Source organism: Phoca vitulina, unplaced genomic scaffold (genome assembly GCF_004348235.1).
Source record: "Phoca vitulina isolate PV1807 unplaced genomic scaffold, GSC_HSeal_1.0 scaffold57, whole genome shotgun sequence".
Classification (NCBI taxonomy): Eukaryota; Metazoa; Chordata; class Mammalia; order Carnivora; family Phocidae; genus Phoca; species Phoca vitulina.
This window is the reverse complement of record NW_022589760.1, coordinates 9022729-9085575: the sequence shown is the minus strand read 5'-3', so window position 1 is coordinate 9085575 and position 62847 is coordinate 9022729. Positions and strand designations below refer to the sequence as shown.

The window sequence follows — 62847 nt, the reverse complement described above, 5'->3', positions numbered from 1 at the left end:
ATAAGATGTTGGTTGAAATAGGGAAAAAGAAAAATTCAAAAAAAAAATTAACTTTGAAAGACTAAAGAATCATAGTAAAAAAGCCATGAATTTTATGTGCAGTATTCTCCTAGTGCTGGAGTTCTGCCATTCTCATTGATCAGTAAACTTGGTCTTGGCTGGCTGTTCTTGCTGATCTTCTGGGGGAGGGGCCTGTTGCCGTGGTTCCCAGATGTCTTTGCCTGAAGCAGAATTGCCCCACCCTTGCCGGTCCGGGCTAAGTCATCTGCTCGGGTTTGCTCTCAGGAACTTTTGTTCCCTGCAAGTTTTCTGTACATCTCTGGAGGATAAGAGTGAAAATGGCGGCCTCCCAATCTCCACCCTGGTGGAGCCAAGAACTCGGGGCCCACTCCTCAGTGAGCCCTGAGATAAAAGCAGCAGTCACTCACGTCTCCCCAGTCTCCAGCCGCACTCCATGCTCATCCGGCCTGTGAACAAGTGTTTCTATCTCTGGCACCCATCCCTGTGTGGAGTCTCCAAACCCAGCACATCCCTGTGGTGCACTCCTGTGCCGCTCCTCCCAGGGTAAGAAGGTGCGTCTCCCCAGATCTGCCGCTTGTTGGGTCCCTGCTGGAGGAGCAGTGGCCCGACTGTGCCATGGATCACGGTTTATGGCAACCCCGAGCTGAGACCCAATTCCTCGGCTCTGTCTCTGCAGCTGGCTTCCCTGCTCTGATACCTGGGAGCTCTGCTGGACTCAGGCACCCCGGTCTTCCTGTGACCCCAAGGGTCCTGAGACCACACTGTCCCGCGAGGGTTCCACCCCCCACTTAGGCACCGGAGCGACGTCTCTCAGCGGAACAGACTTTTAAAAATTCCGATTTTGTGCTCCACTGCTCTATCACTTGCCAGAAGCGGCCAATGGAGGCCCCCTCCCCCGCCGTCTATCCTCCCGAATATAGCCTTGGATTCACTTCTCTGCACGTCCTACCTTCCAGAAAGTGGTCGCTTTTCTGTTTAGAGACTTGTTGCTATTCTTTTCTTCGATCTCCTGTTGAGTTCATAGGTGTTCAGGATGGTTTGATTCCTATCCAGCTGAATTCCTGGGACCAGACGAAATCCAGGTCTCCTACTCCTCCACCATCTTGCTCCGCCCCCCCATAGTCCCCTATTTTTAGTTTATTATTATCAATTAGTTCCTTTATGTTTGTTACTAATTATTTTACATATTATGGTGTTCTCATTTGGGGTACATAAATATTTGCATTTGTTATATATTCTAGTGGATTGTCTCATTTATTGTTATTTAGTTCCCTTCTTTGTCTCATGTCACAGTCTTTGTTTTAAAGTGTACTTTGTCAGACAGCTTTTGGTACTCTGGGTTTCTTTTGACTCCCTTTTTTGTGATAAATATTTCTCCACCCGCTCACTTTCAACTGCAAGTGTCTTTAGGTCTAAAATGAGTCTCTTGTAAGCAGCATGTAGATGAGTCTTCTTTATGTTTTGTTTTTTGTTTGTTTGTCTTGTTTTGTTTTTTTATCCATACTGACACTCTATGTATTAGATTGGAGCATTTAGACCATTTGTCTTCAATGTAATTATTGATACATATGTGTTCATACCCATTTTATTACTTGTTATTTTCATTGTTTCTGAAGATTTTCTTTGATCCTTTTTCGTCTTTGGCACTTTTAGTCTCTCCTTTGCACTCAAAGAGTCCTCTTTAATATCTCTTGCAGGGCTAGTTTATTGATCATGAATCCCTGTAGTTTTTGTTTGTCTGGGAAACTCTTTATCTCTCCTTCTATACTGAGTGATAACCTTGCTGGATAGTGTATTCTAAGCTCCAGATTTTTACCATTCAGCACCTTGAATATATCATTCCAATCCCTTCTGGCTGCCAAGTTTCTGTTCAGAAATCTCCAGCTAGCCTTTTGGGTTTTCCCTTGTAAGTTAACTACTTCTTTTGGCTTGCTGCTTTTGAGACTTTTGTTATCATTACATTTTCCCAATTTAATTTCAATATGTCTTGCTGTTGGCTTGCTTTTGTTAATTTTAATGGGAGTTCTCTGTGCTTCCTGGATCTAGATATCTGTTTCCTTCCTCAAGTTGGGGGAATTTTTAGCTATTGTTTCCTCAAATAAATTTTCTGCCCCCTTTTCTCTCTCTTCTTTTGAGACTCCTATACTAAGAATGTCATTATATGTGATGGAGTCACTGAGTCCCCCAAGTCTATTCTTGTGTTCCATAATTCTTCCTTCTCTCTCTCTCTCTCTTTTTTTTTTTCAGCTTCATTACTTTCCATTGCTTTGTCTTCTAGGACATTAATTCATTTCTCTGCTTCATTGAGCCTGCTATTCATTGCATCAAGCCTGTTTCTAATCTCATTTGTTGCACTCTTCATCTCTGTTTTATAATTCTTTTATCCCTGTAGTATGGGTCTCCCTGTTTTTTTTTTTTTTTTTCTGTTCTTTTCTCAAGCCCAGTGAGTATCCTTATGACTGTTGTTTTAAATTCTTCATGAGACATGTTACTTATATCTATTTTGCTTAGATCCCTGGCCATGGCCTTATCTTGTTCTTTCATTTGGGATAAATTCTTCCACATCTTCACATTTTGTCTAAATCTCTTCCTCCTTCTCTATGTAAGAAAAGCCAGTTATGTTTCTTGTTCCTGAAAGTTATGGCCTTATGAAGAAGAGGTCACATAGCACCCAGGACCTAGCACTTCAGACAGTGTCTCTTGTGTGTGCTTTGTGTGCTCTGCTGTTGTGTTTTGGCTCTTCTATCCTTCAGACCAGTCAATTGCAGAGGCTCTCCTTGCCTGCCATGGGCAGTGTTTGGTCCCTGGCCTAAATGTGGTGAATCTTAACTATGTGTGCTTTGGTCTGCTTGTGAAATGAGACCTGTCACCATCTCCACCAGATCTGAGACCCTGCAGAACTCTCTGGTTGGGAGAGGTGGTACAGGCAGTGATGGTCTTCAGGGGGAGGAGCCTACCACGCTGAGACTGAGGCAAGCATGACTGAGAAGATCAGTCCCACCAGAGTGCAGTTGTTGGGGTTTGTTGTATGCAAGTTAGGCAGCCATTGTGAGTGTTGTGCCCCACAGGTGGCTCTATGTTTATGCTGTGGAATGGGAGAGGAAACAGCACCACTCAGCTCCTTTTTCAGAGAGAAGTGTCTCTGTGAACACTGCCTCTCAGGGAAGCACTCTGAGAAGAGTGAATAATCTCCCCAGTGTATGCCCTAGACATTCTTCAAGTCGCTGTTTTTACACTGTCTCCCCCCTGGGTTGTTTGCCTACCTTTTCTCCAGGAGGAGCACAGTACCCTCTAGAATCTATCCCAGCCAATTCTGATGATCTTTAAATCTTTATGCTTTAAGCTCCACTGGTTTAAAGAATCCACAAAATTCAGCCCTTCTCATTTCTGAGCCGTTGTCTTTGGGAAAACTTTCTGTGTGTTCCCCTATGTACTCTTCTCTCCCTTGACCTTCTCAGTGCCCACAGCTCCCTCCCATTCTCAGCTTCAGTGATCTGTTTCTTCCATAAACCTCATCTCCAAACTTCCTACCTTCCTCAATGTGACCTACTGTCTCCCTTTAGTTGTGGAGTTTGTTCTGTCTCTCTTCAAGTCTATGTCTGGGGTATTTAGGATGAGTTAAAATGATATAGTTCTGTTCATGGGAAGATGGAAGCTTGGGTTCCTCCTACTCTGCTGCCATTGTCCTCTATCTTCTCCAAAGCAATTCATTTTAGACTCAAAGAAAGACATAGGCTTAACATGAAAGGATGGAAAAAGTTATCCTACACCAGTGATAAACAAAAGAGAGGACAACTGGTTATATTTATATCAGAAAAAAACAACTTTCCATCAAAAACTGGCTTAAGACACAGAGAAGAATCTTACATAATAATAAAAGTGTTGATCTATCAGGGAGATATAGTAATTATCAATACATATGCATCCAACATCAGAATACTTAAATCCCTAAAGGAAACATTGAAGTCACTGAAGGTAGAAATGGACAATACAGTAATAGCAGAAGGCATCAATACTCCCCTTCCAACAATGGGTAGAAAAACTAGACAGAAGATCAATTAGGAAATAAACTTGAACAACACTATAGACCAAAAGGACCTAAGATACATACACAGAACATACCACCCAATAGCAGCAGAATACAGATTCTGTTCAAGTACACATGGAATTTATTTCTGTATGTATCATATATTAGGTGACAAAACTAATCAACAAATTTAAGAAAAATTTAAATTATACCAAAATATACCATAATTGAATGAAACTAAAAATCAATAGAAAAGTGGAAAATTCACAAATGTGTGGAAATTGAATGACACATTCTTGAACAAACATTGGGCCAAAGAAGAAATAAAAAATACAATATACCAAAACTTAATGGAATTCTTCATTAATACTACTAATACGGAAGTGTACTGAAACAGATACGTTAAAAAGAAGAAAGCTTTATTTTTTAATAATTATTTATTTTAGAGAGGGAGAGGAGAGAGAGAATCCCAAGCAGACGCCATGCTGGGCACAGAGCCCCACACGGGGCTTGATTCCAGGACCCCGAGATCATGACCTGAACTGAAACCAAGAGTCGGATGCTTAACATATTATGCCACCCAGGTGCCCCAAGAAGAAAACTTTCAAACAAACAAACAAACAAAAAAACCCTAATTTTACAACTCAAGGAGCTGAAAAATGAACAAATAAGCTCTAAGTTAGAAGAATGAAGGAAATAACAAACATTAGAGCAGAAATAAATGAAATGTAAAACAAAAATAATTACAAAACTAAACTGAGTTTTTTAAATGAACAAATTTGGCAAACCTTTAGATACACTAACTTAGAAATAAAAAAGATCATGTGAAACTATTATGATAATTGCATGCCATGAAACTGGATATTCTTGAAGGAACTAATAAATTAATAGAAACATATACCATACCAAGACAGAATAATTAAAAGTTATTATGTCTGAATAGATATATAACTAGTAAGGTTTTTTTTTTTTTTTATGTTATGTTAATCACCATACATTACATCATTAGTTTTTGATGTAGTGTTCCATGATTCATTGTTTGCAATACAATACATTAATAAAAGAAAGTAGTAAGGGTTTTAAATTAATAATCTAAAATCTCACACAAGGAAGGGCCCAGGACCAGATGATTTCCCTTGTAAATTCTACAAAACATCTAAAGAAGAGTTAAGGCTAATCCTTAACCTTTAGAAAAATGTTGAAGTGTAAGGAACATTTCCAAACTTTTTTTTAAAATGAAACTAGCATTACCCTTATACCAAAACTAGTCAGAAACACCACAAGAAAAGAAAACTATAGGCAAATATACTTGATGAGCATAAATGCAAAAATCCTCAACCAAATACTAGCAAACATAATCTGTTCACATATTAAAATAGTCTTACACAATGATCAAGTGGGATTTATAACTCAGATGCAAGGATGGTTCAACATTAAAAAAAAATGTGATATGCCACATTGAGGGAATAAAGCATGAAAGTCACATAATAATTTCAATAGATTCAGAAAAAAGTTTGACAAAAATTAAAACCCTTTTGTCATAAAAATTTCCAACATACTAGGAATAGAATGTAACTAACCCCAAAATGATATGGGCCATATATAAATAGCCCATGGCTGACATCATAATAAATGGTGAAAGACTGAAAGCTTTTCCTCTAATATAAGGAACAAAGCAAGGATGCTCACTGTCATCAGTTCTATTAAACATAGCCCTGGAAGTCTAAGTTGTAACCAATAGGCAAGAGAAAAAAAATCAATTTCAGAAAGAAGAACTAAAACCATCCTTGTTTTCAGATAACATAATTTTATATTAAAAAATCTAATGATTCCATTAATAAAACTGTTAGAACTAAAAAGCAATTTCTGTAAAGTTTCAGTATACAAAAACTAACTTATAAAAATTAGATGCATCTCTATAAAGTGATCGTGAACTATATGAAAAAGAAATTCAGAAAACAATCTCATTTACAACAGTACCAAAAAAAAAAAAACTTAAGAATAAACTTAATGAAAGAAGTGAAAGACTTGTATACTGAAAACTACAAAACATTGATGAAAGAAATCAAAGAAGACACAAACAAATGGAAAGATATCCTGTTTATAAATTGAATGATTTAAGATTGTTAAAATGTTCATATTATCAAAAATTATCTACAGATTTAATACAATACCTGTCAAAACCCCAATTACATTTTTTATGAAAATAGAAAAAAAAAATAATTTTATATTTAGCCACAAAACATCATGAATAGCGAAATCAATCTTCAGGAAGAATACCAAACCTGCAGACATAGACTTCTTGGTTTTGAAATAAATTATAAAGCCAAAGTAATTAAAATAGTGTGGAACTAAAAAATAAATGATAGAAACCAGTAGATCAGGGGCACCTGGGTGGCTCGGTCAGTTAGGCTGGGGAGTCTGCTTCTCCCTCTCCCTCTGCCCCTATCCTGCTCATGCTCTCTCTCTCTCTCTCTCTCAAATAAATAAATAAAATCTTAAAAAAAAAGAAACCAGTGGATCAGAATAAAGAGCCCATATATAAATTCATATACATACAGTCAACTGACTTTGACAAGAATGCCAGTGGAAAAAGGTTAATCTCTTCAACAAATGTGCTATGAAAACTGGATATCCTCATGCAAAAGAGTGAAATGAGACCCATAGTTTACAACACATAACACAAAAAGCAACTCAAAATAAGTTAAAAAGTAATCTTTTGACCTGAAACTATAAAACTCCCAGGATAAAACATATGAGAAAAGGTATATGGTGTTTGTCTTGGTAATGATTTCATAAATAAGGCACCAAAAGTACATGTAAGAAAACATTTGGGACTACCTCAAATAAAAATGCCCAATATCACTAAGCATCAGAAAAATAAAATCAAAACCACAATGAGGGGTGTTTGGGTGGTTCTGTCTGTTAAGGGTCCAACTCTTGATCTCAGCTCAGTCTTGATCTTAGGGTTATGATTTCAAGCCCCACACTGGGCTCCATGCTGGGTGTGGAACCTACTAAAACAAAACAAAAACAAAACAAAAACCCACAGTGAGGGGTGCCTGGGTGGCTCAGTCATTAAACGGCTGCTTTCAGCTCAGGTCATGATCCCAGGGTCCTGGGTATCGAGCCCCACATTGGGCTCCCTGCTTGGCGGGAAACCTGATTTTCCCTCTCCCACTCCCCATGCTTGTGTTCCCGCTCTTGCTGTCTCTATCTCTGTCAAATAAATAAATAAAATCTTAAAAAAATACAGTGAGATGTCACCTCACAGCCTCTATGGAAAACAGTATGGAGATTCCTCAAAAAAATTAAAAGTAGATCTACCTTATGGTTCAGCAATCCCACTTCTGGGAATTTTTTAAAGATTTGAAATCAGGATCTTGAAGAGATATTAAACTTCCCCTGTTCATCGCATCACTAGTCACAATAACCAAGAGATGGAAACAACTTAAATGTTCATCTTTGGATGAATGGATAAAGAAAGTGTGTTATACACATACAATGTAATGCTATTCAGCTTTTAAAAAGAAGGAAATTCTGCAATATGCTATAACGTAGATAAACCTGAGAACATTATGGTAAATGAAATAAACCGGTCATAGAGGGACAAATGCTGTATGATTACACTTATATGAAGTATCTAAATTAGTAAAACTCACTGCATGAAAGAGTAGAATAGTGGTTGCCAGTGGCTGCAGTGGGGTGTAGAACAGAGAATCACTAATCAATGGGCACAAAGTTTCAGTTTAGCAAGGTGGATAAGTTCTAGAGATCTGCTGAACAACATTGTACCTAGAGTCAAAAATATAGCATTGTACACTTAAAATGTGGTAAGAGGGTACATTTCATGATTTTACCATAATAAAATATTCTTAATAAAAAGTAGCATTCTGAGATGGGATTCATATATTTTTACTGACAAAGGGGTTTATGGCAAAATAAAATAAAATAATAGTAAAATAAATAAAATAAAATAATAAAATAATGATGTTAGCTCCTGTTTGGAAGTCCTTCCATGGCTCCAGCTCTGTTTCAATATTACTATTTCTTCTTTTTTGCACCTTCAGAACTCATGGTGGCAATTACTTCCTTCTGTTTCTAATTGCCAGGTTCCTCAATCTGTCTTGTTGGTCTTTATTTTGCCACCAAACTGTGAATACTCCCTTCATTGAATTATCTCAAATTCTCAGCTGAGTAGGTCTCCTGTTTCCTAGGAAAATTGTAGCAAATATATTATCCTGTCATTTGGGGACAGGCTTTCTACCTAGAAAGAGTAGTCTGGGGAGATAGCCTTTATAGTTTCATGTAAATTTTGTCAATGCAGAGCTTTTTGGCTAAATATATTTTACTTGTATAATGAAATGCTAAAATTACCAGGTAACTTTTTTAGAAAAACCAGCAACCTGCTCAAAAGTTTCTCATATTAAGATTCAGGCATCCCCTGGAGCCCTAACATTCAGTTCCTTAAAGGGCAATATATTTTTTTTTTCTTTTCTCAGCCAGAAGTGTTGCTCCTTTGCTAGTGAAATCCTGAGGTCTTTGTTTGTTTGTTTGTTTTGTTTTTTAAAGATTTTATTTATTTATTTGACAGAGAGTTAGCGAGAGCAGGAACACAAGCAGGGGGAGTGGGAGAGGGAGAAGCAGGCTTCCCGCCGAGCAGGGAGCCCGATGTGGGGCTCGATCCCGGGACCCTGGGATCATGACCTGAGCCGAAGGCAGACGCTTAGCGGCTGAGCCACCCAGGCACCCCGAAATCCTGAGTTTTGAAAGAAGTTTAAATGGTATAGACAGGATATGTGATTGCAGAATATAATCTTCCTCTTCTCTCCACTTTTCCACTTTTGTCATGGCCATCTATGTGGTTATTTGTAAAGTAAATACAGGAAGTTGTATTTCTCCACCTTTGAGTTTTAGTGAATAAATTACAAAATGTATACAGCATAATATATAAGATATATCAAATTATGTCCCTATATTCTGGTTTCTTTTTGGGCTTGAATGCAGGAGAAATCTCAAGACACTGGAAGAGTATGTACTGTCCTCTGGAACACCACTGAAATCTGCTAGTGTCTTACCACATTTAGTTTGTAGCGCCAACCTCTATCCCTGCCTTATCTACTTTGTTCCCACTGACCACACCTATTTTGATCATGTGCTAACATTGAGCGCTGGTTATTTCTGGACCTTGCCATGTCCTCTATTCTTAAGGACAATAGACTTTGAGCTCTCTTTGCCTTAAGCCCAAGCCTATTTTGGCCATTAGCTCTCTCAACACTTTTATAATTTGGGGGCATTTAAAAACATTTCCTTTAAAAAAATTCAAGTTGTTAGATCATGTGGAAGTGTCTGGTTCCCTTCCATGGCCTACTACAACAGTGTGAAATAGAGAAAATAATTATCTCAGATAATGTTTTCACCTAAATGTTCAGCCCCTACAGTTGTAGTATGCTGTAGTCATCACATGTTGACATATTACACACTGTAATGATGTCTTCTCCCAGAGTTCCTAATAAGAGGTGATGCAAAAACATATTCTGTTCTTTCACTCCTACCACCAATCTTAGAATTCTGTTTTTCCATATAACCAAGGACCTACTCTTGTCTGCTTTGAATATTTCTATCTCCTTCTTATGCTTGTGTAGTGTCTTTCTTGCCTCCCTCCATGGTAAACATTGTCCTTGTACCACTTTTAATGTCCTTCTTTAATTTATGGTAAACTTTCACAAAGTTTATATTCTAGTCGTCTAACCTTAGTCATAGAAATTTTGAAGCACAATAGTTGAACAATTCTGAAAAAAATAATTTTCTCTTTCAAATGTTCAGCTTTTGAAATTAAGAGCAAGGATTTTTATAAATATTTTATCCATCTTTTGGTTTTAAAAATAATCTATTTTGGAGTTTAGAAATGAGTATTTTTTTTTTTATTTTTCTTAATATTGTCTCTAGAACCATCTTCATACTCCTTGAGGCCGTGGGTGCCTCTGGCTTAATGTGAAGAAAGAACAAATCATATATTAAAAAATGAAAACTCTATTTCAATTAAGTTATTTTGCTACATGTTCCATGGATGTGGGTTTCTCAGTCTCCCTTGGTTATAAATATAAAGTACATTAAAATAGACAAACAAATTCTTATTCTCCCTAATTATGTGTATATGATTTAGAGTTGAGAGACTGAGAATTGTTGATGTTATATTGTTGAAAAGGGTAATTATGATAATTTGATTAATGTGGCATGTCAGTTTAGGAATTGAAAGAAGGTAATTTTGTCAAAATATAAAGAGGTTTATGTATGAATTATTTTCTTAAATGCCCTCATGGTCCTCACATTCTAAAGGGAGGAGGGATAAAAACATAAGTTATATGTAAGCAATATAGAATGTTAGACGATGAATAGTATGGGGGAAATGACAGGGCATAGCAAGGTAAGGGGTATCAGAAATGGGGGGCTTGCAATGTTCAATTTTCAATAGGGTGTTCAATGATTTGAAAGAGGTGGAATTAGCCATATGGAAGGTTAGGAGAAGAGTTGAAGAGTAGGTAGAGAGTAGGGATAATAATACCAACAAAAGCATCTGAAAAGGCCATCGGGGAAAATATAGAGAAGAGAAGTAAGAAAAGATGGAGAGTGGTAGCAGGAGAACTAGCATAACGACCTTATGATGAAGAAGTAGAAGTTAGGTATAAATAAAGGGAAGGTAGAGGTACAGGGTAGGTAGAAGGGAAAAGCTAATGCAAAGCCCTTAAAACAGAGATATGCATGGCTTGTTAGAGAAATGGGAAGAAGGTAAGTTAAGGTAGAGCATAGTAATCAACAGAGAAAATAGTAAGAGCTAAAGATAGAGGGTCTGACAGTAGGTCCTTTTAAACTATTGCAAATGCTTTTGATTTTACTGTGTTTTGAGCAGAAGTATATCAAGACTTTTGGAACAATCAGTTGGCTTCAGTGCTGAGAATAATGCAGGTGGTGGCCAATATAGAGACTAATTAGAGGCTATTGGCATGATACAGATGAGAGATAATGGCTTGCAACAAGGCTGCAGCAGATAAAGCGGTGAAAAGTGGTCATATTTTAGATGCATTTTTTATAGAAGAAATTACAAGATTTTCTTATGGACTGAAGTTGGGCATAAGAAAAAGAAAGACATCAGAGATAAGGAAGAGACTGCTGCTGCTTACCACTACCCCCTTCTTCCTTAATAACAAAATCTCATTATTGGAGGTGGCAATTTTCTAAGATTAATCAAAGGAGAATGAGGAGGGGAGAGGGGAGGAAGGGGAGGAGTTACATTTTCCAACTTCTTTTTCAAATTGAGGTGGTGAAGAACACGCAAGGTTAAAATTATTGGGTGGATCTTTAAGAAAAGCACTTTAAAAGGAATAGGCTCAACTGAGATATATACTTTACTGACCTCGTCCTTTTCTTCTTTCTGCTACCTGGAATTTGGGGGAGAAAAGGCTAAGATGCTTGTAAAAAACATAACTTAAGCCCTTGAATGAATAATAGGAGTTGCCCATATCTAAAAATATTTTAGAAAAATAATCCTTATATTTACTCAGTTACTTGTGTCTTGGCTCAATTTCTACCTAACACAAATGAATTCAAAGGTTTTGCCTCAGCAGCTAAATAATGGCATTGTCATTTACTGAGAAGGGGAAAAACAAACAGTGGGAAGGAGCAGATTTAAAGGGGAAACAGGAACTCAGTTTCCCTTACCTTAAGTTTGAGATGTCCATTACATATTCAAATGCAGATTTTCACTAGGTAACTGGGTCGATGAATATTACAAAGATTTGAAGATGTTAACTGAATATTTTATTCAATTAATAAATTTCCATTTTGATGCCATTATGATGAAAGAAACACAAGCAGAAAGAATATCCATTTTTATAAATTCATTATGAACTAATATTTGCCAATTTTACATTAAAAGAAATAATGAAGGATAACAATTTGAAATAAGTTTTGTTTTAAATCAATCAATAACATTTAGAAAAATATGAGGTTTGTCCTGGCCTTAGATATTGCTTAAAGTTATCTGTGCATTTGCCATTCTCATCTCCAAGCCTCTTCCATGATATCCAGACTCATATGCCCAGTAACCATATTTATGACTTGATCAATATAGCAAGTCAATAGATACCTATCCGAGGGTTATAAATATATTAAGAAGGCAAATAGCAATGAAAGTAGTTATGAAAATATATTACCCTGTGAAGTCCACCCAACCTAAGCAGCAACTTAAGTATTGCTGATATAGCATTGCTACAGAAGTATGGGCAACTATATCTCCATAGATTCTTTCTCCATAAAAACCTTGCTCTGCACAAGCAGAATGTCAAAATTGCTATTCTTATAGCTACGTTTTTTTTTTTTTTCTTTCACTGTAATTACTTACAGGAAAATTAGTACCATAAAGTCGCCTATTTATCATCTTATGGTGTACTTCCCATTTTTGATCCTGCCTTTATGAGATTGTATTAAGCCAGGAGTTTATTATTATCCATTAATAACCAGTCAAAATATTAAATTATGCATTTGAAAGCCCTGTTGGGTAACATTTTTAAAAGTTCACTGAACTTTTTTTTTTTATTTCTTTCTCTAGTAGAAATGTGCTGCAAGCACTCAAGGTGTGAAATCAGATTACCATTTAGATGTTGAGAGGTAAATGCAATGACTTTTCATTAACATTTTATGACCTAAGTGTGCCATACTTTGACACTGCCACCCTGCAGTCATTTGTCCTACATCTAAAAAGCAACCTGTAGTCAGATAGGTTTTATGTGATAGGTGTGTTAAATTTTATCATGCCTCACTTTGTCTTCACAAAGATAATTGTAGTGATGTATTAATTAATTCACAAGTGTGTTCTGTTTACTCTGTATATAATGTTATGGACAGGGTTAGACATAGGACAGTTTGTCATTAGGCCTAAAAATTAATGATCTGCTTTACTAATAATTATGAAACTTTTAAAAAATAGTAGAAATCTATGATACATGAATTTTATATTTATTAAAATCAAGAATATTATGCTTTAAACTGCTTTTTATTTTTTAATTTATTTTTTATTATTAAGTTCAATTAACCAACATATAGAGCATCATTATAAACTGATCTTTTTTAAATAAATTTTTTAAAAACTCATTATCTTTGTCATTGTTCTTAGATGTAAAGTTATAAAAAGTAACTTTTTTTTTCTTATCTCTTATGAAGAATCTTTTAACTTCACTTCAAGAATTAAAGCATGTGTGTGCATGGCAGCAGTATCCAAAACAATTTATTCTACTTGTTTTAAGTTGTCATGGCCTAATTAAAACCAGGGAGGAAAAAGAAAGACAAAATAGGGTTAGCTTATAGTTATGCTAACTTTGAATATGACTAATTACATCCTTTGATTTGTTTTTGAGTTATTTCTTTAGAATAAAAGTTGAAAAGCATTCTGTAGGAGCATTTGTTTTATCCTATTTGTTCTATGTACTCATTAATTTCCTTTTGTAACTTGATAGAGCATTTATTACTTTTTAGCAAATTTGAAAAACTTTTCTTCTTTTTGTTAAAGTTAAATGGAGTTGGTATTTGCTCACTTGTTTTCTTAATTTGCTCTGGTGAAGAAATAAATTTCTAAAAATTTATTTAATAGCTTTGCACTTCATAGGTTTTTTAGGACATTACTTGGGAACACAATTATCAAAGCAACATAGATGTTTATGTTAAAGATTCCCTGATCTCCTACACTCATGCTTTTGAAACAAATATACCTGACAAAGTATATTTTCTCTTCTTAGCCAAACTTTACTGAGACTCCCCTGAACTCTTTTTCAACTAGGCCTCAAATTTTGGGCTTTTGGACTTCCACATTCATCTATGCATTGTCCAATTTTAGCAAAAATTCTGCTAAGTCATTTTAGCCAGTATCTCCCATCCTCCATATATGACCACCCTCAATATCAAATCAGGTTCCTCATTCTCCATCATTCTTCAGTTGATTTCTGATCACCCTTCAGCAAGAATCTTATTAGGTCAATTTAGCCAGAATTCCCCCTTATCTGTGATGTTTCCTGTTAATAATTTTCTAGCCACCAACTCCCACTGTGCTCCTTAGATATAAATTCTCACTTGCCCGTGTTTTATTTGGAATTGAGCCTGGTTCTATATACTAGTCCCCTTTTATCCATGGTTTTGCTTTCCTTCATTTCAGTTACCCACAGTCAACTTTGGTTTGGAAGCAGATGATCTTTTTTCTGACATATTGTCAGAAGGTCAATAGTGGTCTTAACACTATGCCACAATGCCTATGTCATTTACCTCATATCATCTCATCACATCAGCATTTTATTATTTTACGTTATCATGGGAATAAGGGTGAGTACAGTAAAATAAGATATTTTGAGAGAAAGACCATATTCACATAACTTTTATTACAGAATATTGTTCTTTTTTTTTCCATTTTATTATTAGTTATTGTTGTTAATCTCTTACTGTGCCTAATTTAAAAAATTAAATTTTATCATAGTGAATAAGCAACAGGCAGGGTAGGGAGAGATAGGTAAGGGGCCATAGGATCAGGCCCACAAAATTGAAAATGTGGGAGATGAAAGGAAACCAGAGATAAGGGAACACTCCAGACCCCCCTGCCCTAGGTGTCCGAGGGGGGAGTCTTATTTATGACAGTCTCCTGTGGTCAACAGAAAATAAACAGACCCTAAAAAGAGGTAAGCCATTAAAGATATTATCACTAGTCCTGCTTACACAAAGGTGTTATCAGTAGAGATGTCAAAAAGATTTAAGTTCCCTGGTTAACTTTCCATAAAAGACCAACCCTAAAGGCCCTCAGTGGCAACCCTGTCAGGACCCGTCTCACTTCTGAGAGCTTTTTCTGTATGCTTGCTTAATAAACTTCTATCGCTTTACTCACTCTCTTTTGTCCACGAGATTCATTCTTCGACTCTGTGAGACAAGAACTTCACTCTCCCGCATCAATAGGAATATCTGCATATGAAAGAACTGTATATATAAGGTTCAGTATCATCCTCTGTTTCAGGCACCTTCTGTGGGTCTTGGAACATATCCTCTACAGATAAGGGGAAACTACTGTACTGAAATCTCTCTTCCCTTATTATAATAGGCATGGATAACATTTGTTTTTACCACTTCAACTACTGTCCAGCTCTGGTTGTTCTTTAACAATATTTTACCAATTTGATCTCATATTTTATCTTCAAATAATATTACATGACTTTAATAGACAGATATTTTATTTGCCTAACCTCTTACCCCAACCCTTTATTGAAGAGGAACAAAACCTTTTTTGCTGGGAACTGCCCATTGCCCTATGACAATCCATATTGTTTTGTGTTGAGCTGAAACCTTACTTACTTACTAGAGGTCTGTTCTTCCATCTTGTGAGCAACTTGCCTTAACTGGGTCAGTCTTTCCTTCAATTTGCACATTTTTGTTGCTAAGTTATCTAAGAAAGAATGGGTGATTTCCAACCTATTAAGGGATTTTTAATGGTGGTGATGACAGCTCTATTAATATGCTAATATAAAGTTTTAAGATTAGGCCTGGACATAAGAACTGTTTCAATTTTTCAAAAATTGTTTCCAGAGCAACCCTCTTGGGTCCCCTCCCTCTTCGGGAGCTTTGTACTCTATCATTCAATAAACTTTACTATAGCTCAGTAAAAAAAAAAAAAAAAAAATGTTTCCAGAATGAGAACACCAGAACCATGTATAGTGCCATCTTAGCTTTTCAGTTCTATGTTCACGTTTTTTTTTTTTTTTTTTTTTTAAGATTTTATTTCTTTATTTAGAGAGAGCACACATGCTTGCACATTGGGAGAGGGGCAGAGGGAAAAGGAGAGAAAGAATCTCAAGTAGACTCTGTGCTGAGTGCAAGGTTGGGCTCAATCTCACAACCGCGAGATCATGACCTGAGCCAAAACCAAGAGTCCAACACTTAAGCAACTGAGCCCCCCAGGTGCCCCTGTTTTCAAGGACTTTTGATTGCAAGTGACAGAAAACAAAATTTAGACACAAAGGGAATTTATCAGAAATGTCCCAGGAACCTTAAAACCAGTCAAAATATGAGAAGGGGAAGAAAAAAGAATGGTCAGTAGTCTATCATTATTTCTATCAATACTCTTCATGACTTGTCTCAACTCTCTACATGTCCAGTATTTTTATCTCTCTAACCTTAGAATGACTTTATACAGAGGAAAAAAAAGACATATTTAAACCTTACACTATGTCTTGCCTCAGCAGAGGTTGCCAAATTTGCTCAAACCCAACTTTTAAAATCCTAAGGAGAAATTAAAGGGAAGATTGACCACAAGTCATAAATGTAATCTTTCAAAATGAAAATTTTGCCAAACAAAACATTGGGAAGCTTTTCATGAGAACTATAGAAATAGCTTTGAGGATATAAAAAACAAACAAACAAAGGCAAGTTACACAACTTACCAAATATGATTTTAGAAGAAATATATTGTCTTAGAGATGGGTTAGTGTTAAATATGTGCCCATACGAAAAGAAAGTGTCCTTTGTATAAATTAAATTTATATTGTTTTCCATTAAAGAGAGCTAATAATAATTTCTATAGTGACTATTACTTTTTTTACAATGCAGCAGACATTAAAAGAAGTTGGGAGATCTATAAAATATAAACTTTTTTTAATTAAGAATATTTTATGTATTATATATTGCCTTCAGATTCAAAGTAATATTATTAAAGGGCATATATAAATCCTAATTTTAGTCTTATTATTTCACAGGCATTTTTGGACATCAACAAATACAAAACAATCCTATTGTTTGAAGTTGTAGTATTTCACAACTGACATTGTGACTAGCAGCTGAATATGTTACCACTACTGTTTTTAGATGTATTTCAGAACATGTAGAATGAATTTGTAATTTAATTTTGTTCATTTTGGGGGGAGCCTGCACATTTCTTTCTTAAAATTATATTAAGGTTTCTTTGGGATTTGTACAAAGGCACAAAAATCATATTATATAAATTTAATACATTGAAATTGATATTACTAAGCAAATTTGTTGATTCTATATGGCCTCATCCTGTGGGGGAAAAAGGTTATTTTTTAAAAGATTTTATTTATTTATTTGACAAAGAAAGAGATAGCGAGAACAGGAACACAAGCGGGGGAGTGGGAGGGGGAGAAGCAGGCTTCCCACTGAGCAGAGAGCCCTATGGCGGGCTTGATCCCAGCACCCTGGGATCATGACCTGAGCCAAAGGCAGATGCTTAACGACTGAGCCACCCAGGCTCCCTCTAGCTATGAATCTTAGATGTCATCTTCTTCCAACAGAAACCTGCTTCATCAACATTAAAAATAGTGTAGCCGCCTTTTTAAGAAAAAAATATTTATTTTTTTTATTTATTTGAGAGAGAGAGAGAAAGAGAACAGGGTAGAGGGGCAGAGGGAGAGGGAGAGAGAAAATCTCAAGCGGACTCCCTGCTGAGCACAGAGTCCAGTGCAGGGCATGACCTGAGCTGAAATCAAGAGTCAGATGCTTAAGCGACTGAGCCACCCAGGCACCCTTAGTATGGCCACCTTAATTATCTTAGCTAGATTTTCTAGACAACTTGCCACAGACTCTACATCAGCACTTGCTGCTTCAACTTGCACTTTATTTTTTCATAACTAGAAGACCCTTACCTTGCACTTTTTATGTTATCGAGTTGGCTTCTCTCCTTAAACTTCATGAACCAACTGCTGCTAACTTCAAACTTTTCTTCCACATCTCTCTCAGCCTTCATAAAATTGAAGAGAGGGCTTTGCTCTGGATTAGGCTTTGGCTGAATAGAATGTTGTGGTTGGTTTGGTCTTCTAGGCAGACCACTAAAACTTTCTCCATGTAAGCAATAAGTCTGTTTTGCTTTCTTATCTTTCATGTGTTCACTGGAGTAGCACTATTAATTTTCTTTAAAAAATTATTCTGTGCACTCATAACTTTGCTAACTGGCATTGGAGGTCTAGCTTGAAGCCCATCTCAGCTTTTGACATGCCTTCTTCATTAAGCTTAATCATTTAAGTGAAATGTTCATTTGAACATTTAGAAGACATTATAAGGTTATTAATTGTCCAAATTTCAATACTGTTGTGTCTGAGAGAACAGGAATTCCCAAGGACAGGGAGATCGGGGAACAGCCAGTCAGTGGAGTAGTCAGAAAACATACATTTATCAATTAAGTTCACCATTATATGGGCACAGTTGGTGGCACCCTGAAACAATTACAATAGTAACATTGAAGGTCACTGATTACAAATCACTATAATAAATAGAAACGTCAACATTATTATGTACCGTGCACCAAAAAATAACTCTAAATGACAAATGTACCTAAATTCTATACCTAAAAATGTAAACCTAAGCAAAAGTTTCTTCCTTCTTTTTTGAGAGGGAGAGAGAGAGAAAGAGAGAGAAAAGGAGTTGGGGGAGGGACAGAGGGAGAGGAAGAGAGAGACTCTTACAGGCTCCATGCCCAGTGGGAGTCCAACTTGGGGCTCAATCTCACAACACTGAGATCATGACCTGAGCTGAAATCAAGAGTCAGACACTAAACCGACTGGGACACCCAGGGGTCCATAGGCAAAAGTTTCTTAAGTGGCACACATAAAACATGAAGTAAATAAAAAACAAAATCAACAAATTAAGTTTCATAAAAATTGAACACTTTTGCCATTAAAAGGACAATGTTATGTAAATACAACATAAACACAATATTGAGTCAAATATTTTCAAAAATATATTTAACAAATGATTTGCAAATCAGATATCTGCTAAACTACTTGCATTTTAATTAAATAAAAACATTAAAAACTCAATAGTAAAGATATAATTTTTTGAGTATATAAAATATTTGAACAGAAACATTTAAAATATATATACATTACAACAAAGGACAATAAACAATGCTCTACTTCTTTTTTTTTTAAGATTTTATTTATTTATTTGACAGAGAGAGAGATAGAGAGAGCAGGAACACAAGCAGGGGGAGTGGGAGAGGGAGAAACAGGCTTCCCGCCGAGCAGAGAGCCCGATGTGGGACTCGATCCCAGGACGCTGGGATCATGACCTGAGCCGAAGGCAGACGCTTAACGACTGAGCCACCCAGGCGCCCAACAATGCTCTACTTCTAAGGACAGCAAACTATGGCTCTTGGGCCAAAAAAAGTTATTTTCATAAATAAGGTTATATTGGTACATGGAAATATTTATTTGTTTACTTATTAATGATGGCTGTTTTGCACTACAATCAGAGCTGAGTATTGCCCAAGAGGCCTTCTGACTCCCAAAGCCAAAAATATGTACTACTTGAGTATTTACAGAAAATGTTTGGCAACCCTTGTTTACATCATTACTCAGAAAGTAAATACATATTTTTTAAAAAAATTAGATACCATTTCATATTCCATAAAATAATGAAAGTCAAAGAAACTGGCCATTCCATGTGGTGGCAAGGATATAGAGCAAATGGATCTATCAAAAACTGCTGACAGAAATGTTAAATGGTACAATTATTTTGGAAAACTCCTCACTTTTTCTTTATTTTTTAAATAACTTAGGGCTTAAAGAAATTTTCAAAGTTGTGCATAGTTCCTGTGTGCTTTTAACTCAGTTTTCCCTAGTGATAACATCTTAGAAATAATAGCACATTATCAAAATGAGGACACTGATTTTGCATAATGCTAGTAACTGAAGTACAGACTTTATTCAGATTTTACCAATTTATTGTAGTTGCTTGTGTATACAAGGATGGATGGCATAATAAAATTAATTCCAAATATTCAAAGCAGATAATAATGGTAAGATTATGTTGGATGTTTGGGAGGGGTAGTTTTCTTAGCGTTTTCTCTTTACCCTGATGACTGGAGTAGAATCCTAGGACAGAAGTGGTATTAGCCCCCTTTCACTAGCCAAATTTTGAACAATGTTGAGAAATAGGCAATTTTACTCCACATGTGCATGTTCTTATTGATGCACTTGAGGATTCCTGAGTCAGTCAAGAGTCACAGTAATGTCCGAAACCCCTTTTCACCTTTGTTGATAGGAGTAAAATGTTTCAAAGAATTCTTAGTCCCACTGTGCAGACCTCTCTTCCTGATGTTAAGTAAAGTGTTGGGAGACTAAGGGGTTTCATGCTCTTAGGCTCTGTAATGCTTCATTCTTCATACCTATTTGGGAATATAACATTTAAGTGTGTGAAGTCTTTCTTGATCCCCGATCATCCACTACGACCAAGTGGGATTTATCCCCATGATGCAAGGGTGGTTATACATTCGCAAATCAATCAATGTGATAGAACACATTAATAAGAGGAGAGAGAAGAACCATATGGTCCTCTCAATTGATGCAGAAAAAGCATTTGACAAAATACAGCATCCTTTCCTGAGTAAACTCTTCAGAGTATAGGGATAGAGGGAACATCCCTCAAGTTCATAAAAACCATCTATGAAAAACCTACAGTGAATATCTTCCTCAATGGGGAAAAGATGAGAGCCTTTCCCTTAAGGTCAGGAACACATCAAGAATGCCCACTCTCACCACTATTGTTCAACATAGTACTAGAAGTCCTAGCAACAGCAATCAGCCAACAAAAAGAAATAAAAGGTATTCAAATTGGCAAAGAAGAAGTCAAACTCTCTCTTTTCGCAGGTGACATGATACTTTATGTGGAAAATCCAAAAGACTCCGTCCCCAAATTCCTAGAACTCATACAGCAATTCAGCAATGTGGCAGGATACAAAATCAATGCACAGAAATCAGTTTCTTTCTTATACACTAACAATGCAACTGTAGAAAGAGAAATTAGAGAAATGATTCCATTTACAATAACACCAAAAACCATAAGATATCTCGGAATAGACCTAACCAAAGAGGTAAAGGATCTATACTCTAGGAACTACAGAACACTCAGGAAAGAAATTGAAGACACAAAAAGATGGAAAAACATTCCATGCTCATGGATTGAAAGAATAAACATTGTTTAAGTGTCTATGCTACCCAGAGCAATCTATACCTTCAGTGCCATCCTGATCAAAATTCCAATAACATTTTTCAAAGTGCTGGAACAAACAATCCTAAAATTTGTATGGAATCAGAAAAGACCCCAAATCGCCAAGGAAATGTTGAAAAAGAAAAACAAAGCTGGGGGCATCACGTTGCCTGATTTCAAGCTATATTACAAAGCTGTGATCACCAAGACAGCATGGTACTGGCACAAAAACAGACATAGACCAATGGAACAGTATAGCATGCCCAGATATGGACCCTCATCTCTTTGTTCAAATAATCTTTTACAAAGCAGGAAAAAACATGCATTGGAAAAAAGACAGTCTCTTTAATAAATGGTGCTGGGAAAATTGGACAGCCATATGCAGAAGAATGAAACTCGACCATTCTCTAACACCATTCACAAAGATAAACTCAAAATGGGTGAAAGACCTCAATGTGACACAGGAATCCATCAAAATGCTAGAGGAGAACATAGGCAGTAACCTCTTTGATATCAGCCACAGCAACTTCTTTCAAGACACATCTCCAAAGGCTAGTGAAGCAAAAGCAAAAATGAACTTTTGGGACTTCATCAAGATAAAAAGCTTCTGCACAGCAAAGGAAACAGTCAACAAAACAAAGAAGCAACCCGCAGAATGGGAGAAGATATGTGCAAATGACATTACAGACAATGTGCTGATTTCCAAGATCTATAAAGAACTTCTCAAACTCAACACCCAAAAAACAAATAATCAAGTCAAAAAATGGGCAGAAGACATGAACAGACACTTCTCAAAAGAAGACATACAAATGGCTAACAAACACATGAAAAAATGTTCATCATCATTAGCCATTAGAAGTATTTTTCAACAGGTTTTGCAAAGTAAGAAGTTAAAAGAGGTTGACAATACTTATATTTTGATAGAAAAAAGACACAAAGAAATATTTAAAGAAAATTGACATCATTACAATATTGAGATTTCCTATCCAAGAAACAAATGATTTTGCCATTTATTAACATCTCATTTTATGTTCTTAAATAGAATTTAAAATTTGTTTCATTATAATCCTTGCATAATACTTTCTAATTTTATGCCTAGACATTGTATATTTTTATTTTTATTATGATTATGAACTAAATAATTTCCCCAATATATTTTCTAAATAACAATTATAAGTGTATGTTAAAGTTTATCATGTATTTTTTTGTAACTGGCTACATCACCTAACTCTTATTATTTCTAATAATTTCTCAATTGATTTTTAAATATTTCCTAAATGGCTAATCATGCCATCAAGAAATCATACTATTTTACCTCATTTTCTTATATGCATTTATATGTTTTTATTAATTCCATTGGCTCCAAAGTCTAAACAATGTTACAGTAGTGAATATAAACAACTTTACCTTGCTCATGAAATAGAAAGAATCATTTTTTACTATTAAGTATGAATTGGGGTATTGGTGATTTTATCTCCTTATGAACCTGAGTTAGGTTAAGAAAGTATTAGTTGAATTTACCAGAACTTTCTACATTTTCTCTTCCTAACTTCTCACCACTCCTTCAATTTGGGGAGTTTTTTAATGACTTTCTGAATGTTCCTTCAGTTCATTTCAAAGTGTAAAGTGTCTGGCAGAAATTATCCAGATACTTTACAGTATGATAAACTCTATGCACTTAATATTCTCTATTTTCAGACTTGACCAAGCCCCATTACCAAAGCATCAATTTTTGCTTTTATTAAGTCACTGTGTTTTGTATGAGGAAATGTTTTTGTTTTGTTTTGTTTTGTTTTAGTTTTAGTTTTTGGCTTTTTGTTCAATTTTCTTTCACATTATTTCATTTCTTGGAAGTCAAAATTTAAGTTTTTCTTTTTTTTTAACTCTACAGATAGACTAACATAATTTGGAAAGTAGAATACTCAGATTGATATTCAATTATGAGTAGATTAATAGAAATGATAAGCCGCAAGGTATAAAAGACTTTAGTCTTGTCATGCTTTACATAATTTGAAAATTAATGTGCATATTACAGTATAATACTGTGTTCACTCATTATATAATCATGAGAAGACTCTTTTCAGAATCATATGTAAATAAATCAATGCTTATAAATATACAACACTATTCTAAAGAAGATCCCATGATATTTTATGTTAGGAGAATCAATGAAGGGAGAAAAAAATCTGATAGAAACCTTTTAAATATTTGAACTTTCTAGAAATTTTTAAAAAGTGGATGGAAGGAACACATCACTGTCTTAAGTATCTTTTTAATTCATATTTTGCATCATCAAAAACTTAAAGAAAGGGGGGGCACCTGGGTGGATCAGTCGGTTAAGCATCTGCCTTCAGCTCAGGTCATGATCCCAGGGTCCTGGGATCGAGCCCCGCATCGGGCTCCCTGCTCGGCAGGAAGCCTGCTTCTCCCTCTCCCACTCCCCCTGCTTGTGTTCCCTCTCTCGCTGTCTCTTTCTCTGTCAAATAAATAAATAAAATCTTTAAAAAAAAAGCTTAAAGGTAATACAGGTTTTATATAGTGTTTCTATTGTTACATCATGAAATGAAACCATGTTTTTTGGGATCAATACTAAAGGGTTTCTTACTAAATTTTCACCTACTTGCCAAATTTTTCTATGTCCCTATAGCTGGTATTAAAGGAAAAAAAAATCTCCCAATTACTTGGTGATAATTTTGAACCACCATGATATTCCTTTTCAAAGAAGATTAATAAAGGAGTCATTAAAAATTAAGAACCTAGCTCATGTCATTTAGAATAAATCAATGATTTAAATATGTACAATTCTATCAATCCTTCAGCAGAGATCTGAATCCCAGAAATACAAAGAGAATATAGAAGCAACAAATGATGGAGGATACATTACTAGAAAATTACTGACAGACAAGAGTAGTTTCAGTGAGCATGGACCATGCATGTATTGGTGGGAAATAATAATAAGAAATGAGTTTTCACTATAAATAGAAAACATTATCTTTTGTGTTCTAGTCACCCAAAAGACTGATAGAAATAGGAGCACTCACAGAGTATTCCAAAGGAGACCTCTGATTTTAGTCAACATATGCACTCTCTGGTTGTTGGGAGCTTTGCTAAAATGACCATTAGATTTGATTGTTTATTTCAATCGGTCCCCCTTACAATAAGTTTTAAGCTATGAAAGTCAGCACTGATAAGGTTACCAACAGCCAAAGGATCAGTAGATAATATTCTGATGTCCAGCCCAGTGACACCAATTAAGAATTTTTAAGGGTAAAGTGATATTGCCCTTCCAGATAGAAACTGTAGATAATATATGATGCTTAAGATGATGATCTGGAGTTTTCTCCAGAAAAACCTCTGAAATTAACAATCAGTAATACTATACAGTATCCTTAAGAAGAGTCCATGATTGTCTTCTAAGTGGATCATAGTGTTCTTGAAAGAATCAACTCTTATTTTCAGTTATCTGAAATTAAAATGTACAATTTACAAATTATTTTCATCTGATTCCAGGGTAATTTCTATGTACTTAAACTATCAAGAAAAATTTAAATAATTTAAGTCTGTGATCATTATTTCTTGAGTCCTGTCTTGTTCCATGTTTTTAAAAGACCCCTGAATTCTGACTGAAGCCTCAAAGAGAATGATCATAACTGGATGTCAGAGCCCAAAGTACAGACATAAAGATCCCGGTGGCATAGTGAAGTCATGTCACAGCTGAACATTTCAAGGCCATAAAGAAAAATCGAAGGGGCAGGGTGTCAAAAATAACTGTCTAGCTTTAAATAGGGAAGGGATGAGTCAGGATACACCACTTAAACTCTCCTTTTATTGAGGTTAGTATTTAATAGATAAGTTACTTTTAATATATGTAGATGAGCCAATAATGCAATTATAAGGGAAAAGAAGGAAGAACAATATCAGAGTAAAGTCATAAAGGAAGAAAATGAGGCTTATGCAAAGCCAGATTTAACCAATAGAATTTGAGATCATTAGTTAGAAGAAACTGGTGATAGCAGCAGAGAAAAGTCTGGAGAGCTTTAAATTGATGAGGTAAAAACAAGTGCATTTGAATCTATGAGAAAAAAGCAAGTAAAGGAGGAACCAGGAAATGCGGGGGAGGGGCAGCACACAGGGCAGAAAGGATGTGACATCACAAAGCCCACTGGCTCAAAGCAGTTACCAGCACTGTTTATCTGCTTGGGAAGAAAGAGGTGAGACTCTTCCTTAGAGACTGGCCCATGTCTTCTTCACCAGTTCCACATAAGTCCTAACTCAGCCATTCCTGATTCCCAAAATAGTGAAGACAGGCTTCATGAACATGGAAGCCACTGAAGAAAGCCCAGCAGAGAACCAAAGCCTGGCTCAAGGCACCTCAGTCACGTTGAATAGTGACACTGATGCAGATAAAGTTCTTGCCTCACTAGAAGGTAAGAGGAAGCGGAAAGGGTACTTGCCAACTGAGTCAGTGAAGATCCTCCGAGACTGGCTGTATGAACACCGGTTTAGGGTCTACCCTTCAGGAGCAGAGAAGCGAATGCTGTCCGAGCAGACTAATTTGTCTTTCCTGCAGATCTCTAACTGGTTTATCAATGCCCGCAGACGTGTTCTTCCAGAAATGCTTCAACAGGTTGGAAATGACCCCAACCAGATCACCATGTACTACCAAAAAGGCAAGGCTGCTGATGTGACCCATGAGCAGAGCACAGATCCACCTATACAGGCCAGGTCAGGGTCCAAAGATCCAGATAAAATGCAATGCCTTCCCTTGAGCCTCCTTCCAATGAGCCAGAAGTCAGGAGGGAAGCTGCTAGATTCAGAGCTGTCTCCAGGCCAGAAGCTCACCCCAAAGGCCCAGCCAAGGAAAAAGGTCAAGTTTTCCACTAGTGAACCCTTGCTTATGACATCTCCCAAACCTGTGTTAACAGAGGAGTACAAGGACTTCAGCAGCTTCCAGCTGCTGGTTGACGTAGCCGTGCAAAAAGCTGCAGAACTGGAGCTACAGAAGAATCAAGAGCCCAATCCATGATATCTGATGTCCCTAAAAAAATTCAAGTAGTCAGTCCCGTGTCTACAGTGGTAGATCCATTTATGTTCCCCCAACTAATTCATAGTTTTACCTTTTATAGAGACATTTTTCTTTCTAGGAGTTTTAGGAGAACCATCACTAGCTATTGGGACTCGATTCTGCTAGATATTTCAGTGTTTCCGAATGGACTTGTCATCATGATTAACACTAAAGTAGAGGTATCTTCTCTACTTCTACTTCCTCCTAGGTTTAAAGGCTTTAGACAATCAGACCAACACGCCTGAGACTAGAAACAGTGCTAACACATCTTCAGAAGCCTTGCTTTGGCTTTTCTAACCAGACTTTTTGGTCCTAGGACTGCTGCAGATACCGAATCACTAATCTTTCTCCCTCTCTCTAACTTTCCTTGTTGATTAGAATGAATAATGGAAAAGAAAGGCTCTATTAAAGATGACTATAACAGCACTGGCATCATTTTAATGTTGGAGTTTTTTGTGAAAATATCAACTTTGTTTTCTTTTTATAGTTTATTGACAATCTTAAGGAGTAGCTAATTTATGCAGGGAGTAAGCATGAGAGTCAAAATACAGTGAATTCATAAACATGTTACAGATAAGGGTGCACTCTTATTTGGTGTACTAGTGAAAATTATGTAGTAGAGATAGGAAAATTCTACATGGTAATTTTCTGCTGTTAGTTGCGGTATAGTTTTAGAGAATACTTTTTTGTTTGTTTTGTTCTGTTTTTTGAAGGGCTTAAACAACAAATTTATTTTTCACGGTTCTGGAGCCTGGAAGTCCAACATCAATACACCAACTTGATCACATTATTATGAGGGCTCCCTTCTTGGTTCATAGCCAGCACTTTGTATCCTTATATGATGAAAGAGACTAGACCTCCCTGGAACATCTTTTATAAAGGCATTCACCCCATTCATGAGGGCTCTACCTTTATGACCTAAGCCCCTTCCAAAGACTTAGCTCTAATACTATCATCTTTGGGATGATTTCAACACATGAATTTCAACATATGAATTTGGGAGGGACACAAAAATAACAGGAAATAGTTGTAATATATATATGTGTATATGTTAAATATAAAATATGTTAATATTTAAATATGTTAAATGTTAAATATCTACATATGTATTTAACATTTCAATTGCTGTTTATTGTCCTTAGGCTAAAATACAAATTTATTTTTAAACTTTCTTTTTTTTAATTTGAGTACAGTGGACACACAATGTTACATTAGTTTCGGGTGTACAATATAGTGCTTCAATTTCTCTATATGTTATGTTCACCATAAGTGTAGTTACCAACTGTTATCATGCAATACTATTACAATATCATTGATTACATTCCCTATATGGTGCCTTTTATTCCATGACTTATTTATTTCATAACTAGAAGTCTGCATTCCCACTCCCCCTTACTCCTTTTGCCCATCACCCCTTACCTCTGGTAACCATCAGTTTGTTTTCTGTATTTATAGGCCTGATTCTGCTTTTTGTTTGTTTATTCATTTGTTTTGTTTTTTAGAGTCCACATATGAGTGAAATCATGTGGTACTTATCTTTCTCAGTCTTACTTTACTTAACATAATACCATCTATGTCCATCAATGTTGCAAGTGACAAGATCTTATTCTTTTTTATGGTATCCATTTGTGTACTGAAGGACACTTAGGCTGCTGCCATATCTTGGCTATTGTAAATAATGCTGAAATAAACATAGGTGTGCATATATCTTTTTGAATTAGTGTTTTCATGTTTGTTGGGTATATACCCATTAGTGAAGTTACTGGATCATATGGTATTTCTATTTGTAATTTTTTGAGGAAACTCCATACTGTTTTTCACAGTGGTTGTACCCATTTACATTCCTACCAATAGTGGATGAGGATTACTTTTTCTCCACATCTCACCAACACTTGTTATTTCTGTTTCTTTCTTTTTCTTTTTCTTTTTCTTTTTTTTTTTTTTTTTTTTGCCATTCTGACAGATGTAATGTGATGTCTCAATGTGGTTTTCATTTGCATTTCCATGATAATCTGTGTTGTTGAGCATCTTTTCATGTTTCTGTTAGCCATCTATATGTATTCTTTAGAAAAAAAAATGTCTATTCAAGTCCTCTGCCCATTTTTTAATCAGGTTGTTTGTTTTCTTGGTGTTGAGTTGTGTATGTTCTTTATATATCTTGGATATTACCTCCTTATTGGATATATCATTCACAAATATCTTCTCTCATTCCATAGGTTGCTTTTTTGTTTTGTTGATGGTTTCCTTCACAATACAAAATATTTTTATTTTGATGTAGTTTCTATACTTTATTTTTGCTTTTGTTTACCTTGCCCTAGGAGACACATTTAAAAAAATGTTACTATGGCTAATGTCAAATAAATCACTACCTGTATTATTTTCTATGATTTTCATGGTTTAAGGTCTCACATTTAGGTCTTTAATCCATTTGGAGATTATTTTTGTGTATGGTGCTACAAAGTGATCCAGTTTCATTATTTTGCATGTAGCACTACAGTTTTCCCAGCACCATTTGTTGAAGAGACTATCTTTACCATATTGTATGGTCTTATGTCCTTTGTCATAGATTAACCATATATGTGCAGATTTATTTCTCAACTCTCTATTCAGTTCTATTGATCTAAATGTCTATTTTTGTTTTGATTAGTGGTATATCTTGAAACCTGAAATTGTGATACCTCCAGCTTTGTTCTTTCCCAAGATTTCTCTGGTCGTTCAAGGTCTTTTGTGTCCCCATACAGGTTTCAGTATTACTTGAGCTAGTTCTGTGAAAACTGTTGTTGGTATTTAATAGGGAGTTCTTTGAATCTGTAGATTGCTTTGGGTAGTATTGACATTTTAACAATATTCTTCCAATCATAATTTTGAATCCATAATTCAAAAAATGAATATCTTTCCTTTTGTTTGTACTGTCTTCAGTTCCTTCCATTAATGTTTTATAGTTTTAAGAATACAAGTCTTTCACCTTCTTGATGAAGTTTATTCCTAGGTATTTTATTCCTTTTGGTGCAACTGTAAAGAAAATTATTTTCTTAATTTCATTTTCTGCTACTTTATTATTAGTGTATAGAATCACTACCAATATATTCCCTATCTCTTTATTGAATATCTCACTGAGTTCCTGTCTTTTCTCCAGCCTTGTGAGCATAATTACAATCATCACTTCAAATATTTTACCAGGCATATTATCTCTATTTCATTTACATTTTTTTAGAGGTATTTTCCTTTTCTTGGTGCATACTCCTTTGTCTCCTCATTTTGCTTGACTTTCTGTGTTTGTTTCTATGGGTTAGGTGGAACAGCTACTTCTCCTAAACTTGAATGAATGGTTTTGTGTATGGTCATCCCCTAGGTAAACTCTATGTGCTTAGTGACTTTTGCTGGCTGGAGTTGTGTCTGGCATGAGCTGGGTATCCTGGGGCTTTCCACACAGTGGGTACACTGGAAGGAGAGCTAAAACTTAAATGATCATAGGTTGATGTGGTTCCTGGGCTCTTCACATGTTAGGTGGCCTGACAGGACAGTTAAAGCTGAAGTGGATGTAAGCTGGGTTATCCAGACACTATAATGGAGAGAGTACCCTGGCAGGGCAGCTGGAGCTGAGGCAAGGAGTGGGTTTGGAGGTCTCAGTGTTTTCCATACAGAAGGCACCCTGGCAGGACAGTTAAAATTAAAGTGGGTGCAGGTTAGGAGGTCCTGTGGTTCTTCATTCTAAGGGTACCTGGCAGGGCAGCTAAGTGCAAGCTGGGGGATCTTGGAGTGCTCCCTGATAGGGATGCCCTAGCAGAGTAGCTGGAGCTAAGGTGGTGTGTGGATTGGGAAGTTCTGGGTCTCTCCACACAGAGAGCAGCCTGGCAGGACACCTGAAGCTAACGTGGGTACAAGCTGGGGGATCCTGTGGCTTTTCACAAAGTGAACACCTTGGCATGACAGCTAAAGCTGAAGTGGATACAAGCTGGTCTGTCCTGGGGTTCTATGTGCTGAGGGCACCCTGACAGGGCAGCTGAAGCTGAGGTGGGTACAAGCTGCGGTACCCCAGGGTACTCTATGGAGGGAGACTCCTAGTGGGGTAGCTGGCGCTGAGGTAGTGTGTGAGCCAGGAGGTCCCTGACTCTCCCTAGAAGGATAACTGAAACTGAAATCGGTGCAAGCTGAAGTGTCCCAGGGCTCTACACACAGAAGGAATCTCGGCAGGATAGCTAAAGCTGAAGTGGGTATAAACTGGGGTGTTCCAAGACTCTCCACACAGAAGGTAACCTAAAGGGGTGACTGGAGCCAAGGTGGGTTACAGACCAGGAGGTCCTGGGGCACTCTGTGCAAGGGTCATCCTGGCAAGACACCTAAATCTAAAGTGGGCATGGGCCAGTGTTGTCTGGGTTCTGTGTGTAAATGTGTCCTAGCAAGACAGCTGAAGCTGACGTGGGTGCAAACCAGGGTCTCCCAGGGTGCTCAGTATAGTGGGTGCCCTCTCTGCATGACTGAAGCTGTGGCTCTGTAGTTCTGGGGTGTTCTACATCGAGTGCACCCTGGTGGGGTAGCTGGATCTGAAGCAAACATCAGCCTGGAAGGTACAAGAACATTTAGTACTGGGATACTCTAGCAAGTCACCTGAAGCCAAAGGGGCATAGGCAAGGAATGTTTTGGGATGCTTCACACCTGTGTCAGGTACAAAGGCAGGAACTATACTGAATGCTAACCAGAGGTGTCTTGGTGTGCACCACCCTGTGGCCACCTTGGTGGGATCACTGGGGCTAGTGTGGGCTAGGGGCCCAGGGCTTACTGAGGTGGCAGGCCAGTTAGGGCACCAAGATGGTGCACTGGTCTGTGCTTTTAAGTTGGAAGGGGAGCATAGACCATGTCCCTCACTCCTTCCTTCCCAGAGAGCATTCCAGTAGTTCCCTTGCCATTTTGTGGAGTTCTAGGACTAGATCTTTTATATGTTAGTTGCTCTTTTAGACAAGGGCTTTTTTTTTTTTTTTTTCTGTGCTGAAGCATGTCTGGGGCTGGTGTGGGTTAGGGGACCTGAGGCTTGCTGAAGTGGCAAGGTGGCTATGGCACTGGACCTTGCTCTGGTCTGCACTTTCAAGATTGAAGGGGAGTATAAATCATGTGGTTTTCCATTCCCTCTGGCCCAGAGAGAGTTCCAGCAACTCCTCCAACATTTGGTAAAGTTCTAGGGCTGGCTCTTTTATAAACTAGTTAGATTTTTAAATGATGGCTTTTTTTCTGTGCCCAAGGACAGATGAATCTGCTCTGGGTCCCTCAGTACTATTCCTCCTCCTACAGTTCACAGTATCAGGAATGGGGAATCCCTTTGTTACCATGTCTCTATCTCTCTTGTTGTTGTCTTTGAAGTTTACTCTATATTTTATTGCACAGAAGGTGCTCAATAAAACCAGTTTTTCTTCAGAAGGAATTGCTTTATAAGTAGGTGTGATCTGATGTGTTCCATGGGAGAAATGAGTTCAGGGTCTTCTTATGTTACCATCTTGGATGGGAACTGAGAAAATTTTTTCATCCATTTTAATTCTTAGCATCAGAAGAAAAAAGAAAAATAATAAAAATAAGGCAGAAAAACTGACCAAAAATTCCCCAGAAGAAACAGAACTAGAGAGAGATAATTTTTAAAATAAGAAAAAATAAGGAAAAAAACCTAACTTTTAAAAATATTTATGTTTATTAAATGTTTGGATTGGTAAAGGTGGAAGTGGGAATGACAAAAACTTCAGGCAGCTCCCACTTGGAAATAATTCTGTTGTCCTGTAGAGATAGCTCTTTCCACTGCCTCAAGTACAGGCAGATTTCAATAGGAACAGAAGGCTTTTTCTCTATACAGCTGTAATTTAGCTTCTCTGATTTTAGGGAGCTAAACAGGAGCAATATGAGGCTAGAAATTAGACTCTAGCTCCAGTTACTGCTCCTGCCCTGATGTGAAATAGATCATGTTCTACTTCTTGGCCTGATTTTTTATATAACTATCTACTGGAAATTTTCAATACAAGGTGGTTTATCTTCTTTAAACATCTTAAAAAATGATAATCACAGCTTATTACTCTGGATATTATAATTTTGCATTTCACCATGAAAGAAATAGGCCCATATTCCCAAACTGCTATTTTTGAAAGACTGAAGTAAGTTGAAATTTATAAAGTATACATGGATCCAGGGGGATTTAGAAGGAAGAAGGGCAAAAATATTAGTTATATCCTTACTGGGAAGGTCGCCAGAACATGCAGCAGAGCTCCCATACTTCTTACTTTTTTAGTCCTTTGTCTGGGCTATTTTCTTTATAGGGAGGCATAGGAGGCTCTTATTCAGGGAAAGGAAGCTTGTTATCTGGGTGGGAAGTTGTCTAGGCTGACTCTGTACCGTCTTTGAGTCTTCTTACTTTGTCTTCTAACTTTTGTGTCTGAGAAGTTTGGGACTACTCAGGCTTTACTCTGGCTCATTGGAAAATGAACTATTATTACAACTTTGCTGCTGGGATCTGGAAAAGGAAGTTTCTTCTTGTCTAACCTCTTCTACCTTATCTCTGAGGCTGAGTCCAGTTGGATTATTGTGAAATAATTATTGTAGAACACATTCTAAGGGGAATATATTGGGATGACAGTGGTATTATTTCCTTTCCATGACTCACTTTTTTAAAAGTTGTATTTATTTATTTTAGAGAGAGCGCATGCATGTATGAGCATGAGCAGGGGAAGAGGCAGAGGGAGAGGGACAGGGACAGGGACAGGGAGAGAATATCAAGCAGAGTCCCCACTGAGGCCGACAAGGGGCTCCATCTCAGGACCCTAAGATCATGACCTGAGCCAAAATCAAGAGTCAGACGCTTAATCAAATGAGCCACCCAGGAACCACCCCCGCCCCATGGTGCACTTTGTAATGGTGGATTTTATGCTATAGTGGTGGTGTAGTTTCCATTGCATTATGTGGGAAGAAAGTAGGGGGGGAAATGTTCTTTGGTTTCTGCCATGGTTTTGTTGTGTTACAAACATGGAGAAATAGTTTTTCAGTTAAATTAAAGAAAACACAGGAAAGAACTTTTATTTTTGAAGTTTTGTCAAATAAATATTTATTTTAACAAAAATGTATGATGCTATCATTCCTCCAAACTTTACTCTGCACTTGCAACTTCTCTACTCTTATTTTTTTACTGGAGTAAAGTTTAGAAAGCTTTAATCCATTACACTCTCTGGAGAGAAATGGAAATTTTTTTTAAAGAAACTGCATTTTATAAACTTAACCACCAATTGTTGATTTTAAGAACTACGTAGAACCCGACAAAGAAAGTAATCAGTTTTGACACCATGTTTTTGTAGAAACAAAATGTGAAAGTAGCATTGAGAAAATAACTTGATTGAGCTTTTTCTTGGAAAAGAGATTTCTATTTATATCAGAGAAATGAGGGAAGTACAGAGGAGAAAGATTTAGGATGAATGAGATATCCATAGTGGTGGTTCTAACAAGGAGTAGTTCATAATTGGTTTTGAATAAAATTGTTCAGTATTTCTCTCTCTGTCTCCAGTGGTGTATAGACTTATCAATGTGTAGTCCATGAACATTATATTAAAAGTATTTTTTATTAATTAATATCACATTAATGTGTCTTAATCCTCTGGTATAGAAGCACATTTATAAGCAGTTTAGTCATAAGGGGTATCTTCACACTTGTGTTCTTTCATATCTCTCAAGAGTACAACCTGCAATAACAGGGATTTTCCTTTAGCTTATTTATTTATAAAGCCTAGAATGTCTTGCACCTTTTTTATAATGTGTTCTAATATATGCAGTCCATCTCTTTGAAAATATAACATGAGAGTGAAATTCTCCTGGATATATGATTCAGTGACGACTAAGACAAATAATATATTAAATCTATATGTTAATCTCTCCAGCCAACAAAGGTATACTTTATGTACCATGATTAAGCCTTTCACAGTATAGTTTTTGCTAGTACATGTATAGGGAGAATGCCAGGCTGGAGAGTCTATAAGCCTAATTATGAATAGCTCTTAATGCTTTCTGTAAAATGCAAATTGGAAGTGTTATAAACATATTTTAGAACAATGATACTGGTGACATTTGGAGCTTGTAAGTTTTTATTCTATTATGTGAAAAAGACAATAACAATGGGTGACCAATGTTTTTCTACTAGATATTCTAAAGTTTGTTATTTACAATTCTTTGTTATACTGATGTATAACAAATGATTGCTTTTTACTCATATATAAAAGAGATTTCAGATACTAAAATTCTGCCTCACACTGTAATGTGATAAATTTTTATGATGTATTGTTTTTAGTTGTTATTACTATCCTTTAGAAAATGCAAAAGTTTTCCTTTTTATTACAAAGTTAGCCTAAAGATTCCTAAAGTTCTCCCCTTAGCTATTGAAGATATGATATAGAAAAAAATGGATAAGAATTTATTAAAATCAGAGATAAATTTTATTAAATATATCAAATAATAAAAATATCCTTTGTGCATGCTAATATAAATTAAATATAAAGCCCTTACATGAACATTAATTGTCAATTATATGTCATCATATAAACTTTATTTTCCCTTAAAGATATTTTTTTCTGAATTTTCATTATCATTAATTTATCATTAACTTCTGCACAATGTACTTAATGAAACATTGAAGAAAATAAGAATCTAAAATTAAAATTACATTGGGGCACCTGGGTGGCTCAGTCATTAAGTGTCTGCCTTCGGCTCAGGTCATGATCCCAGGGTCCTGGGATCGAGCCCCGCATCGGGCTCCCTGCTCAGCAGGAAGCCTGCTTCTCCCTCTCCCACTCCCCCTGCTTGTGTTCCCTCTCTCGCTGTCTCTCTCTCTGTCAAATAAATAAATACAATCTAAAAAATAAAAAAATAAATAAATAAAATTAAAATTACACAACCAGAATGTTTTATTAAATTAGAGTAGCATTCAAAATTATGAAGTGATAGACTTTTAATAGAAACGTCTGAGGTGATGTTAGATAGAAATCCTCTAAATTTTATTTGGCAACCACATGTTAAGTAGTTTACTAAACAAAAGGTCAATGATGTCATGTTTGAATGATGTCAGGTGTATGTGTTTGTTAGAGAAAGAGAGAGGGAGAATCCAAGAAGAGGACAAGCTCTACTTCCAAGTTAACACAAAGTATTAGCAGAGACTTCCCCAAGAAATAATTTCACATCATAAGATTCTCATAGATTTTAACAGCCCTTAAGTATTTCATAAAAATCTTACAGAAGAATTTGACCATTAATAAGGAAAATGATTGCAAGGATTCAAGCCAAATATATCTAGATTCTGAAGTACCAAGGAACTCTAAAAAGCTGTCATAAACATATATGGAACTTAGAACATAATCTAAAAGTTACTTTTCCTGTATAAACACTACATGGTTTTAAAAGAAAATGGTCGGGCGCCTGGGTGGCTCAGTTGGTTAAGCGATTGCCTTCGGCTCAGGTCATGATCCTGGAGTCCCTGGATCGAGTCCCGCATTGGGCTCCCGGCTCGGCAGGGAGTCTGCTTCTCCCTCTGACCCTCCCCCCTCTCATGTGCTCTCTCTCTCAAATAAATAAATAAAATCTTTAAAAAAATAAAAAATAAAAAAAAAAGAAAATGGTCATAATTTTATTTGATCAAGTGATGGATCAACTGAATATAAGAAACTGGGAATTAATGTAAGATGTTAGCCATAACATAGACAAAGTATTAAATACATTAAATCAAACATTGTGTAGAATAATTTAAGGAAATTGTTTAACTTTCCAGGAAAACTATGAAATTTAATTATGTGTTCATAAATATGTGCCACTGATAAGTCTTGTCTCTATTTCAGACTTAACTATAATGATACCTAAAGTCAGACATGGTTCATCCTTCCCTGCCATACCTATATTAAAATAATATAAATGGAATTCATAATCATGCAGGTAATGAAATAGGTGGCCTGTAAATCTTAGCTGCTTTCAGCTAACAAAGCTGAGGCTCTTCCCCTCTACTGTCCATCAAAGTTACTGCTATTCCAACTTTTTTTTTAGTCATTGGGATTATAGTACATAATGATATTTTTGCCATAAAACAAAACCTCATGTTTGTCAAAGTAACAACAACAGAGTTTCATTGTTAAAATTATCTTTTGAGAACATATAGCCTGTGTTTGAATGCATAACATGTGCAGCACTGAATGTATCACCTAGCACAACAGTTTTTCAGGCTAGATAAATTATATCCCTCAGTTGGGTAGTACAAAGGTAATTCTGTTGCCATTTGTCGTGCCAAAGAGCTACTGCTGTGACAGGGTACATTGTCAATAAAGTGTGTTGATATGATGCCCATTTTCTTATCTCTCTACAGAAATTACATCCTTACAAAGTTTGTGATATTCCAATAGAAAGGCTTTGCCAGATCTAGAAATTTCAGTACAAATAAAAGCACAATTCCAAATTAGAGTTGGATGCCACCACCCTCATTAGAGTCAAATTTTATAAGTGTATCCTAATCCTTATAACCACTCCATGCAGAAATTTGGAATAGAAATTTTTTTAAAGCCTCAAAACTCAAGATAAAGAAAAACTTTTTAAATATATTAGACAACGAATAAATATATTGAGAATTCAATTTTTTTCTTGCATTTTAGTGGTCTACAATTTAAAAATTGCATTGTTCAGCTTTGAACTGTTTTCTGGAGAACAAAGGAAAAAACAGTAACCAAGTAATTCTTTACTGCCATTAGGTTATATATTAGGCCACACAAGCATGGAGATATAACTATGCTATGATCCAGCAATTACACTACTAGGTTTTTACCCAAAAGATACTAAAATACTGACTCAAAGGGATACATGCCCCCCAATGTTTATAGCAACATTATCAACATTAGCCAAATTATGGAAACATCCCAAATGTTCATTGATAATGATAAATGGATAGAGAAGATGGGAGATATATATAGGAATATTATACAGCCATAAAAAAGAATGAAATCTTGGATTTGCAATGACATGGATGAAGCTAGAAAGTATTATGCTATGTGAAATAATTCAGTCAGAAAAAGATAAATACCAGGACACTTGGGTAGCTCAGTTGGTTAAGTGTCTGCTTCTCCCTATGCTTGCCACTCCCCCTGCTTATGTTTTCTCTCTCTGACAAATAAATAAATAAAAACTTTAAAAAAAGAAGAAAAAAGACAAATACCATATGATTTCACTCAAAGGTGGAATTTCAGAAACAAGACAAATGAACGTAGTGGGGGGAAAGGAGGCAAACCAACAAACAGACTCTTAACTTCTCAACTATAGAAAGCAAACTGATAGTTACTGGAGGGGAGTTGGGTGGTGGGATGGGTTAAAGGGGTGATGGGTATTAAGGAGGGCACTTGTGATGAGCATTGGTTGTTGTATATAAGTGATGAATCACTAAATTCTACATCTGAAACAATATTAAACTGTATGTTAACTAACTGGAAATTAAATAAAAGTTTAGAGGAAAAAAATCAACAGGCTTAGCTCTGAAAGAGCCAGAAGGAATAGGAAACTGAGTCCCCACTTTTAATGAGACAGCATCACAAACAACCCAGCACTACTCTATACAGTATAGAAGCAACAGTTTGAAAAGTGCCTGGAGTACACATGAATATTTATTTACTAATCTCAGAATGTGCATTGGAAGGACAAGGACCTTTAGGAGACTCTTCCAAGAGCCAACTCCAAAGAGTTGGCAGGCAACATTTTCCCTTCCTTTCCCAGCCTAAATAGCCAGACACTTGCAGCAACTAGCATGAACAATATCCACTTACCTTGCTAATACCACTTGTTCTGCCTAGGGATTTTCCTGTAGATCCACCCCATCTAACATGCCCCATTTAGCTGGTAGTCTCTAAAGTGGCTCCTGCCACAACACATCTTGCAAGTATCCCCAGCAGGGACCACCACCACTCCAAAATGACTCCTGGACTAGGAGAGGATAAGATAACCACACACACCAGGGCACTCACAGTCCCAGCAGCTAAACCTTATAACTGGCAGTGCAGAGAGAGTGCCCTCCTAATCAGTGCATCTGCAGCTCTAGAAGACAGACTTGGGGCAGGCATCTGATCTGAAAGCTGGCCCTGTCCACCAACAAAAGCCTCCCAGGAAACAAAACGGGAAGAACATCATGCAGTTTGGTGCAACTGCAGCCCCAGCAGAAGGGCTGAGAGCAAGCAGATGATCTGACTACTGACACAACCAAACTACAAGTTCAGGGTTGCCCCACTGGCCCCTTAATAACCCAAGAATCAAACAATGCCTATAACATACATTGTGGGACATTGCACCTAACTGAACTGAAGGTAAACATGTCTCAGCAACAACAGTAGGGTGCATGACACCCACATAGAAGACACCTCTGAAATGCCTGGTCCTTTTGAACAGGGGACAGTATACTACAGAGCACAACAGGACCTCTTCTTCATAAAGCCACTACTTTCAAGGGGCACTTGTGTGGCTAAGTCAGTTGAACATCTGGCCCTTAATCTCAGCTTAGGTCTTGATCTCAAGGTCATGGGTTCAGGTCCCACATTGGGCTCCATTCTTGGTGTGGAGCTTACTTTAATTAAAAAGCCACTATTTTCAAGATCAGGAGATGTTGCTGACTTTCCTAATACATAGAAACAAATATAGAAATTTAGTCAAAATGAAACAGAGGAATATGTCCCAAATGAAAGAATGGGATAAAACCACACACACAAAAAGAGTTCAAGGAAATGGAGATAAGCAATATATCTGATAAAGAATTCAAATTTATCACTTATAGTAGTCATAATCTCAGTGAGACCTTCAACAAAGAGATAGAAAATATTTAAAAAATCAGATGAAGAACTCAATAACTGAAATTAAAAATAAATGAGAGGGAATCAGGCAGAAGAATGGTTCAGTGGGCTGGAAGACAGAGTAATGGAAAGGAACCAAGCTGAACAGCAGAAAGAATAATAAAAAATGATAAAAGGTTAAGGGAACTCAGTGACACCATCAACCATTATAGCAGTTGCATATTAGGGATCCCAGAAGGAGAAGACAGAGAAAAGGAGGCAGGAAAATTATTTGAAGAAATAATAGCTTAAAATGTCCCTAATCTGAGAAAGGAAACAGATATCCAGATTGAGGAGGCACAGAGAGGCCCCAACAAAATCAACCCAAGAATTCCACACCAAAACACACAATAATTAAAATGGCAAAAAGTAGTGATAAAAAGAGAATTTTAAAAGCAGCAAGAAAAAAAAAAAAAGAAAGAAAAAAGTTACATACAAGAGAAACCTCATAATGCTATAAGCTCATTTTTCAGTGGAAATATTGCAGGCCAGAAGGTAGAGGAAGATATAATCAAAGTACTGAAAGGAAACAAATGAACAAACAAAAACAACAACAACAAAAAACTGCAACCAAGAATATTGGGCTTGGAAAGGTTATCATTCAGAATAGAAGAGAAAAGAATTTCTCAGACAAACAAAAGTTAAAGGAGTTAATCACCATTAACCCAGCCTTACAATAAATGTTAAAGGGAATTCTTTGAGTGGAAAGAAAAGGACATAATCAGGAGTAAGAAAAGTGTGAAAGGGAAAAAATCGCTTCACAGAAAAATATAAACATAATAAAAGTAGTTGATTAATCACTTATAAACCAGTATGGAGGTTAAAACAAAAGCAGTAAAATAAATTATATCCATAAAAATCAGTCAAGATAAACACATAATAAAAAGATATAAAAATATGACATCTTATACATATAATGTGGGAAGAGTAAAAATTTAGTGCTTTTAGAATGGTTTCAAACTTAAGGGACCATCAACTTCATGTAGACTGTTAAATGCATAAAATGTTATATATGAACTTTATGGTAGTCATAAATCAAAAAACTGTAATGCCTTTATCAAAGGGGATGGGCTAGATGAGCGATGGGTATTAAGGAGGGCACTTGCAATGATGAGCACTGGGTGTTGTATGTAAGTGATGAATCACTGAATTCTACTCCAGAAACCAATATTGCACTGTATGTTAACTACATAAAATTTAAATTGATAGTAATAATAATAATAAAATTAATTAATTAATTAAAAAAGAAAGCCTCTGATACCTGGGGTTAGAACAGCTGGGAAAAAAAGTGTAATGCATACACACACAAAAATAATAGAAAGGGATTCAAAAATATCACTAATGGAAACCATCAAACCACAAAGAAAGAGAGAAAGAGAAGAAGAAAGAAACAGAAAAACTACAAAAATGACAAGTAAAAAAATGGCAATAAGTACATTTACTGTTAAGTACTTTGACTATAAATGGACTAAGGGTTCCAATCAAAAAACATAAGATGACTGAATGGACACAAATACAAAACTTACCAATATACTGCCTACAGGAGACGCATGCAGATTGGAAGTAAAAGGATGGAAAAACATTTATCATGGAAATGGAAGCCAAAGGAAAGCTGAGGTAGCAATACTTACATTGGACAATATAAACTTAAAAAAAATATATTATAACAAGAAAAAAATAAAGACACTATATAATGATAAAGGAAACTATCAAACAAGAGGATATAACAATTATAAGTATTTATGCACTCAACATGGGCACACCTAAATACATAAAGCAACTATTAGGAGATACAAAGGAAAAAAATGGAAAGTAATACAATAATAGTAGGGGACTTTAATACCCACTTACATAAATGAATAGATCATCTAGACAGAAAGTCAACAAGAAAAAAGTAGTTTTGAATAACACATTGGATCAGACGGACTTAACAGATATACTCTGAACATTCCATCTAAAAGCAGTGCAATACATATTCTTTTCATGTTTACATGGAACTTTCTTTAGAATAGATCACATATTAAGCCACAAAATTAGTCTCAATAAATTCAGGAAGACTGAAATCAGGGGCACCTGGGTGGTTCAGTCAGTTAAGTGTCTGCCTTTGGCTTGGGTCATGATCCCAGAGTCCTGGGATCAAGCCCTGCATCAGGCTCCCTGCTCAGCAGGGATCCTGCTTCTCCCTCTCCCTCTCCCTCTGCTGCTCCCCCTACATGTGCTCTCTCTTTCTCTTTCTCCCTCTCAAATAAATAAATAAATTAAATCTTTAAAGAAAAAGACTGAAATCATATGCATTTTTACAACCACAACATTATAAAACTAAATGTCAATCACAAGAAAATCAGGAAAGGAAAAAAAAAGGAAGCTAAATAGCATGCTACTAAACAATGAATGGGTCAACCAAGAAACAAAAGAGGAAATCACAATATACATGGAGACAAATAAAAATGAACATACAATTCCAAATCATTGCGATGCAACAAAAACAGTTCTAAAATGAAAGATTATAGAATTATGTCAAGAAGAAAGAAAAATCTAATAAACAACTTAATTTATACCTAAGAGAGCTAGAAAAAGAAGAACAAAGCCACAAAAAATTAGGAAGAAGGAAATAATAAAAATTAGAGTACAAACAAATGAAACAGAGACAAAACAAAACAAAACAAAACAAAACAAAAACAAAATAAAACAAAAACAAAAACAAACAAAAAACAAAAAAAACAATGGGACATATTGACAAAACCAGGAGCTGGTTTTTTGGAAACATGAACAAAATTCATAAACCTTTATAGAGAGAAAGAGAGAGACTGGAGGTGGTGAGAGAAGGCTCAAATAAATAAAATCAGAAAAAGAAGAGATTTAACAAATGACATAACAGAAATTCAAAGGATTATAAAAGAATATTATGAAAAATCATATGCCAACAAATTAGACAACCTAGAAGAAATGGATAAATTCCTACCAACATATAACTTTACAGAACTTAATCAGGAAGAAATAGAAAATTTGAACAGATCAATTACTGCAATAAAATTGAATCAGTAATCAAAAAATTTCCAACAAACCAAAGTCCAGGACCAGATGGTTTCACAGATAAATATTAGCAGACATTTAAAGAAGAGTTAATACTTACTCTTCTCAAAATATTCCAAAAAACAGATATTCCAAAATTCATTCTATGAGGCCAGCATTACTCTGATACCAAAACCAGATAAAGACACTACAAAAAAAGAAAACTGCAGGACAATATCTCTGATGAATATAGACATAAAAAACTCAACAAAATATCATAAAACCAAATTAAACAATATCTCAAAAAACATTCACCACACTCAAGTGGGATTTATTCCAGGGATACAAAGATGGTTCAGTACTTGCAAAACAATCAAAGTGATACATCACATAAACCAAAAGAAGGACAAAAATCATATGATCATCTCAATAGATTCAGGAAAAGCATTTGACAAAGTATAATATTCATCTGTGATAAAAGCTGTCAACAAGGTAGGTTTGGGGGAACATACCTCAGCATAATAAAGGCCATATATGAAAACTCACAGTAAACATTATACTCAAATGAAAAACTGAAAGCTTATAGTCTGGGATCAGGAACAGGACAAGTATGTCCACTCTCATTACTTTTATTCAACATAGTACTGAAAGTGCTAGCCACAGCAATCAGACAAGAAAAAGAAAGAATATGCATCCAAAATGATAAGGAAGAAGTAAATATGTCACTACTTGCAGATGACATGATACCATGTATAAGAAACCCTAAAGACTCCAACAAAAAACTGCTAGGACTAATAAATGAATTCAGTAAAGTCACAAGATATGAAATTAATTCACAGAAATATGTGACATTTCTATACACTAATAATGAAAAAGAAGAAAGAGAAATTAAAAAAAAAAAAAAATCCCATTTACAATTGTACCAAAAAAAGAAATCCAAGTATAAACTTAACTAAGAAGTTAAAAGACCTATACTCTGAAAACTATAAAACATTAATGAAAAATGACACAAAATATGGAAAGATATTACATGCTCATATGTTGGAAGACAAATATGGTTAAAATGTCCATACTACCCAAAGCAATCTACAGGTTTAAAGCATCCCTATCAAAATGCCAACATTTTTCACAGAACTAGAACAAATGATAGTAACATCTGTGTTGGACCACAAAGGATTCCAAATACCCAAATCAATCTTGAATAAAATGAAGAAAAGTGTTAAGATGATGGAGTAGTAGGGAATCCTATGCTTGCCTCATCCCTCGAATACAGCTACATAAATATCAAACAATTCTGAACACCCAAGAAATCATTCTAAGGACTGAGAGAACAAACTGCACATCTAGAAGTTGAAAAATAGCCATATTATGGAAGGAAGGAGCTGCAAAGAGTTGATTTGTGGGAGAAAACAATTGTGGCTAATGTGGAAGGGAAGGAGCCCTGATCACGGAGAAAGGAGAGAGAGAGAGAAAAAAAAAAAAAAAAAAAAACACAAACACACACAGCATGCAGGGGATTGCACAAGAAAAATACTTCCCCAGAACCACTGACTGGGAAAAGGAGAGGGCTGATTATCACAATTTTTTACAAGCAGCAGAGCTCAAATTCTAAAGTTTTAGAAGTCCATCCCATCACTCCTGTCATGCCTGGCAGGCTTAGCATTGCTCCTGTGAGGAAGGAGAGCAGAGGCCTGGCAGCAGACAGTGTGGATCAGTGCAGGTCTGTACCATCCTGGGTCCCTAAAATCTGGAGTGTTGAAACTCAGCTGTCCACCTAAGTAAAAACACAGGAGCAATGTGCCACCAGGCTGGCAATCAGTTCAGACACAGACAGGGTGAAGGCAAAGTTCTGATGACAGGCTGGGACAAAAGAGGGAAGTGTGTTCATTCTTCTGTGAGGGCTTCCTAAAAAATGGTGAGTGTGAACTCTCCTCTCCAGGGACAAAAGAGCAGAGTGACACCATTCCCCCCATTCCCATAACCACAGATTTCACTGAAGAAAACAGCACCTCCCAGTGAAGGCTGGAGCCACATATACCAAGCCCTGCCCCACTGTGCCATGCAGGTGCATTTTTACTAGTGCAAGTTGGCCCGAGAAACTGCACAGAAGGCCCCTCCCACACACACACCAAATCTACTGATCATAGAGTGTTGCAAAGCTTCAGCTCTACAGGAAATAGGATCTATACTTTTCTAACAAGCAAATGAAAACAAACCTAGTTAAAACTTGCCACACACTGGACAAGGTCAAAACACTCCCCACTTCAGGCAAGAAGAAACTCCAGAGGACTGATCTGAGGAAAAGAGCAACCAAAACACAACAGCAGAGTGTATGCAATATACACCAAAAAAACTTCCTGAATCATCAGGCCCTGGACAGGGCTAATATAAGGTATTTTTCTCTCAACACCTGTCAGTAAGACCTGAGGAAGTGACTGATTCTTCAAATATAAAAATAGCAAAACAAGATATCAAGGAAACGTGAAAGCACCAAAGGAACACAATAATTTTTTTAGTGAACAACTCCAAGGAGATGGATATATGTGATTTTTCCAGTAAAGATTTCAAAATAGTTGTTTTAAGGAAGTTCAGTGAGCTACAAGCATACACAGAAAGACAATTTAATGAAATAAAGAAAAAAATACATGAACAAAATGAGAAGCTCAACAGAAAGATAGAAATCATAAACAGAACCACGCAGAAATTCTAGAGCTGAAGAATATGATAAATGACTAAAAAATGCAATAAAAAGCATGAACATCAACTTGAATCAAGCACAAGAGCTGGTGAAGAGGAAGACAGATCTTTTGGCATTATCCAGTCAAAAGAGAACATAGAAAGAAGAAAGAAAAAGAGTAAACAAAGCCTATATTAACCATAGGATGCCATTAACAGGAAAAAAAAAAAATCCATGAATTATTAGAGTACCAGAAGGGAGGAGATGGAGAAAAGGCAGAAAGCTTATTTAAAGAAATAATGGCTGAGAAGTTCCCAAATCCAGGGAGATATTTGTATATCTCCAAGTTTCTGAAGCTCACAGGTCACCCCAAAACTATAACCCCAAAGTATCTTCACTAACATAAATTATAATAAAACTCTTAAAAATTAAAAACTAAGAAATAATTTTAAAACAGCAAGAGAAAAAAAAAATCCTCACATACAAGGAAACCCCCATAAGTTTGTCAGTGGACTTCTCAGCAGAAAACTTACAGGTCAGGACAAGATGAGATGATATATTCCAAGTGCTGTGGGGAAAAAAAAAAAAAAAACTGCCAAAGAATACCCATCAAAGTTGTCTTTCAAAAATGAAGGAGAAAAAAAGACTCTCAAACAAAGGCTATGGGAGTTCGTTACCACTAGACCTGCCTGGCAAGAAAAAAGGAGTTACTCAAGCTGAAACAAAAGGACACTAACTAAACTAACATGAAAATATGACACACTGGAAAAGATAAGTATATAGTTAAATTCAGAATAGTACTGTAATGTGGTGTGGTAACATCATAACTCTAGTATAGAAATTAAAGGACAGAAGTATTAAAAATAACTAAAGCTACAATAATTTGTTAATGGATATGCAATATAAAGATGTAAGTTGTGATATTAAAAACATAAAATTGTGGAAAGAGAAGTAAAAGGGTAGACTATTCATATGTGATTGAAGTTAAGTTTTTATCAGCATAAATAGACATATCTATAAGATGTTTTATGTAAGTCTCAAGGAAACCAAAACCTACAATAGATATACAAAAGATATAGAGAAAGGAATCTAAAGATACCAAAATGGAAAATTATCAGTTGAGAAAGGAAGACAGCAAGAAAAAAAATAAAGGAAAAGGGAAACTACAAAAGAGCCAGAAAACAATAAACAAGATGGGATTATTAAGTCCTTATTTATCAATAATTACTTTTAATATAAATGGCTTAAATTCTCTAATCAAGAGGCATAGAATGGCTGAATGGATTTTAAAAATTAGCTATATGCTACCTACAAGAAACTCATTTGAAATTTAACGGCATACAAAGGCTCAAAATGAAGTCTTTTTATAATGTTAAGGGAACCAACTCATCAAGAGAATATAACAATTGTAAAAATATATTTACTTAAGCATCAAAGTACGTGAATATATTAAGCAAATTCTAACAGATCCAAAAGGAAAAATAGACAATAAAATAATAATAGATTACAGTACAGTACCCTACTTTCAACAATATATAGGTCATTGGACAGAAAATTGGTAAGAAAACTTTGAACTTAGACACACCAGCTCTGTCCCTGCCTCAAATGCTTTGCATATACCCTTCCCTTTGTCTGGAACACTCTTCCCAAACTTGTTCGAATGGCTGGCTCCTTCTTGCCCTTGAGATGACAGTTCTCAAGTAAACTATTCCTTTAGGCCACCCAAAATTCACCCCTGCTCACAGTCTCTGTTTGCATTCTATCTGCCTTGTTTTCTCAAAAACACATATCAGGAAGGAGGAGCAAGATGATGGAGGAGTAGGAGACCTAAATTTCCTCTGGTTCCAGGAATTCAGCCAGATAGGGATCAAACCATTCTGAACACCTACGAACTCAACAGATCAAAGAAAAGAATAGCAGCAACTCTCTGAACAGAAAACGACCACTTTCTGGAAGATAGGACATGCAGAGAAGTGAATCCGAGGTGATATTCGGGAAGATAGACGGTGGGGGAGGGGCCTCCATCAGCCGCTACTGGCAAAGGATAGAGCAGCAGAGCACAAAATCGGAAATTTTAGAAGCTGGCTCTGCTGAGGGACTTCGCTCCAGTGGCTAAGCAGGGGGTGGAAACTTCGCTGGGACAGTGTGGTCTCAAGACCCTTGGGGTCACAGAACGACCAGGGGTGCCTGAGTGCGGAAGAGCTCCTAGGTATTAGATCGGGGAAGCCGGCTGCAGAGAAAGAGCCAAGGAGTGGGCTCTTAGCTCGGGATTGCCATAAACCATGATCTGCGGCACAGTCGGGCCACTGCTCCTCCAGCAGGTACCCAATAAGTGGCAGATCCGGGGAGACTCCCCTTTTCCCCAGGAGAAGTGGCATGGGAGCACACCACAAGAATCTGCTGGGTTTGGAGACTCCAAACGGGGTCCTGTGACAGAGATAGAAACGCTCCGTCACAGGCCAAGTGAGCACAGAGTGCGGTCGGAGAGCGGGGAGACGAGAGTGATTGACTGCTTTTCTCTGGGGGCTCACTGAGGAGTGAGGCCCTGAGTTCTTGGCTCCTCCGGGGCGAAGATTGGGAGGCCGACATTTTCACTCTCATCCTCCAAAGCTGTACGGAAAGCTTGCAGGGAACAAAAGCTCCCGAGAGCAAACCCGAGCAGATTACTTAGCCCAGACCCAGCAAGGGCAGAGCAATTCAACCTCCGGCAAAGACGTCTGAGAACCACAGCAACAGGCCCCTCCCCCAGAAGATCAGCAACAACAGCCAACCAAGACCAAGTTTACTGATCAATGAGAATGGCAGAACTCCAGTGCTAGGGGAATACTGCACATAGATTTCATGGCTTTTTTCCCATGATTCTTTCTTTAGTCTTTCAAAGTTAATTTTTTTTAACATTTTTTTGAACTTTTCCCTTTATCAACGAACATCTTATCAATCCCTTTTTTAAAAAAATCTTTTTTTTAATTTTTCATTTTTAAAGTCATATTCTATCCCTTCATAGTAGTTAACCTTATTTTTGGTATATATACATAAGTTGTTCTCTCTTTAAAATTTTGAGATACAGTTTCTTCTAACAGACCATAATATACCCTAAATCTCTAGGGTATGGCTTTGTTCTAGTCTCCTGCCAGATCACATTCTCTCCATTTTTTTTTAAAAATCCCCTTCTTTCTTTTTTCAACCAACTTCTTATCTTATCCATTCCTTTTATAAAATCTTTTATAATTTTCACCTATACAGTCATATTCCATCCCTTCATTGTATTTACCCTAATTTTTATACATATATAAGTTTTACTGTCTTTAAAATTTTGGGAAAAACTTTCTTCAAACAGACCAAAATACACCCAAAATCTAGTGTGTGGCACTGATCCATGCACCAGCCTGATCATATTTGCCAATATTCTGTTTTTGTGTTTTTTTGTTGTTGCTTTTTATCTTTTTCTTTTTCTTTTTTCTTTTATCTTTCATTCCCTTACTTTTCCCACAGTTTCAGGTCTCCTCTGATTTGTTTAGTGTATATTTATTTGGGGTCGTTGTTACCCTGTTAGCATATTGTTCTCTCATTCATTTATTGTCCTCTGGACAAAATGACAAGATGGAAAAAATCACCTCAAAAAAAGAACAAGAGGCAGTACCTACTGCCAGGGACCTAATCAATACAGACATTAGTAAGATGTCGGAACTAGAATTCAGATGACGATTTTAAAGATATTAGCTGGGCTTGAAAAAAGCATGGAAGATATTAGAGAAACCCTTTCTGGAGAAATAAAAGAACTAAAATCTAAACAAGTCGAAATCAAAAAGGTTATTAATGATGTGCAATCAAAAATGGAGGCTCAAACTGCTAGGATAAACGAGACAGAAGAGAGAATCAGTGAGATAGAAGACCAAATGATGGAAAATAAAGAAGCTGAGAAAAAGAGAGATAAACAACTACTGGATCATGAGGGCAGAATTCGAGAGATAAGCGATACCATAAGACGAAACAATATTAGAACAATTGGGATCCCAGAAGAAGAAAGAGAGAGAGGGGCAGAAGGTATATTGGAGCAAATTATAAGAGAGAACTTCCCTAATTTGGGGAAGGAAACAAGTATCAAAATCCAGAAGGCACAGAGAAGCCTCCTCAAAATCAATGAAAATAGGTCAACACCCTGACATCTAATAGTAAAACTTACGAGTCTCTGAAACAAAGAGAAAATCCTGAAAGCAGCTTGGGAGAAGAGATCTGTAACCTACAATGGTAGAAACACATTGCCAACAGACCTATCCACAGAGACCTGGCAGGCCAGAAAGGACTGACATGATATCTTCAGAGCACTAAATGAGAAAAATATGCAGCCAAGAATACTATATCCAGCTAGGCTGTCACTGAAAATAGAAGGAGAGATCAAAAGCTTCCAGGACAAACAAAAACTAAAAGAATTTGCAAACACAAAACCAGCCCTACAAGAAATATTGAAAGGGGTCCTCTAAGCAAAGAGAGAGCCCAAAAGTAACATAGACCAGAAAGGAACACAGATAATATACAGTAACAATCACCTTACAGGAAATACAATGGCACTAAATTCATATCTTTCAATAGTTACCCTGAATGTAAATGGGATAAATGCCCCAATCAAAAGACACAGTGTATCATATTGGATAAAAAAACAAGACCCATTGAAATGCTGTCTACAAGAGACTCATTTTAGACCCAAAGACACCCCCAGATTAAAAGTGAGGGGGTGGAAAACCATTTACCATGCTAACGGACATCAAAAGAAAGCTGGGGTGGAAATCCTTATATCAGACAAATTAGATTTTAAACCAAAGACTGTAATAAGAGATGAGGAAGGACACTATATCCTACTTAAAGGGTCTATCCAACAAGAAGATCTAACAATTGTAAATATGTATGCCCCTAACATGGGAGCAGCCAATTATATAAGGCAATTAATAACAAAAGCAAAGAAACGCATTGACAACAATACAATAATAGTGGGGGACATTAACACCCCCCTCACTGAAATGGACAGATCATCTAAGCAAAAGATCAACAAGGAAATAAAGACTTTAAATGACACACTGGACCAAATGGACTTCACAGATATATTCAGAACATTCCATCCCAAAGCAACAGAATACACATTCTTCTTTAGTGCCCATGGAACATTCTCCAGAATAGGTCATATCCTAGGTCACAAATTAGCTCTCAACTGGTACCAACAGATTGGGATCATTCCCTGCATATTTTCAGACCACAATGTTTTGAAACTAGAACTCAATCACAAGATGAAAGTTGGAAAGAACTCAAATACATGGAAGCTAAAGAGCATCCTACTAAAGAATGAATGGGTCAACCAGGAAATTAAAGAGGAAATTAAAAAAGTCATGGAAACAAATGAAAATGAAAACACAACTGTTCAAAATCTTTGGGATGCAGGAAAGGCAGTCCTTAAAAGAAAGCATATAGCAATACAAGCCTTTCTCAAGAAACAAGAAATGTCTCAAATACACAACCTAAACCTACACCTAAAGGAGCTGTAGAAAGAACAGCAAATAAATCCTAAACCCAGCAGGAGAAGAGAAATAATAAAGATCAGAGCTGAAAACAATGAAATAGAAACCAAAAGAACAGTAGAACAGATCAACGAAACTAGGAGCTCGTTCTTTGAAAGAATTAACAAGATTGATAAACCCTGACCAGACTTATCAAAAAGAAAAGAGAAATGACCCAAATAAATGAAATCATGAATGAAAGAGGAGAGATCACAACCAACACCAAAGAAATACAAACAATTATAAGAACATATTATGAGCAACTCTATGCCAGCAAATTAGATAATCTGGAAAAAATGGATGCATTCCTAGAGATGTATAAACTACCGAAACTGAACCAGGAAGAAATAGAAAACCTGAACAGACCTATAAACCTAAGGAAATTGAAGCAGTATTCAAAAATCTCCCAACAAACAAAGACCCAGGGTCAGATGGCTTTCCAGGGGAATTCTACCAAACATTTAAAGAAGAATTAATACTTATTCTTCTGAAACTCTTCCAAAAAATAGAAATGGAAGGAAAACTTCCAAACTCGGTTTATGAGGCCACCATTACCTTGATCCCAAAACCAGACAAAGACCCCATCAAAAAGGAGATTTACAGACCAATATCCTTGATGAACATGGTTGCAAAAATTCTCACCAAAATACTAGCCAATAGGATCCAACAGTACATTAAAAGGATTATTCACTATGACCAAGTGGAATTTATCTCTGGGCTGCAAGGTTGGTTCAACATCCACAAATCAATCAATGTGATGCAATACATTAATAAGAGAAAGAACAAGAACCATATGATCCTCTCAATAGATGCAGAAAAAGCATTTGACAAAGTACAGCATCGTTTCTTGATCAAAACTCTTCAGAGTGTAGGGATAGAGAGTACATACCTCAATATCATAAAAGCCATCTATGAAAAACCCAGAGCGAATATCATTCTCAATGGGGAAAAACTGAGAGCTTTCCCCCTAAGGTCAGGAACACGGCAGGGATGTCCACTATCAGCACTGCTACTCAACATAGTTTTAGAAACCCTAGCATAGCAATCAGACAACAAAAAGAAATAAAAGGTATCCGAATCAGCAAAGAAGAAGTCAAATTCTCAGTCTTTGCTGATGATATGATACTTTATGTGGAAAACCCAAAAGACTCCACCCTAAAACTGCTAGAACTCATACAGGAATTCAGTCAAGTGGCAGGATATAAAATCAATGCACAGAAATCAGTGGCATTCCTATACACCAACAATAAGACAGAAGAAAGAGAAATTAAGGAGTCGATCCCATTTACAATTGCACCTAAAACCGTAAGATACCTAGGAATAAATCTAACCAAAGAGGCAATGAATCTGTACTCAGAAAACTATAAAATACTCATGAAAGTAATTGAGGAAGACACAAAGAAATGGAAAAATGTTCCATGCTCATGGATTGGAAGAACAAATGTTGTGAAGATGTCAATGCTACCTAGAGCAATCTACACATTCAATGTACTCCCTATCAAAATACCATCAACTTTTTTCAAAGAAATGGAACAAATAATCTTAAAATTTGTATGGAACCAGAAAAGACGCCAAATAGCCAGAGGAATGTTGAAAAAGAAAAGGAAAGCAGTGGCATCACAATTCCAGACTTCAAGCTCTATTACAAAGCTGTCATCATCAAGACAGTATGGTACTGGCACAAAAACAGACACATAGATCAATGGAACAGAAGAGAGAGCCCAGAAATGGACCCTCAACTCTTTGGTCAACTAATCTTCCACAAAGCAGGAACAAATGTCCAATGGAAAAAAGACAGTCTCTTCAACAAATGGTGTTGGGAAAATTGGACAGCCACATGCAGAAGAATGAAACTGGACCATTTCCTTACACCGCACACAAAAATGGACTCAAAATGATTGAAATACCTAAATGGGAGATAGGAGTCCATCAAAATCCTAAGGGAGAACACAGGCAGCAACCTCTTCGAACTCAGTCGCAGCAACTTCTTCCTAGAAACATTGCCAAAGGCAAGGGAAGCAAGGGCAAAAATGAACTATTGGGACTTCATCAAGATAAAAAGCTTTTGCACAGCAAAGGAAACAGTCAACAAAACCAAAAGACAACCGACAGAATGGGAGAGGATATTTGCAAATGACATATCAGATAAAGGGCTAGTATCCAAAATCTATAAAGAACTTATTAAACTCAACCCCCAAAGAACAAATGATCCAATCAAGAAATGGGCAGAAGACATGAACATACATTTTTCCAAAGAAGACATCCAAATGGCCAACAAACACATGAAAAAGTGCTCAACATCTCTCGGCATCAGGGAAATCCAAATCAAAACCTCAATGAGATACCACCTCACACCAGTCAGAATGGCTAAAATTAACAAGTCAGGAAATGACAGATGTTGGCAGGGATGCGGAGAAAGGGGAACCCTCCTACACTGTTGGTGGGAATGCAAGCTGGTGCAGCCACTCTGGAGAACAGTACAGAGGTTCCTCCAAAAGTTGAAAATAGAGCTACCATACGACCAGCAATTGCACTACTGGGTATTTACCTCAAAGATATAAATGTAGTGATCCAAAGGGGCACCTGCACCCTAATGTTTTTAGCAGCAATATCCACAATAGTCAAACTATGGAAAGAGCCCAGATGTCCATCGACAGATGAATGGATAAAGAAGATGTGGTGTGTGTATATATATATATATATATATATATATATATATACACAATGGAATATTATGCAGCCATCAAAAGGAATGAAATCTTGCCATTTGCAATGACGTGGATGGAACTGGAGGGTATTATGCTGAGCGAAATAAGTCAATCAGTGAAAGGCATGTATCATATGATCTCACTGATATGAGGAATTCTCAATCTCAGGGAAGAAACTGAAGGTTGCTGGAGTGGTGGGGGGTGGGAAGGATGGAGTGGCTGGATGATAGACATTGGGGAGGGTATGTGCTATGGTGCGCACTGTGAATTGTGTAAGAATGTTGAATCACAGACCTGTACCTCTGAAACAAATAATATATTATATGTTAAAAAAACAAGAAGAATAAGAAGATAGCAGGAAGGGAAAAACGAACGGAAGGAAATCGGAGGGGGAGACGAACCATGAGAGACTATGGACTCTGAGAAACAAACTGAGGGTTCTATAGGGGAGGGAGGTGGGGGGACGGGTTAGCCTGGTTATGGGTACTAAAGAGGGCACGTACTGCATGGAGCACTGGGTGTTATATGCAAACAATGAATCATGGAACACTACATTAAAAACTAATGATGTAATGTATGGTGATTAACATAATAAAAAAGTAAAGAAAACTTTGAACTTATACTATACTTCAGATAAAATAGAGCTAAAAGACATTTACTATTTTTTTCTTCTAACAGTAGCAGAGAAATATTCTTCTCAAACATACATGGAAAATTCTCCAGGATAGATCATTTATTAGGTCACAAACCAAATCCTAGGAAAGTTAAGATTGAAATCATGCCGGGTATCTCTTCTCACCACAATGGAATGAAACTAGAAATCAATAATAAAACAAAACTAAAAAATTCACAAATATGTGGAAATTAACTGAAATTCTGAACAACCAATGGGTCAAGCAAAAAGTCAAAAGTGAAATAAAAAAAAAAAATCTTGAAAGCTAAAATGGAAATACAACATACCAATTAAGGATGTAGCAAAATGAGTTCTAAGATCAAAGTTTATAGTGATAAATGCCTATATTAAGAATGAAAAAAATCTTTGGCATGGGCCATTCATGGGGAGGCCATGGCTGTGGGGTGTCCTCGGCCCAGGGTGCACTGGGCAGTGAAGGGCCTGCCACAGAGGTGGCCGGCTTGGTGAACATCGAGTGTGGCACTCGGCATTCCCACCAGCAAGGCATGCGGGATCCAGTTTCTTCCCATCCTTGCCAGCATCTGGTGATGTCACCATTTGTTATTTTGGCCAACCTGATAGGGGTGGATAGTCTTGCATTTTACATTTAAGCCCGTGATGCATTTTGAGTTCATTTTTACACGAAGTGGAGGTTTAGCTTGAGGTTCGGATGTGTCTGCTTCTGGATGTCTGATTGCTGCAGTACAGTTTCCTGAAAAGTGTATCACTCCTCCACGGAACTGCTTTTGCTCCATTGTCAAAGCATGCAGGACATTGGTACAATCTTCCCCATTTTACAGACAAGGAACTCTTCGGCTGAGAAATCTGGATAACTGGCTTCATGTCACAAGGGACAGCCATGAGAGACAGAACCTAGAACTTTCCACTAACCTTCCTTATGCTTGTTGGTGCTAATGAGCTCTAGGAACACAATGTCGTCTTGGCTTTCTACCCCCTGAAGTAAAGGCCATGTAAGGTGACGTTCTTTTCTCAAGATGTTGGTCTCAAACCCACTTTCGTTTTGACACCAGACTGAATCCGTGATGTGCACAGTTCTTGTCTCATTCCTTTCAACTCAAAAAATTTTTAATTTGGAAAAATTACAGAGACAGAGTCAGAAGAAGGTGCCAAACCAGTACAGAGTCCCATGGGTTCTGTCGCCTGGGCGATATGTGACGTCACTGTGGGACAATATCAACCCCAAACTGACATTGACTTTGGTCCGATGCAGTTTACTACAGACTTCACTCCGTTTCCAGAAAAAAAAAAAAAAAAAGGATGAAAAAGATCACAAATAAACAACCTAACTTTACACCTCAGGGAACTGGCAAAAGAAGAACACACTAAGCGCAAAGTAGCAGAAGAAAGGAAATAACAAAGATCAAAGCAAAAATAAATGAAATAGAAACACAAGTGAAATAGAAAGAGAATAGAAAAGATCAATGAAACTAAGAACTGTTTTTTTGAAATGATGTACAAAATTGAAAAAACTTTAGCTACATTAAGAAACAAAGAGAAAAGACTCAAATAAAACCTGAAATGAAAGAGGAGACACAACTGATGCCATAGAAATACAAATCATCATAAGAGACTACTATAAGCATTTATATACCAACAAGTTGGATAACCTAGAAGTAATGGGTAAATTCCTAGAAACATAAAATCTACCAAGGCTAAGTCATGAAAAAAAAAAAAAAAAAGAAAATCTGAAAAGACCAATAGTGAATAAGGAAATTAAGCCAGTAATCAAAAAGCTCCAACAAAGAAAAGCTCAGAATCAGATGATTTACTGGTGAATTCTACCAAACATTTAAAGAAGAACTGTCAATCATTTTCAAACCCTTCCAAAAAAAATGGAAAAGTATAAAACAGTCTCAAATTAATTTTATGAGACCATCATGACTTTGATACCAAAACTACATATGAATGTACAAGAAAAGAAAACTACATTCTTATATCCCTGGTGAGAATAGATGTGAAACTTCTCAACAAAATACTAGCAAACTGAATTCAACAGCACATTAAAAGGATCATGCAAACAATCAAGTCTGATTTGTATCTGGAATGGAAGGTTGATTCAATATATGCATATTAATAAATGTGATACACCTCATTAATAGAATGAGGGATAAATCATATGATCATCTGTATAGATAGAGAAAAATCATTCAACAAATTTCAGCATCTTTTAAGGGTAAAAACTATCAACAAGGTAGGTATATAAGGAAGTAGCTAAACACAAAGGCCATATATGACAATACCACACCTAACATCATATTCAGCAACAACAAAGCAAAATAAACAAGTGAGACCACCTCAAACTAAAACGTTTCCACATGACAAAATAATTTACAGAATAAAAAAGCAACCTACAGAATGGGAGAAAATATTGGCAACCCATATATCTCTAGTATGCTGTTAATATTCAAAATATATAAGAAGCTCATACAACTGTACAGTAACAGAACAAATAATCTGATTACAAAATGGTTGGAGGGCCTCAAAGAAGATATACAAATGGTCAACAGGTACATGAAAAGATGCTCAATATCACCAATCATCAAAGAATTACAAATGAAAACCACAATGAAATAGCTCACACCTATTGGAATGGTTGTTATCAAAAAAGACAAGAGATAACAAGAGTTAACGAGGATGTGAATAAAATGGAACACTTGTGTAAATTTGTATATCTATTATGGAAGACAATATGAAGTTCTTCAAAAAGTTAAAAATAAAAGTGTCATAGGTTTCAGCAATCCCACTTCTTTGTATATATCCAAAGAAATTAAAATCAGTATCTCATAGAGATGTCTGCACTCCCAAATTCACTGCAACATTATTCATGAAGCCAAGATATGAAAATAACTTAAGTATCCATTGACAAATGAATGGATAAAGAAGATGTGAAAAAATATATATATTAATATATATTATGTATATCTTTATTTTCAAACTTACTGCATTATATATATAATTATATATAAATATATAAATATAATTATATATAAATTTATATATTATACCTATTATACCAGTTAAAAAAAAATCCTGCCATTTGCAATGACATGAATGGATCTGAGGGCATTATGCCAAGTAAAATAAGTCATACGGAGAAAGACAAATACTGTATGATCTCACTTATATGTGGGATCTAGAAAAATATGAACTCATAAAAACAGAGGGTAAAATGGTGATTTTGAGGGGCTAGAGGGCAGGGGAAATGGACGAATATTGGTCAAAGGGTGCAAACTTCCAAGTATAAAATAAAAAAGCTCTGGAAGTCTAATGTACATCCTGGTGACTATAATTAACAACACTGTATTGTATATTTGAAAGTTGCTGAGATGGTAGATTTTAAATGTTCTCAACACACACACACACACACACACACACACACACACAGTAATTTTGTAAGGTGATAGAGACATTAACTAACATTGTGGTAATCATTTTGCAATATATATGTGTATCAAATCATGACATTATATACTTTAAATGTACACAATGTTATATGTCAATTATATGTCAGTAAAGCTGGGGGGAAACACATCATCACTGCTAATAATTCTGCTCATTTCCACCCACCAGATTAGTACTGCTGGATGTGAACACCCATCTAAATCTAAGTTATGTTTGCCATGAGTCTATGAGCATTATGATTAACGACTGGATGCTCTTGCAAAGGACAGATCAACAACTGAGACATCCCCCAAGCTTGACCTCATTCCTATACTATAAGTAGACATTTAAAAATCAAAAAGAAAGGCTCTATGTTAACAGGTTAACAGTAAATACTTCACTCTGGATAATGGGATTGTTGATGTTTTTTTTTTCTTCTTGCTTGTCCATGTTCTCTAAATTTTATAATAAATGTAAATTACTTTAAAAGAGAAAAATAGCATTTGATAAAACTCAACAATCATTTTTGATAATTAAAAATGTTGGCAAAATGTGGCAAATTGTGGCCTTAATTTCATAAAAGACATCAACGCAAAACCTACACCTCATGTATTTAATTATCCCACCTGAGATGTGGAGCGAGAAATGGATACACGATATTTCTACCTACATTCAATGTTGTACTGAAAATCCTAAATAGTACACCATGACAAGGAAAAAAGTTAATGCAGCAAGTTTTGAAAATAAATATCTTCATATTTTATTTATAAATGCATAGAAAGTCTGAAAGAATCTTCTCACAAAATGTTAGGATTAATTAGGAAATATATTTTGTATACAAAGTAAATAGAAAAAAACTAATTTTAGTTCTATAAGCATAAGAAGGGGCGCCTGGGTGGTTCAGTCGTTAAGGGTCTGCCTTCGGCACAGGTCATGATCCCAAGGTCCTGGGATCAAGCCCCGCATCGGGCTCCCTGCTCAGCGGGAAGCCTGCTTCTCCCTCTCCCACTCCCCCTGCTTGTGTTCCCTCTCTCACTGTGTCTCTCTCTGTCAAATAAATATAAGCATAAGAAAAAAATAGAAAATGAAGTTTAAAAATTGATCGGAATTACATCATCAAAAACATCAAATATCCATAGGAGTGAATCCAATGATATGCAAAACCTCTGGAAGAAAACAAAAGTATACTATAAAAACCATATTACTGTATGTGATTTGTATTTCAATAAAGCTGTTTAAAAAAGTAGCACAGCCAAAATATTATGGACATAGTTTTATCAAGAGTAATCACATTTTACCTCTAAGTACAGAGGGGAATTCCTTTTCCTTGAAACTTATTTCCTTGAGAAGACTTTTTTTATTACCTTTATTCATAAGCTTTTTCAGTCTGTTTATCCGCTCCAAGTATAGTGATTCTTTTAATTAGTAAATTTGAGAATAATTATTAAGCATACTAGCTGAGATTAGATTTATAAGTGAACCTGATCATGGACAACACTAGTTCTCTAAGACTCCATGCCACCATACATAAAAACAACTGTTTGAGTGGATAAGTCTTTCTAACATGGGATTCCACATTAGTAGTCACACTTGGCCACAGGTATAATTAATCTGCCAACCTAACCTCTATCAATAGTAAATGCTGAATTTTTAACTCTGTCTGTTTATCCTTTTATATTTTTAATTTTATTTTTATTTTTTAAAAGATTTTATTTATTTATTTGACAGAGAGAGAGACAGTGAGAGAGGGAACACAAGCAGGGGGCGTGGGAGAAGGAGAAGCAGGCTTCTGGCGGAGCAGGGAGCCCAATGGAGGGCTTGATCCCAGGACCCTGGGATCATGACCTGAGCCTAAGGCAGACACTTAATGACTGAGCCACCCAGGTACCCCTGTTTATCCTTTTTTAAATGTCTTATTTTTTCATATCTGGGCAAGGAATAGAGTTGTTACTAATTGTCTTTTTTTCTCAGAGAAATAAACATATACTGTCATAAATGTAGTAATACATATACAAATCATTTGTATTATAAAGAATCAGTAAATTTAAAATTATTTCTTTTTTTTTTAAAGATTTTTTTAATTTATTTATTTGAGAGAGAGAGAGAGAGAAACAGCATGAGAGGGGAGAGGGTCAGAGGGAGAAGCAGGCTCCCCGCTGAGCCGGGAGCCCGATGTGGGACTCTGGGACCATGACCTGAGCTGAAGGCAGTCGCTTAAACAACTGAGCCACCCAGGCGCCCTAAAATTATTTCCTACTGTAGTGATGAATGCAAAAAAAGATGCTTAATATATGATAACATTGCTAAAATAGCCAGAACAAAATTAACTACTTATTTATATATAAAACTTTGAAACATATTTTACCTTTTATCAACATCTAGAATTTCAAACTCAATATTTACAGCATTAACACAACTGACCAGCATTTCAAAAACTGTTTTCTAATATTTTATGGAAATGGATAACTTTTACAAATTATCAACTTTTTTACTGTCAACATCAGGCCAAATGCTAAATTGAAACAAAAACAAAACAAAAAAACTCACATTGGTCTTCATTTGACCTGGGCTGAAGGAAGAAAGTTAAGCACAAAGGCAAGGAAGTGATACAAATTGTTAAAAATACAAAACAACAAAAATCCAATAGGTTAGTGAGAGTGTTTCTTAGGCACAGAGTTAAACAAAACTGGAGATTCATAAATATATGACCTCAAGGAATGTATTACAGATGATTTCTTTATTTTAGGCACTTTAATGAGTATCTTTATTATGTACTAATGTAAATAAAAGTCACATACTCAAATACTGTCGGTATGTAGTCGGTGCTATGATTGACTTATTCAAAAAGAGTTAATGCTTGGAGGAGAGCTAAGAACTACATAGTAGGAGGAGTCTAGGCTCATCTCATCCCTCAAACACAACTAGATAACTACCAAATTGTTCTGAATACCCAAGAAATTGACCTAAGGTGTGACAGAAAAAAAACTGCACAACTAGAGGAGAGAAGAGGCCACATTGAGGAAGGTAGGAAGTGCAGAGATATGGTTTGCTGTAGAAGTGGATTTTGGGTGATGCAGAGGGGAGGGAGCCCTGGTCCTGGAAAAAGGCAAGAGACAGTAGAGTGCACAGGGATAAACACAAGGAGAATATGCCCCCAAAGCCATTGGCTGGGAAGATGAAAGGACTGATTTTGTGAGTTTTTGCAACCAGCCATCAGTACTCAAAGACTGGAGTTTTAGAGGTCAGTGGGCTTGGCTGTAATAGATTCCTGAGGGCACTGCCCTATTCCTGGAGAAAAAGCAGGCAAACAACCCTGGTGCACACTGCATGATCCTCAGATCACACTGAGAGAGACTGTTCACTACTCACTGCTCACTTACTCTGTGAGAGGTAGCTTTCACAGAGATGCCTCTCCAGGGACAAAAGAGCTGATGGGCACTTGTTTCTTCCCTCACCATTCAGCATAGGTACAAAGACACTTGATGAGGGCAGCTAACCCAGATACTGGCTGTTTAACCTGCTTAGCTCCAAATCCCACACCCCTGAGCTCTGGCGTGACTGCCTTGCTTGGGTCAAACCATCTATCCCAGTATGGTGAGACCCTCCGCCAGAAGACTGGCACAGCCCCTTGCCACACCATGTACCTAAAATTTGGAGTTTGAAAGCCAGCTGGGTTGGTTGGGATACAGTGCAGAGTGCATTGTGCTGCCCCAGGCAGGCAAGCAACCTAGAGACAGACAGCATGAGAACAGCAATCTGAAAACTATCTGGGATGCACTAGGGGAAATTATTCACTCTTCTGGGAGGACTTCCCCAAGAGCAATGAATACAGAGACCCCTCTCCAGGGACAAAGGAGCTGACTGTTGCCATTTCCCACCCCCACCCCTTAATATAAAGCAACTTCAGTTAACAGCATAGTAACAACACTGGCTGCCTTTGCTTAAACCAAGTCCCACCCCTCTTTGCTCTGCTAGTACTGCTTTTCTTGGGCAAGTGTACCTAAAGCCCAGCACAGAGGGCCCCTTCCCCCGAAGACCAGCAAACCACCACCCCCCCACACACACAACGCATTTACTTGCAGAGAGTTCTGCAAGGCTTCAGTTCTAGTGGAAGTAGCAAAGGTCTCATTTAACAAGCAGACCAAAACACACTTAGGTAAAACTTGCCACACTCTGGCCAAGGTCCAAACACTACCCAAGGAAGGCAGAGAGAGTCCATGCATATAAGTGGCCTGAAAGATAAAGCAGACAAAACACAGCAGCAGAGTGCATGCAGCACACACCAGAGACACTTCCTGAAGTATCAGGCTCTGTACACCATGTGACATCTTCAAAAACCATTATTTCAGAAGCAGGAAACATTAACAGTCTCCTCTAAAACACAGAAGACAGAAACTTAGGAAAAAATGCCAAGACAGATGAATTCATCCCAAATGAAAGAACAGGAAAAGGTCACAGCCAGAGATCTAAACAAAACAGCTATAAGTAATATGACTGATGGAGAATTTAAAGCAACAATCATAAGGATACTTGTTGGGCTTGAGAAAAGCATGGGAGACATCAGGACACCTTTACAACAGAAATAAAAGAGTTAAAAACAGTCAGAAATGAAAAATGCAATAACTGAGATTTGAAACAGTCTGGAGGTAATGACCACTGACATGGAAGAAACTGAGGAATGAGTAAGTTATATAGGAGATAGAATAATGGAAAGTAATGAAGCTGAACTATGTATCGTGAGAACAGACTTAGGGAATTCAGTGACTCCATCAAATGTAATAACATTTGTATCATAGGAGTCCCAGAAGAAGAGAGAGAAAAGGGTGCAGAAGGTTTATTTGAGGGAATAATAGCTGAAAACTTCCCTAATCTGGGGAAGGAAACAGACATCCAAATCCAGGAGTCACAGAGAACTCCCATAAAACAACAAAAGCAGACCAAACACAAAGACATATTGTAGTTAAATTTGCAAAATATAGTGATTAAAAAACCCTAAAAGCAGGGCCCTTAACGTACAAGGGAAGATCCATAAGGCTAGCTGCAGATTTCTGTACAGAAATGTAGCAAGTCATAAGGGACAGGCATGATATAATCAACATGCTGAAAAGAAAAATCTGTAGCCAAGAATATTCTATACAGCGAGACTATCATTGAGTATAGAGGGGAGGTAAAGTTTCCCAGACAAACAAAAACTAAAGGAGTTTTTGACCACTAAAACAGCCCTGCAAGAAATATTAAAGGGGACTCTTTGAGTGGGAAGGAAAGACCAACAGTGACAAAGACTAGAAAGGAACAGAGAAAATCTCCAGAAACAATGACAAAACAAATAATAAAATGGCACTAAATACATATCTATCAATAATTACTCTGAAGGTAAATCTACTAAATGCTACAATCAAAAGATATAAGGAGTCAGAATGGATTAAAAACAAGACTCATTTTATGCTGCCTACAGGAGACTCATAGACCTAAAGATACCTGCTGATTGAAAGTGAGGGGATGGAGAACCATCTATCATGTTAATGGGCATCAAAAGAAAGCTGGAATAGCCATACTTTTATCAGAAAAAGTAGATTTTAAACCAAAGGCTGTAACAAGAGATGAAAAAGGCCACTGTATCATAATAAAAGGGACTATCCAACAAGAACACCTAACAATTGTCAATATTTATGCTCCCAAAATGGGAGCACCTAAATATATAAAACAATAACAAAAATAAGGAACACATTGAGAATAATGGAATAAGAGTATCTTCTTCTTCTTCTCCTTCTTCTTCTCCTTCTTCTTCTCCTTCTTCTTCTTCTTCTTCTTCTTCTTCTTCTTCTTCTTCTTCTTCT

General features: G+C 36.5%; 1 protein-coding gene across 1 annotated transcript; it reads left to right on the top strand.

The window, feature by feature from the left end:
• Positions 1–25391: 25391 nt before the first annotated feature.
• TGIF2LX (TGFB induced factor homeobox 2 like X-linked) lies at positions 25392–26703 on the top strand. Its single transcript, XM_032390025.1, has one exon. The coding sequence runs from the start codon at positions 25392–25394 to the stop codon at positions 26097–26099; it is 708 nt and encodes a 235-aa protein (XP_032245916.1). The 3' UTR covers positions 26100–26703.
• The last annotated feature ends 36144 nt before the right edge of the window (positions 26704–62847 follow it).

Excerpts from the sequence above, each read along its gene's own strand:
- TGIF2LX (XM_032390025.1), top strand. The coding sequence starts at position 25,392 with ATGGAAGCCACTGAAGAAAGCCCAGCAGAGAACCAAAGCCTGGCTCAA.